At 42.5% G+C, this 60,948-nt stretch overlaps 1 protein-coding gene across 2 annotated transcripts; it reads right to left on the bottom strand.

Annotated features, from left to right (window-relative positions):
* Window positions 1–360: 360 nt before the first annotated feature.
* On the bottom strand, window positions 361–17,924 carry LOC120053882 (nuclear receptor coactivator 5-like). Of its 2 annotated transcripts, none has more exons than XM_039001167.1 (9): window positions 17,712–17,924; window positions 11,291–11,377; window positions 9,475–9,551; window positions 9,264–9,384; window positions 5,944–6,143; window positions 2,580–2,858; window positions 2,158–2,319; window positions 1,728–2,006; window positions 361–1,309 (listed from the first exon to the last, which is right to left on the bottom strand). In XM_039001167.1, the coding sequence occupies exons 1-9, from the start codon at window positions 17,762–17,764 to the stop codon at window positions 1,272–1,274; spliced, it is 1,296 nt and encodes a 431-aa protein (XP_038857095.1). In that variant the 5' UTR covers window positions 17,765–17,924; the 3' UTR covers window positions 361–1,271. The 2 variants fall into 2 exon arrangements, with proteins under 2 accessions (XP_038857095.1, XP_038857096.1); XM_039001168.1 differs by having other exon boundaries at window positions 11,291–11,374.
* Between the last annotated feature and the right edge of the window lie 43,024 nt (window positions 17,925–60,948).

Genomic DNA, 60,948 nt, shown 5'->3' with positions numbered 1-60,948 from the left:
CATAACTGGGACTTCCGACTCAAATAAATTGATTGTAGCCTTTCAATGTCAGAGAAGACGAAACACATTTGATATTGGCGATGCAGTGGTTTCAAAGATAATGATAATTGAATGGATCTATAGCACCATCTAGTGATATAAGTACTACAAATTGTCTGATTTCACATCAGACCACTGCCAAGGTTGGCTTAGATACACACAGTATCTCATCCATGTTTGATATAGTACTGTGTATGTAAAAAAAAACATCTCCACAATAACTTCTTAAATTTCATGGGCACATTATACTGAGGGTTCCCAATAGGAAACATCTGCCAGAAACTGTTTAGTCACACCTTTTATACTGTCCTAAACACTGGGTGATGATTGGTGCTACATTTTTTATTTGATCATGGGAGATAACACAGAAAAAGGAATTAACATTAAGTTCTCTAAAACAGCATTAATTTCTCTCAGACCGCCAACTTAAAAAGCTAAAATGGAATGTTTTATTCTAATAAAACACCTGCAGAATTTTTTTTTAAATAGAGCCTAAGAAACGGAGTTCCGTTCTTGTTAATTAGCTAATTTTACTCCAGTATCATTACCAATTTACTTAGTTAACAAAATAAATACTGAAGCTGATAACCACATGCTCAGACCTGCTCCTGAACATATCACCTTCATATTTATCACGAGATTAAAATGTAATTATATTTGTCACATGCGCCAAATACAACAGGTGCAGACTTTACCATGAATTGCTTACTATGTTCTTAAATTGATAGCATACTGGCATCATATCCTCCTAGGACAAATCTGGGTTCCAAAGACAGACCATTGAGTGTGATGAGATGATCGCAAAAGATATGAGATTGATTAGCCTTTAATCTATTGTTTATTATAATATTTGATAGCCAATTTTCAGATTAAAAAAAAAAAAAAAAAAAAAAAAGAATCTGAGAATGCAATACAAAAAATAAGATGTTATTTGTTCTGACTTGGCTCCTGAACATTATTGTGGGTCAACTCAAACACTCATAAAAATTGAGCTCTGAACTCCCAAATAGTGAAATAAAATTCAATTTCAGCTTGCTAAACTATGGATGCAGAGACAGAGACGATCTATACAGGGCTCTGAGATAAGGAGTGGTAGTGTGGGGTCCTGAGAGAGCAGCAGCAGGGCACTGAGCTGAAGGAGATCCCACTCCTCAGGCCAGTATGACAGTGTTTCCTGATCAGCTCTAATGCTTTCTGCTGTCTGTCCATGGTGGTCAAGAGGTGTTCTTCTCTCAGCGCCTGGGTGTGTTAGGGTGTGGAGGCAGACCACCTGATCAAACAGGAGACAGGAACATGATTGGATTAAATGTACAATAGTTTTGTGGATATTGACATGTTATAGAAATGCTACTGTTGTATTGTACTGTAATGTGTTGCTGACCCCTGCCTAAGACGACAAGAGGGAAAACTCTAGAACAAACGTTGGCCGTGCAGTCAATAACGTGCTGGGTGTTGAAGAACAGTGACAATTTAACATGTAGAAGCATTGGGAAATTAAAATTAAATAATGTCTGATGTTTTGTGGTTCGAGGCGATAGGACTGCCACCCGCTGCTTTTAAGTACACTCTGATGCTCTGGTCCGTTTCCTCTTTAAGACACATTTAATGGAATAGGGCTCTTAGTGAGCCTAACCTAAGACGACACGTGAAGGGCATGAAATAGTAGAACAGTAAAGCATGTGACTAACCTGGACAGGGGAGCAGCCCAGGCTGGGGTCCCATGTGAAGGCTCTTCAGTGATGGTGGGGCTCCTCTGGTGCCGTGTGGGGGCATGGGGCCACTCTGTGGAAGACCACGGGGGGGAGGGGGCCCTCGGGGGGGAGGGGGGCCATGGTGGTGTGAGGGTCCTCGAGGTAGTGGACCGTGGGGGCCATGAGGGGGAGGGGGACCATGAGGGGGACGATGAGATAGCCCCTGTCCCTGGTGCATGGACAGCAGTGGAGGCGGCTTGGTCTTGGGGTATGAGCCTAAGAAAACAGATCAGAGAGACTGTCAACACTTACATATACAAGCATAGCCATAACAAGTGACTCCTGAGTGATTGATTTTAACATTCCCATCTGATATCGATCCCATCTGCCCTGCAGAACATTTCTATTTTCGAGAATGGTAACTCACCTGGAGTCATGAGGGGGGTGGCAGGGTGCTCTCCCATCCCAGGGTGTGGCTCTCTGCTATGAGGGCCTGAGGGGGTGGGTAGCAGCGGTGGAGGTTTTCCTAAACCTGGAGGCAACATCTTCTTCCTCTCAGGCCGGGGGCCATCACCAGTCTCAGACGTGGCTGGGAAAGAGACAAAACATTAGAACAACCCTTTACAGGAGTGTATAACATCCTAAAAATAGATTAATTATAACTCAGCATTGTCACTTTAGTATCTAAGAATCCTGTATTTCCATTAACAAATTGCAATGCATGGTGTAGTTAGAGACAACGAACAATCTAATTAATTATTAGAAAATAAGGAGATCTCATTCGCTGTCCTAAATAAAAAGCTTGTACTGTGCATAAAGACTATGGACACTATGGTTGTGTGGCTGCACCTTGCAGATGGTCCTGGCGGTTGCGAAGATACTCCGCGATGGTGCTCATCTCCTCGGGGTACAGGTGGACTCCCTCGGCCAGGAAGAAGAGCAGCTGGCGGGTGTCAGAGGGCACAGCATGCCTCTCCACTTTCTCTCTCTCCAGGTAGTCATCCACCAGCTCGGCCGCCCGCGCCCCTGTTTCTGCAGGGTCCTTCTGCTGCGTCCGCTCCCCAAGCCCACGGCCATATTCCGCCATCACAAAGTCCATGGCATGGTCCTTGGGCATGTTGCGGTGGACTAGTAGAGGGGTTTGAAGGTAAAAAGTTAAGACATTATATAAAAGTTAATCATACAGGAGGTCTTGCTCTGATGTCCCACTTCTTTCAGACAAGTTTATTTTGATATGGGGTTTTACTTTGGGGTTGAGTGAAAATGCAATGCCATTTGTGTTCAAAACAGTTCATATTGCATTAATATGTAGTAATCAGTAATAAATTAACACATTTTAAACAATGTTTTTAATACATGTACTTTGAATGCTGGTATTATATATTTGATAAGGTGAATGTTACTTTGATTTGATGTACAGCAAATATGTATTTTTTTGGTATGTTGTATGCATAAAAGTTGAAAAAAGGTTAGTTATCTTTTTGTGCATAAATACTAACTACACAGTATTATTTCACTATACAGATTTGGCATGACATGCAGTATCGCTTCAAGGATAATATTTTATGTGGATTAAGGAAAGGCATCTTTGAGGATTATTTGAGAGTTGAGGATTATATACTTCAGTTCCAGAGAACATTTTAAATATTATATAGGTCCATAACCACACATGTGCTGAACAGGAACAAGTAAATATGAAATAACAGTACAATAACAATTATTTTACTTATTAAATAGTATTTGTTGATAATATTTAAAGAAATACAAGCATATGGCCTGTTCATGATTTAGCTGTTAAGATTTAGATACTACCATTATTGATAAAAATGCCTTAGGCTATATAAATGTACATGACTTATCCACCTAGTAATAGCCCTACATGTCTAGGATAGGTCAAATTAAAGTAATACATCATTGAGACAAAAACATTTTTTTGAACATCATTTGAAGCTGTAAAGTTGCTTGTTCACTGGTAAGTGGACGGTCTGGCCACCGTCAATGTACACAAACAGCTTCTTCCTGTTGCACGATTGGTTCTCAGAGGTACGAACAACAATATAATACGGCTTCTTTTACAAAAAAAATATAAAATTGTGCTCATTTATTTCAGGTATTTTTTAAGTATTTTCCCCCCGAAATCAAAATGATTTAAGTGATAATGCCTGAGAGTTTGGAGGATATATTGGCATGGGTATTAAGCCTGATATAAAATGCTGCATAGTACACCTTCAATAAGCTATTCAATAGTAGTTTAAAAATATATTAAATGTTACAAATATATATAAATAATACAATGTAAAAAATTTGGTCATCTGCTAGTTTGACATTTCCTGAGGATTTATATCAAGCAATTAATACTTGTTCTAGTGTGATTGATATGTGCATACAGTACCAGTCAAAAGTTTGGACACACCTACTCATTCAAGGGTTTCTTTATTTTTACTATTTTCTACATTGTAGAATAATAGTGACGACATCAAAACTATGAAATAACACATATGGAATAATGTAGTAACCAAAAAAGTGTAAAAAAAAAATAAAAAAAAATCGAAATATATTTTATATTTGAGATTCTTCAGCCATCCTTTGCCTTGATGAAAGCTTTGCACACTCTTGGCATTCTCTCAACCAGCTTCACCTGGAATGCTTTTCCAACAGTCTTGAAGGAGTTCCCACGTATGCTGAGCACTTGTTGGCTGCTTTTCCTTCAATCTGCGGTCCAACTTATTCCAAACCATCTCAATTGGGTTGAGGTCGGGTGATTGTGGAGGCCAGGTCATCTGATGCAGCACTCTATCACTCTCCTTCTTGGTCAAATAGCCCTTACACAGCCTGGAGGTGTGTTGGGTCAACATCCTATTGAAAAACAAATGATAGTCCCACTAAGGCCAAACCAGATGGGATGGCATATCGCTGCAGAATGCTGTGGTAGCCATGCTGGTTAAGTGCGCCTTGAATTCTAAATAAATCACAGACCGTGTCACCAGCAAAGCACCGCCACATCACACCTCCTCCTACATGCTTCAAGGTGGGAACCACATATGCAGATATCATCCGTTCACCTACTCTGCATCTCACAAAGACACGGTGGTTGGAACCAAAAATCTCAAATTTGGACTCATCAGACCAAAAGGACAAATTTCCACCGGGCTAATGTCCACTGCTCTTGTTTCTTGGCCCAAGCAAGTCTCTTCTCCTTATTGGTGTCATTTAGTACTGGTTTCTTTGCAGCAATTCGACCATGAAGGCCTGATTCACGCAGTCTCCTCTGAACAGTTGATGCTGAGATGTGTTTGTTACTTGAACTCTGAAGCATTTATTTGGGCTGCAATTTCTGAGGCTGGTAACTCTAATGAACTTCTCCTCTGCAACAGAGGTAACTCTGGGTCTTCCTTTCCTGTGGCGGTCCTCATGAGAGTTTCATCATAGCGCTTGATGGTTTTTGCGACTCCACGCGAAGAAACTTTAAAAGTTCTTGAAATATTCTGGATTGACTGATCTTCATGTCTTAAAGTAATGATGGACTGTCGTGTCTCTTTGCTTATTGGAGCTGTTCTTGCCATAATATTGACGTGGTGTTTTACCAAATATGGCTATCTTCTGTATACCACCCCTACCTTGTCACAATACAACTGATTCGCTCAAACGCATTAAGGAGGAAAGAAATTCCATAAATTAACAAGGCACACCTGTTCATTTAAATTCATTCCAGGTGACAACCTCATGAAGCTGGTTGAAATAATTCCAAGCGCGTACAAAGCCGTCATGAAGGCAAAGGGTGGCTACTTTGAAGAATCTCAAATATATTTTGATTTGTTTCCCACTTTTTTGGTTACTACATGATTCCATATGTTTTTCATAGTTGTCTTCACTATTATTACACAATGTAGAAAAAAGTAAAAATGAACAAAAACCCTTGAATGAGTAGGTGTGTCCAAACTTTCGACTGGTCTGTATTATGTCAAACCTAAATGAATGTTAAGTTTAATGTGAGAGCCTCTGATGAGGGGGTCAAATGTGAACTGCTGAGTTCTGAGTACTCAACTACAGAATTAAACTAAAATCACCATAGGCCTAATATTATATATCACCCTTAAATGTTCTATATTAAAATAGGTTTTATCAGGAGTGTTAGACTTGGTATTGTTGTTCTTTTAGAGATACATTTTTAATTGTTTAGTTAGAAGGGGCCAGGTGACTGTGGGGGACTTACTTTTGAGGGATTCTGAAAATATGATTACTGTGCACGAGGACAGAGCTACGTTAGTCTGTTCGACGAGAATACATAAGGGGGAACCGTCGGAGCGGACATCTTGTAGGGCCCGGGTCAGGCCCGACTCCGCCTGCAGGTAAATCATTTCCACCGAGAGGCCACGGTCCTGCAAACAGTGGCCTATAGATTTGGGGTAATCCCTTTGAAAAAAGAGAAGAAAGCTGGTTATTGACTTCTGCACACAAACGAGGGGTGCGCAGGCATGTCGTGTGAGAGGAGAGCAGCACCGCTGTGCTGTGGCAGCATGTCCAGGCCTGGCTTCTATCAACCACAAAGACACCTCAACTGAATCACAACTCTTATCAAGGTGTAGTTAAGTGACCAGTGAAGAGCAGGATAACCTGGTATATCCATTAGGCTTGGGCGGTATACCTTATACTGGGGGTATTTGGAAAAAGCCATGCGATATCAATACATTTGAATATTTGTAGGTACTTTTTTTGTTAATACCTGCAGTCAACTTGTACAATACCTTAGGAGATGAAGCAGAATGCGTTCATCATTTCACCTGTCACATTATGAAGCATACCATACTTCCCCAGAATAGTTGATCCAGTCATGTGGTTGTTTGTAAATAGCACAACGGGAGCTAGTGAGTCCATAGCGTTCTATATTGGTGAGTCTCTGTTGTGCGGCACACGAGGTGAAGTTACACTTCTACGCAATTCACTACTAAATGTTTGCCATCAGATATCTTATAAAAAGCTTTCTGTCAGTAGTCAGAGCTCTGGATGAGTTCTGTACAGTTGCCGTTTTTCCCCCTGTGCTTCCTAATAGCTTTTCTCCTGCGTTCTTCTCCCCTGTGCTCCGTGTACACATGCTGCTCTCCCTTCAGAAAAGCATGTATCACAACTTTTTCATTTGCACAATGTATCTCGTTCACTTTTGCTTGTAAATGTCAACACTCGCCCGATATTGACATTCTGTAACTACGAGCTATGCTTGTATAACTTTGTACTGGATTTGCAATTAGTTTGTTCATTTTTCACTCGTTAAAATATAGCTAAAAGCGTCTTATGTGATTTCGCAATTAGTTTGTGCAAATTTTTAGTAGTCTGGTAATAAAGGCCCAATGGGCCTCTTGTGATTTTAGCACCCCCTTGTGTGCTATGCCGGTAATACCGTAAATCACGGGACAAGAGAAGGGAAGGTATGGCGATATGAAAATCTGGATACCGCCCAAGCTTAATATCCATAGGCCTAATATGATAAAAATGTATGTGATAAGGTGATTAAATCCAGGCTGCTGTGAGTTCTTTATCTGTTGATGTGCATTTTATATTTAAATATGCTTATAAACATCTTAAATCTACAGTATTGAAAGAGCATGAACAGTATTGACCAGTGACAATCTTCATTGAACCTAGTCACTACTGTGTGTAACATACAATATGTTGAGGAGGGTGGGACAGTGATGTCTCAAAGCCAACAACAGGTACACATCATAACACTTGTGATGAATGTTTAAAACGCTGCTTCATTAAAAACACTACTGTCAATTAACATAGCACTTATTAAATTTCTCCACAAAACAGCGTCTTTTGGCACCAGTTTTTAGTTTGTAGGTCTTTTCTGCTCAGAGAAAGTATCAGCAATACGTTTAGGCAGGGGTGACCATTTCAAAACACGGAAGTTGAATGTGTCGTGTCCACAAGGACCAAGATGAGTGTGAGTTAACAGTATAAAGATGTAAGTAGCATAGGTCATCCGGGTTTACATTATATAACACTGAGAAAACTTTATAGCACACTATGAAGAAAAGGAAAAAAGATCAGCAGATAGGGTTATTATTACTACACTGGGCATTTTTTTGGTAGGCTATATTCAAAGGTAACATTGTTACATTTTATGTGAGTGTTGCAATAACACTTTTGAGCAGGGAATTGAATAGGTTTGCTAGGGGTAGACATGGCAAGTGTTTTATGGGGGGCATACAATCATTTAAAAATGGCAGCAAATTCCATCCTGTTACTACTATTTACAGGTGTAAGTAGCTACCAAAGCAGTGCTAAAGCAGGCTACTTACAGTATGAAATTAAAACCTAAAAAAAGTTTGCCTTTTATTGTAACATAACTGATTTTTGAAAAGGCAGAGTGAACCCATGAGGTCAATGGACCTTCAGTCTCTTTGATTGCTGCAAGAACTGGACAACTTCTACATTTTCTTTAAAGATGGATATAAAAGCTTCATTCTGTTTCATGAGTTTAATGGTTAACTCATCTATCCCATTTCATGAAATATATGAACGGGTGAATAGTGGAGTTAAATACACATGTATTACATGACATGTATTACGTGACACATTCCAGACAAGTGTGTACAATATTCGCTTGTCAGACCGATGATGATCAGATTAAGAATTGAGAGTGCACTTTGAACAAAGCATTGCATGACTGTTTACAACAAAAAGTGATGTTCTCCAAGAGGTTTTTTGTTTTCATAACACTGTGTTATGTTTCTGTTGATTGTTCTGTAGTGTCTGTGGTGAATGTCTGGATTCATGTTTTTGATGGTTATGTCAAGAATCAACCAAATATGTATCTTCAACAAATCAAGTTGGCATATTATGGGATATCGAACAATCCCTAATAGAGATAGTCAAGTTTAATTAACTGGGTGCAATTTGAACCAAAATCTGGCTTAACAGGAGATGTTGATGGCGAATCTCCTTTAAGCCGAGGAAGGTTTTTTTAAGCAGAGAGTTTGAATTTCTGCATGTGAAGAAACTAATTTATAAGTGATTGCAAGGAAAACAAAAACTACTACAGGTTTAAGGGGGGGGGGGGGGGGGGGGGGTCTGATTCATTAACAGGGAGGCAGTTTTCTACAAGTAGATTAAAAACAAAATGTTCAGCCAACCTGGAGAGAAAGACATGAGTAGAATGGAAGTTTATGCAAGTGTGTAAGAAACCAAAAAAAAGAACAGTAGTAGCATTTGGCCCGTTTAGATAAGCTAACACAATAGTTTTAAATTTACCTCAGTCAATCTTACAATTGACTTCAGTTTAGTTTTTCCAGGTTGTTGCCATTCATACATAGTTCTTCTTGGCAATTACAGTTAAATTCCCACACAAGTCATCCCCAACAGGTGTATGGGTATTTTCATTCCTTTTCACACACAACCACCAGTTTCTGAATTCTCCATCCTCACTCCTGGAGTAACACACATACACCTCCCCTTACAAGGGCATAGAAAATATTGCCAAAGGAAAATCCAAAAAGCATAAATACCCTAATTTCTTAAAGGTGAGCTACTCACGTGCTCTGGTTGCTCACAGACAGAACCACACAGTCGGCAGGTGTCTTCTCCTGGAGTTGCTTATAGAACCGCTGGTAGAGGGCGCTACGTTTGTCAGCTGCATTGTAAACTTTGGGAGAAGCTGAGAAGGGAGAGAAGACATTTTCTAAACAGGTTGTTGGCAAATAAATTAATTTAGTTGACATACCACATAAGAGAAATGTGATCTTACCATTTTGTTGATGTTGATATCCTTCATAGTCCATATTGTTACCGGAGTAGTCATGCTGTTGGTCCAACTCCTCGTAACTGAAAGTAACACAGACATTCATGCATGAAGTGGCTTTCACAATGGCAAAGACATATGCACCATATTAGTACAGACCTACTGTATGACTTCAGAGATTAACATGGCATGCTGTGCTCTTTCAGTAAAAATAGCTCCCCTGTAAAACAAAAATCTCACTAGGCTTTGTAGCATTTGTTCACCCCTTCCTCCACCCTACACACAGGTGTGCCTACTTTATTCTTCAGATGGAGCGGACATCATAACAAGTATTTGGCATTAGCAGATTATGGTACATATTCACAAACTATTTGATTGCATGTTTTGACACGCCACTTCACCACACAGCATCATGACCCCTCAAACTAGCCTTTTTAGAATGCGAGAGTGAAATACTTACACACTAACATGCAGGCTCAGCATTCCCGAACTGTTCCATTACAATTCAGAATGTTGAAAAACTTCATTTCAACTTACTTTACCGGTTGTCTGCTGATTTTGTCCCCATGTCGGAGGTAAATTGGATACAAAATATCCACAGAGAACTGTTATCAACCAGACCTTCAGTACGCTGGTCTGTATAGTTTGTATTTCCGGTTTTTATTTTCAATAATGATGCAATTTGCAGGTGACAAACACTTGCACAATATGGCCAATATTGCTAGAAAAGTGCTTTGGTCAACGACATTCGGATATTGTTTACATATTGTGCATCACATGCAATGCGTCAACAGATTGAAAATACAAGTGACAGAAACTACCGGCAATGTAGGGTAAACAACATTTTCCTGTGGATACCCTAACTCCACCTACCGCCAGAAAGACCAACAGCATGCACAACCGGTAATGTAAGCGTAAATATAATTTATTCAACATTCTGCTTGTAGAGACTATCGTGTCTTTTAAACATTTTTTTATCAGAGAATTCTTTCAGACTGATATCCGCGGAGTAACCATGGTAACATTCTGATGTTTCAGCAACCATCAAACTAGCCAACTACACTCCACAATTTATGATGGAGTTGAGCGGCAACTAGTGTGGGTGGACTGGAGGTCCGACATCAGATAAAACAAAGTTGATAAAAAGAAAATAGCCTGCATTTACACGTCCTGTAGAGTTGAGTTTAGTCCACTACCCTCAAAACCTGCCATTAACATTTATCAACAGTCAATCAAGGAATGTTGAGAGACTAGCTAGCTAACAATTTTGAAAACTAGCTAGCTAGCTAATTTAGGGTGCGTTCGTAAATTCACTCTGGCTATCTAATCTGATTTCAGAGCACTCTCGTCTGAGTCTGTCAGAGCGCAGAATAACTGATCAATTTACGAACGCACAACACCCGTCGAATATGACAGGTGTCAGTAAAAGTCAGAAAAAAAACAATTAAATTGTTGCTAGCAGCAGAGTTAGTCACCAACGCTTTAGTTAACATGAAAACAGCCTAACCAGCTTGGCTAGGGAGAGTAAAATGGTCAGGGTGAGGTGTTCTCTCATTTGTGTCTGAATGTAGCTAGCAAGCTAGACAACTTTAGCCAGTTAGCTTGGGTGCTTGACTGCCGTTGTGAGGTCAGAAAACTCGGATCAACCCTACTCCCCTGTCAGAGCATCGAGTGTGCACTGGGAACACTCCGAGAGTGAAACACTCAATTTACAAACGGACAATCTGACAACATTCTGAATTTACAAAATGCCCAGAGCATACTATAGCACTCCAGAGTAAAATTTACAAAGCCACCCTTTGTTAGCTGTAATGTTAACTACCTCTCAGAATCCTTGTGGTCGTCGGTCCTGTCTTCTCTCACGGGGTATGGTGCTGGTCTTCGAAAAGGCCGAAGAGGTTTAACACTGCTGAAGGAGATTTACAGTTAGCCAGCTATTAGCATCACAGCCATAAGTATGTGATGGAACGGAGATTGACCCATTTGACTGGAGCGCAGAGCGAGTTTCACCCCAAAGGCTGGAGCGTCGGACTTCTCGCCGCTCCAGTACCGTTCACTTCACATGCTCAGGGCATGCCTGGCCCAGCATGCATTTGTAGGCCACTTGGGTTCCGTTACAGCCCCTTGCTTTAGCTACTGTCATGGAGTTCGCTAAATATATCCAGAAAGAAACTGATAAAACACACAGGTGCAAAAATCAAGGTGACAGAAAGCTGAGGAGGACCAAGAGCGGGAGTGCGGTGATGTAGTGTCAACAACTAAAGAATCATTGTGGAATCTGAAAAGACATATCCCGAAAGCATGATGTGAACTATGTGCACATGCTAACATAAAAATAAAAAGGTGGGTAGCTGGCTGTGTCATTGTAGCAAAGTATTTATAAATAAAAAATGTGATCTCTTTAAAACCTTTTGTCAATAGGGGGTGCTATTTGCACTTTGTAATAATTTCGTTCCCAAATTAAACTGCCTCGTACTCAATTCTTGCTCGTACTATATGCATATTATTATTACTATTGGATAGAAAACACTCTCTAGTTTCTAAAACCGTTTGAATTATTTCTCTGAGTGAAACAGAACTCATTCTGCAGCACATTTCCTGTCAGGAAGTGAGATTTCTGAAATCGAGGTCCCTGTTCTGAGGTCAGTTTATAAGTCCCCATGTAAGCTATGGGGCTACATGCACTGCATACGCCTTCCTCTAGATGTCAGTAAGCGGTGAGAATTTGAATGGAGTGGATTGCACCATCTGGGGGACTATAAAAGCTCATGGAACGGAAGTACCGTTCTTTTCAACGGGGCGCCTGGCGCAAGAGGGACATCACAATGGCGTCCTGCAAAAGCTTTCGTTTTAGCAGTTCTATATCTCCGGTCATGTTTTTATTCGTTATAGGTGTTAAAGACATCATAAGGTAGTTAATTTAAACCGACTTATATCAGTTTATTGCGATTTTCTGGGATTTCTTTGTGACGCGCTTTCACGAGTTGGACACCTCGCCAGTGGGTGGCTATCGTTAGCTGCTATTTCTACAGGAGAAGAGGACATCTTTCAACCAAAAGACGATTGTTCTGGAGAAAGGACACCTTGCCCAAGATTCTGATGGAAGCTCAGCAAATAGTAAGCAGTCTTTATGCTGTTAATTCGTATTTATGTTGACAAATGTCAAATAATAATTCCGCCATGAATTTCGGTGCGGTCTCGCTTTAGCGCACCCTGTATTGCGCAGTAACGTTAATTTTAAAAATCTAACAGCGGTTGCATTAAGAACTAATGTATCTTTCATTTGCTGTCCAACCTGTATTTTTTTAGTCAAGTTTATGATTACTTATCGATTAGAATAGGTGCCTCTCCAAGATGGCGCCGGACAGATTGCTTGAAGTTTTGGCCACTAATCACATTGTATAACCACGATTTGTGCCGCTAAATATGCACATTTTCGAACAAACCCTATATGCATTGTGTAATATGATGTTACAGGACTGTCATCTGATGAAGAATATCAAGGTTAGTCAAAAATTATATATCTTTTGCCTGTTTGTTACGATCGCTAACCTTTGCTGCTGGTAAATGGTGTTGTGTTTCTGGCTATTGTGGTAAGCTAATATAATGCTATATTGTGTTTTCGCTGTAAAACACTTAGAAAATCTGAAATATTGGCTGGATTCACAAGATCTGTGTCTTTCATTTGCTGTACGGTGTGTATTTTTAAGAAATGTTTTATGATGAGTAATTAGGTAATACATGATGGTCTCTGTAGTTATTCTAGTTGCTTTGGTGAGAGTTGTGATGGTGGCTGCAATGGTAAACTATGATTTATACCTGAAATATGCACATTTTTCTAACAAAACATATGCTATACAATAAATATGTTATCAGACTGTCATCTGATGAAGTTGTTTCTTGGTTAGTGGCTATTTATATCTTTATTTGGTCGAATTTGTGATAGCTACTGATGCAGTAAAAAAATGGTGGAGTAAAAAAGTGGTGTCTTTTGCTAACGTGGTTAGCTAATAGATTTACATATTGTGTCTTCCCTGTAAAACATTTAAAAAATCAGAAATGATGGCTGGATTCACAAGATGTGTATCTTTCATCTGGTGTCTTGGACTTGTGATTTAATGATATTTAGATGCTAGTATTTACTTGTGACGCTATGCTAGGCTATGCTAGTCAGCTTTTTTACTGATGGGGGTGCTCCCGGATCCGGGTTTGGGAGGAACTAGAAGTTAAAGTTTAGCTCATTTTCATTCTATTATCTATACTAGAGGTCGACCAATTAATCGGAATGGCCGATTAATTAGGGCCGATTTCAAGTTTTCATAACAATCGGAAATCGGTAATTTTGGACACCGATTTGGCCGATTTTTAAAATAGATTTTTTACACCTTTATTTAAATATTGCTGTTACATTGTACAACCTTCAATGTTATGTCATAATTATGTACAATTCTGGCAATTTAATTACGGTCTTTGTTAGGAATAAATGGACTTCACACAGTTCGCAACGAGCCAGGCGGCCCAAACTGCAGCATATACCCTGACTGCTTGCACGGAACGCAAGAGAAGTGACACAATTTCCCGAATTATAAGAAATTCATGTTAGCAGGCAATATTAACTAAATATGCAGGTTTAAAAATATATACTTGTGTATTGATTTTAAAGAAAGGCTGGCTAAACTCGTGTTTCCAAAAGTGAATTCAAAGGGACTGTAGACAGCCTAGTTAGGCATTTTATTACAATTCTCTTTAATTCTACTTATACAACGGTGGGTCTAATCCTGAATGCTGATTGGTTAAAACTGCATTTCAGCCGGTGTCTATTCCACAAGTAACCTCCAGCTAAATCTGACGTTAAAATTCGTATTTACTCTGTTCCATTTGACTGCGCAATCCACTGTCTCATCAGCCCAGCCTGGCAATTTATAAACTTGATCTCCACTATATAAAACATCTAGACATTGTCACATTTCTTTAGACTAACATCTCGTTTTCAACAGCAGAGATTTGTATAAACCTTGCTGTGTCTCTGTCCCATGTGTACCGAGTAGGTATGCACGATATATCGGTGAACATATCGGAATCAGTCGAAATTAGCAAAAAATGCCAACATCGGTATCGGTCGATGTCTAGTTTAACACCCCGATGTCAAAGCTGACGTGCATACCTATATAACGTAGGTACATGACGTATTGACACCACGTAAAATTTTGCGCTATACGTGCAACACAGCATTCCTAAACTAGCCCATAATGTCTGCTGTGTGGATATAGCAGTCATTAGAAAGAGTAACAACATTTCAGCGAGACAACACAAAGGCGAAATCCATTAAAGCCAAGATAATGGGATTCATTGCCCTTGACAATCAACCGCTCTTTGTCGTTGGTGACATTGGCTTTCACCGACAGGTCGAGCACTGGTAGACACTACCAAGTGGGCTACTTTTCAGATGTTGTCCTACCGGAGTTACACAGTAATGGCATCACTGCCATTAGCTTCATGACATACATACTATGGAACGTTGTCTGGGTCTTTGCGTGTCAAAAAAAGATACAGTAGCACTGTCAAAGCTGTACAAAAAAAGTCTGCAAACATGTAAACACCGACCACGAACGACGTGTTTACAATACTGCGTCGGTAATAAAGCATCATTTGTTCAACCACAACTTCTGGGGTAGCTAGCTTTAGCTTGCCAACCAGCCTGAAAACAATGACCAGTAGAACCTGCAGTCATTTCATTATTCTTAGCAATGATTTAGTAATCCTTGTGAGTAGGTATTAGCTAGGTTGCCACTTGTTGTTCGCCTATTGAAATTGAACTTCAGTTCTAGAAAATAAGTAGCTAGTCAGCAACTTAACCCTGTTGCCCAAAGCTAACATTATAAGCAGCCAGCTAGCTTCATCTGGCTAGTGAGGCTCGATGGTACCAGCTTATGTGTTGTGAAAATAGCCACAATAAGGATTAGGCACAATAGTGGAATTCGCAGTTTGCCTTCAAAATAAAAGTACCTCTTTGAAAGTGATGCAGAAGGTTACAATTGGTGGAATCATGCCATATTTAGACTAGATAATGTTAAAGAAGGTTGGAATGTGAAGCAATGAAATGGGGTATTAGTCTACTCGGTGACACCCACAGAACACAACTGTGGAGAGTTTACGTAAATATTAGCGTTGTAGTTCTTATCTAGGACTGTGACATCACCCCCCCAGTCAGCCTATTGTGTGTATTGACATGCATATTGACCTGTACAGTTTTACCTAAGAATTGGGGATCAATGAAATAGGGTATCAGTCTACTCAATACCCAAAATATTTTTCCCCTAACGTCCTTAGAGTTATCAGACTCCAAAACATCCACGCAGTATTGGTTTTCCTCTGGAATAGTGTTCACTACACATAGGTTGATAATAAATGTGTCTCAATTCACTTGTTTCAGTGTCCCGCAATAAGAGCTACGACACTAATGTTCTCTGGGTGTCACGGAGTAGACTGATACCCCATGTCATTGATCCACAATCTATAGGTAAGTGAAATAAGTATGCCCCCAATGCAATTCTAAAGTATAATACATCCAGGGTGAATTCAACAGATTTTTGTCAAATTAACAAATGATTGTCTTTTGTTGATTTTATATAACATTCCAAACTTGTTTAGCATGACTTATTCAATTATGACATAATTCTACTATTTGTATTAATTTGCATCACTGTCAATGACATACTTATATTTTGAAGGCTAACTGCAAAGTCCACTATTGTGGCTAATACTTATTGTGGCTAGCTTCTAAGAACTGTCTTAAAATGTAGGGTTATTTTAGATGATGACACCTAGCTATATAGTTAGTTAGTGAAACAGATTGTTTTGCTATCTTTTTGGGGAAGGCCATTGTTTGCATCCATGAGCTAGCTACCTTATTTAAAAAAAAATGTTTTAATGGCCAGCACTGTAGGTGCGCGAGACAACTTTACCAGCATCATAACATTCATATCGACGAATCGTTATGACATATGAAACACCAGTGATAGTGTAATCAATGTGTAATAACTACGTAAAAAAATTATGAACGCGTTAAATTATTATGTGACGTGCAGTCATATTCAGGTCCTGATTGGTCAACAAGCTTATTTGACACATCAAATAGTGTTATTTGACATGTATCTTTTTTGACACACAAAGACCCAAACGGTGTTCCATAACCGAAACGATAAAACGAACCCGTTGGCTTGATTGTAACCCTAGATTTGTGTCGGGACTATAACGTGGAAGGATGAAATAATATTTAATATAAATATGTCAATCATTATTTGAATGTTGGTAAATATGTTGGTAACCCGTTGTATAAATGTGATAATGCCCTCGAAACCGGTGTTTGGAGGAAATATTGGCACAGTTTGCCGGCCGGCCCTCGAACCAACATATCCTCCAAACACCGGATTCTCTAGCATGATAACTTAAGTAAGTCAACGCCTATAAACGCAATTTAGAATATAATAATTTAATACAACAACATGTTGTTTAAATGCTGAGCACTTAATGTTCCTGCCAGTCTAGTGTGTCGGACTCGCAAATGCGTCAATGCATTTCTTTGTAGACTGTAGCCTTGAAAAGAAATGTTAAATAGGCTAATATAGCCTAAATAATTCATTTTCGTTCCTTCTTAGGCTACCTGTCTGTCTCGCGACTTATTTAGAATGTTTATATACTGTTTAACAAGACATGTACAGTAGCTAGCCTATTTGAAATTATCAACGCTTCTAAGTCACCTTTTCATGATAATTAAAATACATTTTCATTGAAATCATATGGGTTGGTTTCAATACTTCAAAATCAAATGGTAGGTCCAGGTAGCCACACAAATAGATGGGGGTTGGTTAAATTGTGATTTAAATTATAAGAGCGTATTTGGCGCGGCAATATTTTTTTCCCCCTGTGTAAGAGCAGTTTTTAGCAGTGTCGTTGGAGAGTACGTGGAGCGCCGGAGGAAAACGATTTCCGACCGCTCAACTCCGCTCACATACTCTGAACATCTAACGTTAGCCATTCCTTTGTGAATAGCTGCGTTAGCTAGCTAGGCTAACAACGTTACACACACACACCCACCCACAATACAATAGTTATCCGGTTAATTGGCTAGCTAGTTAGGCTCCAGATATGACTTCTGCCATAAGTAGTTTCATATCTAGCTAGTTAGCTATCTAATCAGGCAAGAATGAGGCTGATTGAAGCTACGCTATCTAGCCACTTACCCTCCATTTGGGTTGGGTTGAGGCCGTCTGCCGCCTGGTGCCCACGACGACATTGCACTATCGTCAAGTGGGAATACCTCTAAATAAACCGTGGAAAATAATAAGTATTTGGCCAAACAGACGAATGATGGCTTGCTAGCTAACAGTGCGCCCTAACCTAACGTAGGTTAAATAACCAGGCCGTATTTGAAAGGATCAAAACCGCAATGTATCATGTGGTACATTCGGACTGATCTACAAATAATAATGAATCGTTATTTATGACGCAAAGTGATTTATAAATCAGTTAATAGGCAGTCGTGTTGATGCTCTCGAACACAGCCACAGGCTTCTTCTTCTTTAAATTTGAATTGGCAGATCGCAACCAACTGAAAGGTGCATATATCGCCACCTACTGCACTGGAGTGTGAAACTGGTCACGGCCTCTTAAGTCATCTAGCTCTGTGTTTCCCGTCTACTGATCTGGAGTGTGAATTCTTTACACTTTGTGACACAAAAAGGGAAGGTAAAAGGACTGGAAAAGGGCTCCTGTGCTCCCGAGTGGTCTAAGGCACTGCATCTCAGTGCAAGATGTGTCACTACAGTCCCTGGTTCGAATCCAGGCTGTATCACATCTGGCTGTGATTGGGAGTCTCATAGGGCAGCGCACAACTGGCCCAGCGTCGTCTGGGTTTGGCCGGGGTAGGCTGTCATTGTAAATAAGAATTTGTTCTTAACTGACTTGCCTAGTTAAATAAAGGTTAATATATATATATATATATACACTGCTCCAAAAAATAAAGGGAACACTTAAACAACACAATGTAACTCCAAGTCAATCACACTTCTGTGAAATCAAACTGTCCACTTAGGAAGCAACACTGATTGACAATAAATTTCACATGCTGTTGTGTAAATGGAATAGACAACAGGTGGAAATTATAGGCAATTAGCAAGACACCCCCAATAAAGGAGTGGTTCTGCAGGTGGTGACCACAGACCACTTCTCAGGTCCTATGCTTCCTGGCTGATGTTTTGGTCACTTTTGAATGCTGGTGGTGCTTTCACTCTAGTGGTAGCATGAGACGGAGTCTACAACCCACACAAGTGGCTCAGGTAGTGCAGCTCATCCAGGATGGCACATCAATGCGAGCTGTGGCAAGAAGGTTTGCTGTGTCTGTCAGCGTAGTGTCCAGAGCATGGAGGCGCTACCAGGAGACAGGCCAGTACATCAGGAGACGTGGAGGAGGCCGTAGGAGGGCAACAACCCAGCAGCAGGACCACTACCTCCGCCTTTGTGCAAGAAGGAGCAGAAGGAGCACTGCCAGAGCCCTGCAAAATGACCTCCAGCAGGCCACAAATGTGCATGTGTCTGCTCAAACGGTCAGAAACAGACTCCATGAGGGTGGTATGAGGGCCCGACATCCACAGGTGGGGGTTGTGCTTACAGCCCAACACCGTGCAGGACGTTTGGCATTTGCCAGAGAACACCAAGATTGGCAAATTCGCCACTGGCGCCCTGTGCTCTTCACAGATGAAAGCAGGTTCACACTGAGCACATGTGACAGACGTGACAGTCTGGAGACGCCGTGGAGAACATTCTGCTGCCTGCAACATCCTCCAGCATGACCGGTTTGGCGGTGGGTCAGTCATGGTGTGGGGTGGCATTTCTTTGGGGGGCCGCACAGCCCTCCATGGGCTCGCCAGACGTAGCCTGACTGCCATTAGTTACCGAGATGAGATCCTCAGACCCCTTGTGAGACCATATGCTGGTGCGGTTGGCCCTGGGTTCCTCCTAATGCAAGACAATGCTAGACCTCATGTGGCTGGAGTGTGTCAGCAGTTCCTGCAAGAGGAAGGCATTGATGCTATGGACTGGCCCGCCCGTTCGCCAGACCTGAATCCAATTGAGCACATCTGGGACATCATGTCTCGCTCCATCCACCAACGCCACATTGCACCACAGACTGTCCAGGAGTTGGCGGATGCTTTAGTCCAGGTCTGGGAGGAGATCCCTCAGGAGACCATCCTCCACCTCATCAGGAGCATGCCCAGGCGTTGTAGGGAGGTCAAACAGGCACGTGGAGGCCACAAACACTACTGAGCCTCATTTTGACTTGTTTTAAGGACATTACATCAAAGTTGGATCAGCCTGTAATGTGGTTTTCCACTTTAATTTTGAGTGTGACTCCAAATCCAGACCTCCATGGGTTGATAAATTTGATTTCCATTGATCATTTTTGTGTGATTTTGTTGTCAGCACATTCAACTATGTAAAGAAAAAAGTATTTAATAAGAATAGTTTATTCATTCAGATCTAGGATGTGTTATTTTAGTGTTCCCTTTATTTTTTTGAGCAGTATATATATATATATATATATATATATATATATTAAAAAAGGGAAGAAACATTGCCCTACCAACTAACATACACCCATTAAAACCTCACCACTATTCCACTACTTGGCCCTATCGGATCCTCAACCTGACATTCTCTCCCTGGACACTTCTGATCTCCAGCACTATGCACCATGGATACCCCTACAGTTAACACACAACTTTTCCCACCGATACTACACATTCCTTTGTCTCATGCCCTCCTACACATTTCTCATATCTAGGAACTTCCCTCCTACACACTATTGCAACATGACCATAAGCTTGGCACCTAAAATACCGTAATACGTTCGGGACAAAAGCTCTCACAGGATAACTGACACATCGTAACTTGACTTTGTCGGATAAAGACTCTGCATCCAAACTCAGCAGGACAGACAGCATCTTCTCTGTTTCACCACGCTCTCCACCGAGTCTGCGTCGCACCAAATGGCAGGCGTCACAGACACTGGGAATCTTAAAAGAAACAGTCAGAGAGGAATAGGCGAAGCAAGATGACTGGGCCCAAAATCTGTCTTCTCCAGTAGGTGGTGCTTTTTCATGTTTTTCACTCACCAAGCGAGGAGTTTTTGACATTATCGATTATAGTCTTCTGATGGAAAAATATATATATTATGGCTTTACACCCCCTGCTATATTGTGGATAAGGAGTTACCGGTTTAACAGAACACAGAAGGTGTTCTTTCATAGAATCCTCTCCAACATAATTCAGGTAGCATCAGGAATTCCCCAGGGCAGCTATCTAGGCCCCTTAACTTTTTCAATCTTTACTTATGGCATGCCACTGGCCTTGAGTAAAGCCAGAGTGGCTATGTAAGAGGATGACTCAAAACTATACACGTCAGCTACTACAGCGAGTGAAATCACTGCAACGCTTAAGAGGTTTTAAACTACTATCACACAGCTCGGACACCCATGCATACCAAATAAGACATGCCACCAAAGGTCTCTTCACAATCCCCAAGTCAAGAACAGACTATGGGAGGCACACGGTACTACATAGAGCTATGGCTACATGGAACTCTATTCCACATCAGGGATAAAAATACACCTTATTGAACAGCGAGGACTGTGAAGAGACACATACAAGCAGAGAAACACATGATCATGATAAGACACGTAATCTACACACATGTGCACATGGGTGTTGTATTGTAAATATGTGGTGGTGGCCTGAGGGAACGCACTGAATGTGTTGGGCAAGGTGTTATGAAATGTAATGTCATATAGTGTTTTAAACTGTATGTAACTGTCTTATGTTGCTGGACCCCAGGAAGAGCAGCAGTTAATGGGGTTCCATAATAAATACAAATAATGAGAGTGTTGAATTTGGTTAACAAAAAATATAACGGCTTACTTGCTACGTGTGGCTTATTTGATTGAATACAGGTTTCGTAATGATTAGGTTGCACAGTCATGGGGCATCTATCTATGCATCTATCTATCCATCCATCCATCCATCCAGATATTGATATAATAACCATCATATCAAAGTAAACTTCGAGTCACGCGATGACATGTTGTTTGGTCCTCCCACTACGACCCGTCAGGAAAGTATGCAGTTTATTAGACTACAGACAAAATAAATTATGATATGATGAACTTCACAGGGTGGTGAAAGTGCAAAGTGATGAGCTTGATGCTCCTTTCCAATAAATGTCTAGGGTCTTATTCTGGTGACATGATAATCGATGCCAGGCCGATGGCGTAGAAGCTTCTTGGGACTACCAGCCATCTCCTGAGGAAGTTGTTAATGTTCTTCTCGAGAGCCTCCATGGTTGAAAGCTGTACCTCATAGGCAAACAGTGGCAAGTTGAGTCTGGTAAAACCCTGTTTTGTTAGCCCCGGGCCTTAAACTTGTCATGTAGGCCGCTTCTCTCTCTCTCTCTCTCTCTCTCTCTCTCTCTCTCTCTCTCTCTCTCTCTATGTCATCTAAAGGTTGACTTGCAAGAGCATCTCCTTCACACTCTCTTTGTCGTTGAGGCTTCTCTCTGACGGTGGGGATGGTCTCCTCTCTGATCTTAATAAATCATTACCATTCCTGGACATGTCCCTTTTTTCAGTCTTAGGCTTCTGGATCTTGTAGGCTTGAACACCATTTTGGCCCAATTGGTGAGCTCTACCAGATCTTCCGGAATCCATCTGCCTTCTGGAACTGACTTTTCTGTGATCGTCAGATCGTCCATGAATGCTCTGATTGGAGCCTGCTGGACGCCGCTTGCCAGTACTACACCCATTCTTAGCATCTCTGCTGATTTGACAAGGAGTTTCATCACTGCAGAAAACAGAGTAACTGAGATGCACCTAGTGACATTGTCTACCTCCAGCCTTTGCCATGTGGTGGTGAAGTCTCCACTTATGAAGCGCATATTGAAGATGTCAAAGTAGCACTGAAGGAGCTTCTGGAATCTCACAAGAACATGGTAGGTCTTGAGTGTGGTTTCCACCAGATTGTGGGGTATGGTCCATAGGCATTGGTTAGGTCTATGCAAAGGACTGTCAGATCTCCTTGCTTACGTGTGTTCAAGGCACAAAGACACTCCTGGAACTCCACCCTTTTGCACTGAGGTGTCAATGTAGTTGTTGTCCAACATGAATGTTGTCAGCCTCTTTGCAAGAATTCTAAAGAAGATTTTATCTTCCACATTGAGGAGTGAGATGGTTTGTAATTGCTTGATGTTTGTGGAGTTTTCCTCTTTTGGAATGAAACACCCCTCAGCATCTGGCCATCTTTCTGCAAGATAATCTTTCCTCCAAGCCACTTTCAGCAGCCTCCAGAGTCTCCTCTTGAGCCTCTCACAGTATTTTAACACCTTGTACGGAATACCATTAGGCCCTGGCACTGATCTTCCACTGGCCTTCTTGAGAAAGTAATTTACCTCCTGCCAGATGGGTTCCGACACCTCAAAGGGGATGGTGGGCTCATCTGGTTTGATGAGTTTTGCCATCTCCTCTAGCTCGTCCTCACATCTGGGGTCGCTGTGGACTCCACAAATGTGCTCCTCCACCTCTTTCTTTATTGCTTTCAGTTCTCCTGATCTTTTGTCACCCCAGGAGTTTTGAGAGATACTGGGAGGTTCTTTGTGAAATCCATGCTCTCCTTCATCTGCCTCCTTCTGTCCCTGCCATGATACTGAGCTCGGCACAAGGTTTTAATGTGCAGGTAACAAGGTCTTAATATCAGGTATCCTTCAACGCTGGTTTCTCATCCTCCCTTGCTTTGTGAAAAGCCTTCTTCTGCCTCCTCAGGTCACCACTTAGGGTGGTTATCTCCTTCTGACGTCTGTTTTCTGAATAGTTTTAAATCTTGAATGTATTTTGATGTATTTTTCATTTTACCTGTGCTGTTGATTTGCATTTGTGTCTGGTTACAATAAAATCAAATAAAAATAAAGCCTTTTTTTCTCTTCTGTCCGTTGACACCTCTCGGAGCTCCGAGAGCTTCTCGTGCACGTCCGCTGTCTGTGTGAGGCGCACACCCATTTTTTCATCCTTTTATCAATGTATTATTTAGTTTATTAATTCATCAGATCTTAGTTGTTGTTTGAATTGGTAAGGCCGGTGGGATTTTTATGGTATTATTCTGATGTTTCTATAGCCTCTGTCTTGGGTAAAAGAGGTTTCAACTAGTTAATTGGGGTACCCCTGCTCTGGTGACTAAGATTTAGCCCAGGTAGTGGCACAAGATATTTCTACCTGACTTTGCCAGTGTACTGTAAACTCTGAAGGGAAGAGTACAGTATCTGTAGGCTATGGGGGTAGGCTTTGTTTCACGGACTAGGCCTACCCGTAGCCCATTTCCCAAGGCTGATTTTTTTTTTTTTTTTTTGATTCTGATTTCTTTGGAGAAATTCATGTTTCTTATTGTTTGTTTGTTTTTGTTTTACAGATTTTGCCTCCTATCTGCCTTTCTCTGTTCTCATGCTACTTAGGAAAGGTGGTAAGTAATTATATTTCCCTTCTTTTCTTTTTTTAATTGAATATCTCATTGTTCAATAACATGATGATATAACACAGGGGCGTTTCTAGGATTTGAAGACATTCAGGGCTTAGTCCAAATCCTGTAGGGAAGTCCGGGGCCTTCTTCCCCAGCAAAAAAAGACGGAATTTCAACAGCTAAATGCAAGAATTTGGTGCACTTTGAGATTAACATTGAGAGATTAGAGCATCCCACCTGCCACAGCAGACACTGCCAGTACTAAATTACAGTTGCTACTGTGGGTCTCTCTACTCTGGAACACTCTCTGTCTACTCTGATACACATACATCTACAGTGTATGGCCGAAAACCACTCAACAACTTCAAACAAAGACTCTGACCTATCCATTGAGCTAAACTGATTAAAGAATCCCACAGTACCCAAACACCTGTCTCTCTCTCTCTCTCTCTCTCACACGCACGCACGCACGCACGCACGCACGCACGCACGCACGCACGCACGCACGCACGCACGCACGCACGCACGCACGCACACACACACACACACACACTGCAGTAATTAGAATCCATAGAGCAGCTTTAAGTGATACAGTCTACTATGTGCTCACCCCTCCTCTGCCTCTCTCTTATCACTTTCTCTGTGTTGCTGTTTCTCTTGTCTGCCCTCTTCTGTTGCTGTCTCTTAGTATTATATGTTGTTGTCTCTTGTCTACCCTCCTCTCTCGTCCTGTCCTGGTTGTTAAAAGTATACAAGAAAAAAACATGTCATAGTAATTTCACAGCGTTTTTCACATGCAAATTCTTAGTAAACCATGTTTACTTTTTAACTGTTTGTATTTCACCTGTTCCAATTTGTGCAAAGAAATAAAACAAATTATAATCTATAGAGCTGCTTGAAGGGATAGAGTCTACCACGTGCTCAATCCACCTCTGTTCTCTTTCCATCTGCTCTCTTCTGTCACTTTCTCTGTGTCTTGTCTGGTGTCTCTCCATCACCTACTCTTCTGTTAATGTCTCTGTGTCTTATCTGGTGTGTCTCTTTAGTTTTGTGATCCAAAACGGTCAAGGGGATACTGGGGTAGCTTAAATAGTTTTGGTGACTGGGTCACCTAAATCATCCTCTTCCCTAGCATTTGCCCCTGGCTGCTGCTGTTCCAAGTCTTCCACTGGCCTGTTGTTCTCATCTGTCTTCCTCCTTGGCTCATCTGAAAGGTAGCAAGGTAGAGGTGCAACAGATCGTTAGTTAGTTTTAAATGGTGGATTTGGTTCATTAAGAAATGCTAGCGGCCATGACTGAATTCAAACGCGAGTTGGTTATGGGGTATGGTTTGATGTGGGTGTCTAGTGTTTCCAGGTGGGTAGAGTTAGCCAAATTATTAAGCCAATTAGCTTGAGCCGGGTGGTGTGCGACCTGACATTGACTTTGGATAGCCTTAATCCGGGATAATTAGGGACCGTCAATAAATTACAAAATATTTTCATGTTGCACACCTTTTAGTTTTGTCATTACATGTTTCAACATTTCTGTATGACTTTCTACAATTTTTAGTTGGTTTGAGGTTTTTCAGTCAGTGAAATTTTTAGCTATTGGAATTTTAACATTTTGTCCCATGTACATTGTGCTGATCTTCCTCTGGCCTTCTTGAGAAAGTAATTTACCTCCTGCCAGCTGGGTTCTGACATCTCATTTCATTTTGTCAGTTATACCACCTCAACATTGCTAATTTTAAACAGTGTTAAATATAATGGTGTAGTAAAGTTCACTGTCAGTCCACATGGAGAACTGTGTCACTGTCAGTAGATATGTGCTTCAGTCAGAAAATCATTCTATCATCTCTTCGGTGTCAGCTAGCTAGCCAGCCAGTAGCTACCAAAGTGGCTAGCCAGCCAAGCTAGCTACATAAACAAAGTTGCTCGTCAGTGGACGATAATCAGTAAGAAGGGTGATCATCCTCCTGTACCAATACTGGTGAAACTTACGCACTCCAAAAATGATGCTTAGGGCTTCTCGTTCTATCTGTGCGTAGTTACTTTCTGCTTTGTTCAATGTCCTCAATGTGAAAACGATTGGCTTCTCTTCACCGGAAGACATGATATGGGACATAACTGCTCCCGCACCATATGGACTAGTATCACAAGCTATTTGGATGGGCAATGACAGGTCAAAGTGTATCAGTACCTCAGATTTCAGTATTGTTTCCTTGGTTTTGTTCTCTCCATTTATATGTTTTGTCCTAACAAAGCAACTGATGCAGCTGCGTCAGATTCATTGCTAAGCTCTGGATAAAGCATCCATAGTGATTCAGTAACCCCATGATTAGAATAATGCAGATTTGTCCTTACGAACTTGCAGTCCGTAGTATTTCAACCTCTGTAAGGCTGTGTCCAAGTTCCGAAGATGTGTTTTTTGTCCTTCCCAGTGATAAGGATGTCATCCAGGTAGCATTGTACTCCTGGCAATCCACTCAAGATCTGGTCCATCGCCTTCTGGAACAGCGCTGGCGCACTTGTGATTCCAAACTGTAGACGACAGTACCTGAAGAGTCCCTTGTGTGTCACGATGGTCAACAGCTCCTTTGACCTTTCATTTACGTACATCTGCAGGTAGGCTTGGCAGAAGTCTATTTTGCTGAACTTTGACCCCCAGCTAAGCCTGTGAAAAGGTTGTCGATGTGTGGTAGCGGTTACTGCTCAGCTGACATCACAGAGTTAACTGTGACTTTAAAGTCTCCACATATCCTGATTCTACTATTCTTCTTAAGGACTGGTATGATGGGTGTTGCCAATTCACTCACGCTGACTGGATCCAGGACTTTGTTCTTGACTAGATTGTCCAAGTCAGCCTCGACTTTTGGTCTGATAGCATAAGGTAAGGGTCGTGCTTTCAGAACCTTTGGTTGCTGTCTGGCTTAATGCTAAGCTTCACTGTATCATCGTTCATTCTACCCGGCTCTCTAATGAAGACTTCTTCATGTTTCTTTAATATGGTGGGTAGGCCCGTTTCTCCACGGCGACAGATTGGCCTGTGTAAGTATAACACGATGTTCGCTGGCTGAAGTGGATGGTGTTTCAGTATCTTTTTGTAGACTCTGTCTGATACAAGAAAATACAGCTACCCCTGTATCAATCTCCATACGCACCGGCTGCCCCTCTAGCAAAGGAGAGACAGTTTTCGTGCGGCCCCCCAGAAACAGTAAGTATATTCAGTGGGATTTCCTTGTCTGATGAGTCACTCACCTCAGTGTTCTCTTGCTCAACATTGTGAACATGTCTCTTTTTCCTTTGTTGGAATGTCTCTTTCCTGTTTTCAGTCTTTGAGAGTTTCTCTGGGTTCTTTTTGTTTCTGCAGGCTCGTTCGATGTGGCCCTTTTACCACAGGCTTGGCAATCCATGTCCTTACACCAGCATGTAGACGCCTGATGAATGTGCCATGATTTCCCTGTCACTGATTTTCAGTTGCAACTATGTGCACTTTTCCTGATGAACTCAACTGCTGAGCATCTTTATCAGCTAGTTCCATAGACACACCGACTTCAATGGCCTTTGCCAAGGTCAGATTACTTTCAAGCAATAGTTTATTTTGTGTAGTTTCACTACATAGCCCACGTACTAGTCTGTCTCTAATGGTATCATTTAGAGCAGGGTTTCTGTTCTAAATGAGTGCACGTTTTGGTTTTTGCCCTAGCACTACAGAGCTGACGGGGAGGGAGGGGGGCTGTCGTGGCAATTTCCTGTATTACCAAATGATGAGAGAGCAAACCACACACCAGTCAGAGTTATACTTAAACTTCACCTTTAATAATAATTAAGCTTTTGCAATAGCATTTGACTTTCAACATTTCAGTATCTCTAATGAAAAGTTGAGAGTGGCCAACATGATGGCAACTGAGATCTTTTATAGCAAAGATCCACCCCCTAGTCGACATGACAAACCACAGATAATAGCAACTGCTTCACAAATAAAGACTTTTACTTGAGAGAGGAGTATCCCATAGCTAGACAGCATTCGCTATAAATTATTGTTTAGTTTGTTCTCCTAAACAAGGGTCTAATCTCATTCTTGGTACTTCACAGAGTACCAAAACATTACCTCATCCAATGGCATATATCAATTGTCAATTCCAGATACTCCCATCTCAAATACACCCAAACCTGGACAAACTCACTGAAGACAGTGAGCCTCTTAGGTCATATACTAGGTCAAGATAAGGGCAACCTCAGAGGGGACATACAATGGTTCCAGACACTGCCATACTCCTTCCCCCAATGAGAAAAGTAGGGAGTGACTGGCGTACAGACATTGTATGAGATAACTAACTGGTTCCCCATTAATAACGCCATCCCTTCACATGGTTTAGGAATAGTTACAGACACATTCCCATAAGAAGACAATGTTCCATTCTGTCCTCCTCCCCTTCTGATATTCTACATAGCACCACATGGTTTAACAGATACATTGACATATGAAGACAAGCCTGACCTCTCCCCTCTCTGGGCCCCAAGTGACTAAGCCCTAGCTGAGAAGTGATAACTGCAACTGCCAACCCTATAGTCCAAAGGGAAATATTTTAATGACAAGTATCTCACAAGCATATTATGAAAATAAAACATCTTATCTATGTTACCCAACTAATTCTGATTCATCCCCAACATTCCCCTCTTCTGAAGAATCAGAACAGTAACATGGTACCTTACTAAAAGTAGTTGCAGAGTATATGGAAAAATAAAAAAATACATATTCAAAATTTAAAGATAATAGGGAATCAAATCCCTTCAGAAACTAAGTTTACAACCTTTATACCACAAGACAGACTTGCACATGTTTAATCACACAGAATAATACATTTGTTGAGTAAAATAAAAATAACAGAACATATAAATGCTCCCTAAATTACAGGGGAACCAGTGTCTAAACACAGGCCTCATCAGAACATAAGGACAGTCATCCCTCTAAGTTCTCATGCTCAGAATTGGGTTCCCCACTATCAGAGATATATAGTCAGGAATAGGGAATAGGTCAGGGAAATCATTCATATACTGTGAACCCTCTCTATCTACACTGTCCAGTGAGAATATTTCACTGTGTTCACCTGATTGTCGTCCATCAATCTCAGATTCTTCATCTACACCTACTTCATTTGCAAGCAAGGGCATAGTAAGAACAACATCAACCACTGTATTAAACAATTTCTTCACACAAATGATAATTAGCAACAGAGCAATCAGTAATATTAGACCATAGATGAACCAGTGGAAAATAGTCTCTCCCCAAGCACCAAACACTGACTGAACCCACCCTAACGGATACCAGTCGATGTCAGGCTGGTGTTCCCTTTCGAGAACACCACTAAGCTCTTTCAAATGTTCCACTACAATAGTCAAATTGTCATCTCCCTGGGGTATGAATGTACAACAGTGATCTCCTATCATTTGACACACCCCTCCTTCACGTGCTAGCAACATGTCAAGTGCCACCCTATTTTGTGTTGCCATGAGTCAAGTGGCTTGCAACTCTGGTCTTATCATAGAAAACCCTGCAGTGGTCAAATTTACCAGGGATTCCAAATGATATCCTAGCCTATCCAACTCATGTGCATTCTCCGATGCCCCATACCAGGGATTCCAGATGATATCCTAGCCTATCCAACTCATGTGTATTCTCCGATGCCCCATACCAGGGATTCCAGATGATATCCTAGCCTATCCAACTCATGTGCATTCTCCGATGCCCCATACCAGGGGAATAAACCGCGCCAGAACTTTTCCAATTTCGAGGATCGTCGCCAGTCACTGGGGACATAATTGGATTGCGAGATGTCCCTCTTAATTAGTCTTAACCTGCTTGGAATGGAGGAATTCGTTTTTTGCATTACCACAAGGGATATGTTTAGTTTACAAAAAATACAGCACCCTGTCCAATTTGTGGGTAGGTAGAGATAGGCTTTATCACCACAAATCCAATAATGATCAGTAAATGTTGCCGAGCCAAATTGATGATGAGAACGATCGTCAGTTTCCGCATCAATAATGGTGTGCCCCACCCTCAGTCTAATGGGGTATCCAGAGCTGCATGTTCCCTTCTTCCAGCTACATCCTATTGGGAAAACACTATAATTGACACATGTTGACATTCCCAGATAGGATTCATTAAATTGTGGTATGGAAATATTGCTTGGGTTGTGACAATGACAGGTCCTAAATGGGGTTCGCCGGGGTAGGACTTGAATAGGTTCTGGTACACGGGATCTAGGTTCTAAGATGATTCTACTGCACCAATGTGAACAATCAAATCCCCCTCTTAAATATTTTGTTGATGACAAATTACCATTAATGCATTTATCCCTCAGTGTTCTACCTAGTGATGGTTGACCCCCTGTGTTCTCATTGGACAAGAGCACTTCTAGTGCACATAGAGTGTCATTAATGCTGACCTCTACTGAATACTGTAAGAATGGGGAGATCGCTGAATGTGGAAACTAGCTATATACATAACAGGAGGTATTTCCTAACATTAGTTCAGTCTTTACTGTATAGTTAACTTCTTCGAGGTAGGGGGCAGCATTTTCACTTTTGGATAAATAGCATGCCCAAATTCAACTGCCTGCTACTCATCCCCAGAATATAAGATATGCATATTATTAGTAGATCTGGATAGAAAACACTCTGAAGTTTCTAAAACTGTTTGAATCATGTCTGTGAGTATAACAGAACTTATGTATCAGGCAAAACCCCGAGGACAAACCATTCAGATTCTTTTTTTTTTAGGTCACTGTCTTATCAATGAGGTTTCATTGGGACACCAGATTTCTAAGGGACTTGTTTGCAGTTCCTACCGCTTCCACTGGATGTCACCAGTCTTTGGAAATTGGTTGAGGTTTTTCCTTTGTGTAATGAAGAAGTACAGCCATCTTAAATGAGGGTCACTTGAAGTAAATTGTTTGAGAGGGGCACATTACCAGAAAAGTTGCGTCAGTTTGTTTTCTTTTTGTATTGAACACAGATCATCCCGTCTTCAATTTGATCGATTATTAACGTTTAAAAATACCTAACGTTGTATTACAAAAGTAGTTTGAAATGTTTTGGTAAAGTTTACATGTAACTTTTGATATATTTTGTACTGATGTTGCGCAAGTTGGAAGCTGTGTTTTTCTGGATGAAACGCGCCAAATAAATTGACATTTTGGATATATATCGACGGAATTAATCGAACAAAAGGACCATTTGTGATGTTTATGGGACATATTGGAGTGCCAACAAAAGAAGTTCGTCAAAGGTAAGGCATGAATTATATTTTTATTTCTGCGTTTTGTGTCGTGCCTGCAGTGTTGAAATATGCTACTCTCTTTGTTTACTGTTGTGCTATCATCAGATAATAGCATCTTATGCTTTCGCCGAAAAGCCTTTTTGAAATCTGACATGTTGGCTGGATTCACAACGAGTGTAGCTTTAATTTGGTATCTTACATGTGTGATTTAATGAAAGTTTGATTTTTATATCATTTTATTTGAATATGGCGCTCTGTATTTTCCCTGGCTATTGGCCAGGTGGGACGATTGTGTCCCACCTACCCCAGAGAGGTTAAGCCATGACCACCAAGTGTTTCCCTCGTGATTCCTACTGTGATGCTCATCCAGTGGATGCATCAACCTTCTTCTTCTTTCGATATGGGAGCGGCTATTGTTTGCTGGACTCCTGTCCTGAGCCTGCCGTTGGCTCGAGCTGGAGTGGCTGTTATTTAAGTCCCGCCATGGGACTGAACGGTCATTAGTCGAGTCCGTACCATGTTGTCTTTCCAGGACCGGTTGTCCTTGAGTCACTGTCCATATGGCAACTGTAATGAGAAGGCTCAAGACAAGAGCAAGAAACATTATGCGTAGAGTCTGGGCCTGATCCTCCCATGGCCATCTAGGCGGTGACTTCCGGCGTCTCTGGTCCTCCATCCTCAGGGTCTGGTGGGCAGTATGGCACCTTCCTGCAGTGGCTGGCGTGGATCCAAGTAGACCTCTCAGCTACGCGAACAGCAGTGGGGGTAATCAGCATCACCTGGTATGGTCCAGTCCACCTCTGCTGGTTCCAATGCTTTCGTCTCAGGTCTTTCACCACCACCCAGTGTCCTGGTTGCAGTTTGTGCAGGATCCCCACCAGAGGCTGGGGTAGAGCCGCTTTCACCCTGGGGAAAATAGCCTTCAGAACATTGTTTAGAGCAGTACAATAACTTCCCATGTCATCGTCACAGCCCATCAGTGTCAGCTTGTTCTGTGGGAAAGGAGAATTAATCATCATTAATTGAGGAGCCAATCCAGTGGTTCTGTGGGGCCGCCCTCGCATGTACATCAGAGCCAGGGGCATCAGTGACCCAGGAAAGCCGTGTCTCTGCCATAAGCTTTTTAGGGTTTAGGATTTTAGGGTTTGATTAGCGCGTTCAACTAAATCGCCGGATTGCGGCCTATAGCTACAATGGGTCCTGAGGTCTATCTGCAGACTCTCAGACAAGTTCTGTATCACCAGGTTTACAAAGTGGGAGCCATTGTCGCTGGTTAATTTAGATGGTAACCCCCACCTTGGGATGATCTCCCTAAGATCATCCCAAGATTCTTGGCTACTGCTATAGCAGTGGAATGTCGACATGGGAATGCCTCTACCCACTTGGAGAAGGCATCCACTATCACCAGACAATATTTGTAACCTTGACAAGGAGAGAGTTCAATGAAATCCATCACTATGTGTTCAAATGGTCCTTCAGGGGTTGGATGAGCCGACAGTGGCATGGGAATCCTTCTTCCCATGTTGTTAGTCATACAAATCACACATTTTGCACAAAATTGTTCAGCAAACACAGAAAACCCAGGTGCAAACCAAAATGTATTTACAAAATCAACAACTCCCCCCTTTGACACATGAGCCCTACCATGTGACAACTTAGCTAAGTAGGGAAAACATGAACGTGGTAAGACTGGTAGCCCAGCCGGGCCCAGCCAGAGTTTCTGCACCTTTTCATATGTACATAGTCGTTAGTCGTTTCCACTTCCTCAACTCAACAGGACCTACAGAGGATTGCAAGTCAGAGATATCAGTGGGAGAGAAGAGGTTATGATCAGGAAGTAAAACCATCTGTAACACAGGTGCCTCCAAGGAGACAGCTGCTGCCTCAGCTGCCAAGTCAGCCATAGCATTACCTTTGGAGACAGGGTCGGAAGAGTTAGCATGAGCAAGGCACTTACAAACAGCAATTTAGCAAGTTATCAACAAGTTTTGAATGAGAGATTGTTTTACCAGAGGAGGTCAGGAAGCCATGCTGTTTCCACAGAGTACCAAAATCATGTACCACACCAAAGGCATATCTGCTATCTGTATAGATAGTAGCAGACTGGCCTTTAGCTAATATGCAAGCTCCAGTGAGTGCAAAGAGTTCTGCTGCTTGAGCAGAAAGGTGGGAGGGTAATTTAGCACTTTCCAGTGTGGTTGAGGCAGTAGTAACCGCATAAGCAACCAATGGTTCTCCTTTCTCAGAACACTGAGCAGAGCCATCTACAAACAGTTCCAAATGTGCATTTTGTAAAGGGACATCAGTTAAATCCGACCTTGGTTTAGAGACAAGCTCCACCAGGGCAGTACAGTCATGCGGCTCTCCATCATCCTCGGTGGGCAACAAAGTAGCAGGATTTAACACAGTGCACCTCTTCGGGGTCACATGACACATTGTCAGAAGAACATTCTGATAATGGAGCAGTTGAGCTGGTGTTAGATGGGCCGTCTTTGCCTGTGAAATAAGAGCATGTACAGCATGATGAACGTGTACAGTGAGTTCACACATGGCAACAATGTCTGCACAAGCCAACACAGCTTCAGTAGCAGCAGCCACAGCTCTCAAACAACAAACCAGACCTCTGGCCACACTGTCCAGCTGTTTGGAATAATACCCAACCGGGCGCTGCTTTCCTCCATGTTCCTGTGTTAAAACAGATGACATAAAACCATTTTTCTCACAAACAAAGAGGTTAAAAGGTTTAGAATGGTCAGGGAGTCCCAAACAGGGAGAAGTAGTCATGAGTTGTTTCAGTCTGGTCAGAGTAGTCAGTCCCTCTGGTGTCCACTTAATTTTGTCAATCATAGCCATTTTGTGGCCATAAATAAGGTCAGCAAGCGGCTGCACCACCTCAGCATAGTCAGGTAACTACTCCCTACAATACCCTGCCATACCAGTCAATGACATCATGTGTTGTTTAGTAACCGGCTGTGGGACAGAGAGAATAGCCTGTATCCTCTCTTTACCCAGCTGCCTGCCATTGGGAGAGATGTCATGACCCAAATACCTGTCTGTGAAACCAACTGTAACTTCTTCTTAGAAACTTTGTGGCCATTTTCAGCAAGAAATATCAACAGAGCCCGAGTATCAGTTTCACAAGTTTCCATTGAGCTGGAGCACAACAACAAATCATCCACATACTGAATCAGAGTGCTGCCCTCAGGGGGTATAAAACCCTCCAGATTTTGTGCTAAAGCCGCTGAAAAAATAGCAGGGGATTCCACGTAACCCATTGGAGCCACAGTCCACGTAAATCGCTTTCCTAGAAACGTGAAAGCTAACCAGAACTGAGATTCTGGTGCCACTGGAATACTGAAAAATGCATTCGTCAAATCAATCGCAGAGAACCACTCTGCTGTGGGTGGTACCGCCCCCAACAGTGTAGTAACATTAGGAACCACCGGGGCACTGGCAAAAACTGCATCGTTCACAGGCCTTAAGTCCTGGACCAATCTCCAATCACCTGAAGGTTTTCTAACAGGCAAGATAGGGGTGTTACAGGGTGATTCTGGACAGGGAATTAAAGCACCATTAGCTAACAGGGATGCATGTACAGGAGTAATACCTGCTATTGCCTCCCTACTGAGTGGATACTGTGCTCTAGATGGGTGCCTGGTATCTTTAGGAGTGACCACCATTGGCTCAGCTCCATTGTATTGACACTGTGCCTGTTTGATGGTTCGTCGGAGGGCATAGCGGGATTTCTTATAAGAGTTCCGCTCCTTGAAAGTGGCAGCTCTACCCTTTAGCTCAGTGCGGATGTTGCCTGTAATCCATGGCTTCTGGTTGGGATATGTACTTACAGTCACTGAGGGGACGACATCATCGATACACTTATTGATAAAGCCAGTGACTGATGTTGTGTACTCCTCAATGCCGTCGGAAGAATCCCGGAACATATTTCCAGTCTGTGCTAGCAAAACAGTCCTGTAGTTTAGCATCTGTGTCACGATTGTCTTGACTTGGAAGAGAGGACCAAAACGCAGCGTGTGAAAAATACATTCTCTTTTATTAGAGAGACGAACAACGAACGAAACAAAACAACAAACTGACGACCGTGAAGCTATATAAACAAATGGTGCTGACACTGACCACTACACAATGACATAGACATTTACCCACAAACGCATAATGCCTATGGCTGCCTTAAATATGGCTCCCAATCAGAGACAAATGAAAGACAGCTGTCTCTGATTGAGAACCACTCAGGCAACCATAGACATACCTAGACACATTCACTAAACACAACCCCATACACTAAACCCAACACCCCCTTTACCTTATAACCACCCAAGACTTAGACAAAAACACAAACATTCCCCATGTCACACCCTGACGTAACTAAAATAATAAAGAAAACAAAGAATACTAAGGCCAGGGCGTGACAGTACCCCCCCCCCCCCCAAAGGTGCGGACTCCGGCCGCAAAACCTAACACAGAAGGGGAGGGTCCGGGGTGGGCCTTCCTATGGCGGCGGCTCGGGTGCGGGACGTGACCCCCACTCCACCATTGTCAATACCAGCTTTGGTGTCTCTGGTAGATCCTGGCTGACTGGCGGCTCTGGAAGATCCTGGCTGACTGGCGGCTCTGGCAGATCCTGGCTGACTGGCGGCTCTGGCAGATCCTGGCTGGCGGTAGGCTCTGGCAGATCCTGGCTGGCGGTAGGCTCTGGCTGCTCATGGCTGGCTGGCGACTCTGGCTGCTCATGGCTGGCTGGCGACTCTGGCTGCTCATGGCTGGCTGGCGACTCTGGCTGCTCATGGCTGGCTGGCGACTCTGGCTGCTCATGGCTGGCTGGCGACTCTGGCTGCTCATGGCTGGCTGGCGACTCTGGCTGCTCATGGCTGGCTGGCGACTCTGGCTGCTCATGGCTGGCTGGCGGCTCTGGCTGCTCATGGCTGGCTGGCGGCTCTGGCTGCTCATGGCTGGCTGACGGCTCTGGCTGCTCATGGCTGGCTGGCGGCTCTGGCTGCTCCTGTCTGACGGAAGGCTCTGGCTGCTCCTGTCTGGCGGAAGGCTCTGGCGGCTCCTGTCTGGCGGAAGGCTCTGGCGGCTCCTGTCTGGCGGACGGCTCTGGCGGCTCCTGTCTGGCGGACGGCTCTGAAGGCTCAGGACAGACGGGCGGCTTTGAAGGCTCAGGACAGACGGGTGGCTTTAAAGGCTCAGTACAGACGGGCGGCTTTGAAGGCTCAGGACAGACAGGCAGTTCAGGCGGCGCTTGGCAGACGGACAGCTCAGACGGCGTTGGGCAGACGGGCAGTTTTGAAGGCTCAGGACAGACGGGCAGTTCAGGCGGCGCTTGGCAGACGGACAGCTCAGACGGCGTTGGGCAGACGGGCAGTTCAGGCGCCGCTGGGCAGACGGCAAACTCTGGCCGGCTGAGGCGCACTGTAGGCCTGGTGCGTGGTGCCGGAACTGGTGGTACCGGGCTGGGGACATGCACCTGAAGGCTAGTGCTGGGAGAAGGAACAGGGCATACTGGACCCTGGAGACGCACACTAGGCCTAGTGCGTGGTGCCGGAACTAGTGGTACCGGGCTGGGGACACGCATCTCAGGGCTAGTGCGGGGAGAAGGAACAGGGCATACTGGACCCTGGAGACGCACATTAGGCCTAGTGCGTGGTGCCGGAACTGGTGGTACCGGCCTGGGGACACGCATCTCAGGGCTAGTGCGGGGAGGAGGAACAGGGCATACTGGACCCTGGAGACGCACATTAGGCCTAGTGCGTGGTGCCGGAACTGGTGGTACCGGGCTGGGAACACGCATCTCAGGGCTAGTGCGGGGAGGAGGAACAGGGCATACTGGACCCTGGAGACGCACATTAGGCCTAGTGCGTGGTGCCGGAACTGGTGGTACCGGGCTGGGGACACGCATCTCAGGGCTAGTGCGGGGAGAAGGAACAGGGCATACTGGACCCTGGAGACGCACATTAGGCCTAGTGCGTGGTGCCGGAACTGGTGGTACCGGGCTGGGGACACGCATCTCAGGGCTAGTGCGGGGAGGAGGAACTGGACGTACTGGACTCTGGAGACGCACATTAGGCCTAGTGCGTGGTGCCGGAACTGGTGGTACCGGGCTGGGGACACGCACCTGAAGGCTAGTGCGGGGAGCAGGAACAGGGCGCACAGGGCTCTGGAGACGTACAGGAGGCTTGGTGCGTGGTGCCGGAACTGGAGGACTGATACGAGTGGCGGCCCCAGGAGAGTTAGTACGTGGGGCTGCTACAGGAGGTGCAGGACTAGGGAGGCGTACAGGAGGCCTGGTTCGTGGGACTGTCATTCCCAGACGGTTAGCACGCACCTCAGGACGAGCATGGAGAGCTGACTCAGGTAACATCACTTCCCGCACACACTCTGTCGGGTGGATTTTGTGCCTCACGCACCAACACAGCAGCTCCCTCATTTCACTCTCCTCCAAACTCCCCAATAAATCCTTAACAGTCTCTGTATCATTCCCATTGCTCACCTCCAATATCAGCCCGACTGGCTCAGGTTCTTTCTTAGGGTCCTCACGGGTAGCACGGGAAGTTGACGCAGATCTCCTATCTGAACTCGCCACACTCCCCATGAGCCCCTCCCCAAGAAATTTTTGGCGTTTCCTCGAGGGCTTCCTACCGCGCCGTCGTGCTCCTTTCTCCAACTCCATAATCCTGTAACCCTCCTCGCACTGCTCCAGCGAATCCCAGGCAGGCTCCGGCACTTTCTCTGGATCGCACGCCCACCTGTCTATCTCTTCCCAGGTTGTTCTCCACTCATCCTTTTCCCAGGTCCATTCCTCCACAAATCGCTGTTCCCTCCTTTCACGCTGCTTGGTCCTGGTTTGGTGGGTAATTCTGTCACGATCGTCTTGACTTGGAAGAGAGGACCAAAACGCAGCGTGTGAAAAATACATTCTCTTTTATTAGAGAGACGAACAACGAACGAAACAAAACAACAAACTGACGACCGTGAAGCTATATAAACAAATGGTGCTGACACTGACCACAACACAATGACATAGACATTTACCCACAAACGCATAATGCCTATGGCTGCCTTAAATATGGCTCCCAATCAGAGACAAATGAAAGACAGCTGTCTCTGATTGAGAACCACTCAGGCAACCATAGACATACCTAGACACATTCACTAAACACAACCCCATACACTAAACCCAACACCCCCTTTACCATATAACCACCCAAGACTTAGACAAAAACACAAACATTCCCCATGTCACACCCTGACCTAACTAAAATAATAAAGAAAACAAAGAATACTAAGGCCAGGGCGTGACAATCTGCTTCATCTGACCACTTTCTTATTGACCGAGTCACTGGTGCTTCCTGCTTTAGTTTTTGCTTGTAAGCAGGAATCAGGAGGATAGAATTATGGTCAGATTTGCCAAATGGAGGGCGAGTGAGAGCTTTGTACTGTTATCCACCAGAACCGGTGACATGAACTCACTCCCATAACAATCAATCAATCAATTTTATTTTATATAGCCCTTCGTACATCAGCTAATATCTCGAAGTGCTGTACAGAAACTCAGCCTAAAACCCCAAACAGCTAGTAATGCAGGTGTAGAAGCACGGTGGCTAGGAAAAACTCCCTAGAAAGGCCAAAACCTAGGAAGAAACCTAGAGAGGAACCAGGCTATGAGGGGTGGCCAGTCCTCTTCTGGCTGTGCCGGGTGGAGATTATAACAGAACTATGCCAAGATGTTCAAAAATGTTCATAAGTGACAAGCATGGTCAAATAATAATCATGAATAATTTTCAGTTGGCTTTTCATAGCCGATCATTAAGAGTTGAAAAACAACAGGTCTGGGACAGGTGGCGGTTCCATAACCGCAGGCAGAACAGCTGAAACTGGAATAGCAGCAAGGCCAGGCGGACTGGGGACAGCAAGGAGTCACTACGGCCGGTAGTCCCGACGTATGGTCCTAGGGCTCAGGTTCTCAGAGAGAAAGAGAGAACGAGAGAATTAGAGAGAGCATACTTAAATTCACACAGGACACTGGATAAGACAGGAGAAGTACTCCAGGTATAACCAACTGACCCTAGCCCCCCGACACATAAACTACTGCAGCATAAATACTGGAGGCTGAGACAGGAGCGGTCAGGAGACACTGTGGCCCCATCCGAAGAAACCCCCGGACAGGGCCAAACAGGAAGGATATAACCCCACCCACTTTGCCAAAGCACAGCCCCCGCACCACTAGAGGGATATCTTCACACACTCACTCCTCACTCCCATGTGTGTGGAGTAAAGGCGCTCTAGAGTTTTTCCCTCTCGTGGCACATTTAACATGCTGATAGAATTGAGGTAAAACTGATTTGAGTTTCCCTGCATTAAAGTCCCCGGCCACTCGGAGCGCCGCCTCTGGATGAGTGTTTTCCTGTTTGCTTATGGCCGTATACAGCTCATCGAGTGCCGTCTTAGTGCCAGCATCAGTCTGCGGTGGAATATAGACAGCTATGAAAAATATAGATGTAAAGTCTTTTGGTAAATAGTGTGGTGTTGTGTAAAATTGCAAGATTATGTTATAATGCTTGTAAGATTATGTTATAATGCTTGTATTACATTATAATAGTTGTTACATTCGACAGAATAGAGTATTGTGTGTGTGTTCCACTGAGGATGGGCCTCTATGAGATAACACGGACAGAGGAGTTTTCCGATGTCTTTGGGGTGATAAAACCTAAAGAGCATTCTAGATAACATGAGCTAATGGTTCTGTGCTATACCGTACCAGGGAGAGACGGTTCCCTTTTGGAGTGAGGGGGCCAGACACTGGTCTTTACAATGAGAACTGTTGACACAGCAGTAACTGTCTGCTTTGTTTTATAGATATCTTTCATATAAATCTTAATCTTTGTGAACTGTTCCTAAGATCTGTGGTTCGTCAGTGTAAGTTGAGAGGGGTGTATCTTGGCTATAAAAGATCTTTGTACTTTTCTGGTGGTACTTCTCAACGGTTCATTAGAAATAGTGAATTGTTGAAAGTCAAATGCTATTGCAAAGCTTATTATTATTAAAGATGTAGTTTAAGTGTAACTTTGACTGGTGTGTAGTTTGTAACTCTCCTCATTTGGTAAAGCAGAAATATGCCACCACAGTGGTCTACAGCTTATCATGAGATACTCTACCTCAGGCGAGCAAAACCTTGAGACTTCCTTAGATTTCGTGCACCAGCTGTTGTTTACAAATATACATAGGCTCTCGCCCCTTGTCTTACCACAATATCTCCATCTTTTCCTCCTGCGAATTACAGTGATGAGGGCCTTGTCGGGTGTCTGCAGTAAATCCTTCCTATCCAACTCGTTGAAGAAGAAGAATTCCTCTAGTACGGGGTGAGTAATCACTGCCCTGATATCAAAAAAGCTATTTTCGGTCATAAGACACGGTGGTAGAAACATGAAATAGCAGCAGAGTTGTTCAAGTTAGATGGTGCAATGCTGTTATGGGAGTGAGTTCATGCCACCGGTTCTGGTGGATAACAGTCAGGAGGAAGAATATTTGTTGGAAAAGTGAGGCTAAAACAGGAAATGGCACTTTTGAAACAGCAGATGAGTGAAGGGCTGACAGTCTTGTCACTAAACCAGTTTCCTCCAGTGATCAGAGTGATGAGCAAGTTTTCCCAAGTGATCAGGTTGCTGTAAACCCAGTGAAAAGTCAGGTGTCTTAGGAGGCGAAGTCTCTCAAGGAGAGTTTTGACATATTCCCAATTTGTGAAATTAATCAGGTTCAGAAGAGTGCTGATGGCAAAACAGATAAGGAGGAGGATGATGTGTTTGCAGACTTGGAGGAAACATTATTTGCCAAACTAGACAGTGGCACTTTGTATAAGCACTTTGTGACATCTGCTGATGTAAAAAGGGCTTTATAAATACATTTGATTCCCAGGAAATGGTTCTCCCTAGTGAGGAAGGTGATTATTGTATGTCTCTAGCTGAGACCTTCTGGGCAGATATATGTGATGTAATGTGCCCTCTGCAGGTTGAGCATGAGGTTGATTCATGTGTCAGTTTAGGAGCGATGTTCTTTGTTGGGTTGAGTGACACTGAGCAACTAGGTTCTGTTGGTGATCTGATAACGGTTTGATCTGATAACGGAATCTGTTAGATTCAGAGGTTGTCAATAGCTAGGTCCGCTTGCGCTCACCCAAAGAAGTCAAGACAGAGCTGGCCCTGGACATAAGGTAAGGTTGCTTTTTCCCTGAGCACATGTGCATCCAACACGGGGATCAAATGCTGATTTCTCACCCAAATAGACATTCATTCAGGTTCCAGACCAGTTAACTAGGCCTAAGACCCCTATACATAACAAGTGCAGCAAAATCAGTAGGCTAGTTATTGGTTTTGTAACACAGTGTTGTGTGCATTTGAAACAAATATAATAATTTGAAAACAAAGCAGTACCAAGGTTAATGTTTTCACTAGGAAACACTGGAAGGCAAGAACAAGGGTTTAGCAATTAGCTAAGTAACAAATGCCAACAACCATGTTCAAATAGTAGAGATAAGACTAAAATGGGGGAAATAGAAGCTGGCTTTACATGATTTATTAGGATGAAAGGGATTCTTTCTTTACCCACCTGCTCATAGATTGGCACAGTGCTTTGTGTTTGCACTGTGTTCCATAGAGACACTGACACATTGGTATAACTCTTATTTCAGTTTTGTCACTCTTCCTGTCCAAAACAAGGTGTTAATGGATTTTCAACGCATTTCAATATTGCAGGTCTTTCTCTGCCATGCCGTGCACTGTTGGCCTAAACCAGGAGAATGATTTAGAATTGATTAAAGCGGTCTCTACTGGAATTCATCCTTCATCTAAAACTAATTCTGCACTTCTTATTTCCCATTCCCTTTTTTTCAAAGGGAATAGTCTTACAAATAAATTAATCTCTTTTCAGGGGTAGAATGACCAGGCGAGACAGTGGGTGGTAGGCTTTCTCTGCTCGCATAAAAAAGAAAGGTGTGCCAGAACATTTGAAAGACCTCGATTTCTGTCTGAGATTAAATAAATGATTGTTTTAGAAGCTCTAATATGAATATGTGATCAGTAAAAATGTCTTTAACATTCCATTCTTGAATCACTTAGCCTGTAAATTGATGTAAAATCGATATTAAATACAGTTATTCGATGCTATTTGAAGTAATGTCAACCTTTGGTTCATTCATTGTTAAATCTGTTTCAGCTCCACCATTTAAAGCAGACACAGAGCCGAGACGAAATAAGTATCTGTGAAGGCTCTAAGGGAGGCAAGCAGATGTGGAGACCTCCTCAATAATATATTATATGAGTTTGAGGGGTTTTTTACCAACAATTTGTCGCCTTTCAGCTTTCTCCATAAGTTTCTCTATAAGTACAGCTCAATTCTTCTTCTCCTCCACAAATCTTTTCTCCTGATGAGTGGTCTCCAAGGTGAGGACTTTTAGGCCTATTTTACTTGGTTTGACGAACTCTCATTTGGAACATCAATCAATGTTGTAGTGGGGTCTAAATGGGCCAATTCTAACATGGGGATGTTTATGTAGCAATGATTGTATGAGGGGCCTGGTGGGGCATTTAGCTTGAACACCAAGGTTTACACCACTACTCCTGTTACACATGCCAAAGGATGGCAAGATCTGGTAGGATGAGCGATCTGCTATGTTTTCCCACACTATATGGATTTCACATATGAGGTCACGCTCTGATCTGTTTCACCTGTCCTTGTGCTTGTCTCCACCCCCTCCAGGTGTCGCCCATCTTCCCCACTTATCCCCTGGATATTTATACCTGTGTTTTCTGTCTGCTTGTTCGTCTTGTTTGTTCAAGTCAACCAGCATTTTGTGTCTCAGCTCCTGCTTTTTCTCTATTCTCACACTCCTGGTTTTGACCCTTGCCTGTCCTGACCACTCTGCCTGACCCTAAGCCTGCCTGCTGACCTGTACCTTGCCACCCTCTGGATTACCAACCTCTGCCTGACCCTGAGCCTGCCTCCCGCCCGGTACCTTTCCCGCTACTCTGGATTATCGACCCCTGCCTGGCTTCATCTGTCGTTTTCCTGCCCCTGTTGTTAGCAGTAAACATTGTTACTTCAACACAGTCTGCACATGGGTCTTACCTGAAACCTGATAGTGTCTGTATTTATTTTTACTGTAGTAAACTCAGTAGGCGATTTATCTTTATCTGAAAACCAAAGTTTTCACCAGGCCATTTCCAAGAACTTCACATTTTCTATTGGACATCCTTTTCCTCAAGATGTCCAACCAACACTTATTTTAGCCACCTTAGATTGTGAATTCAGAGAAGCAGGAGTGCCCATATGAGCTGTTTTATGCTATACATTTAAATCAATAAGCAGATGCGCTTATCCAGAGCGACTTACAGTAGTTACTGATTACATTTTTGTACATTTTCATACTGGTCCCCTGTGGGAATCAACCCACAACTCCAGCGCCATGCTCTACCAACTGAGCAACACGGGACCTCTCTGTAGAGGTTCTGTGTCAGGCACCTGCTCTGCTCCAGGGAGGCTTGGTCTGGCCTGGAAGGCTCTGCTCTCTCCGTCTCAGGATAGGTGGGGACGTGACAGAACAGTCAGCACAGTGCATGTAAATAGCTAGCTGACAGCGGAATGGGGCTGGTGATGGAGCGAGGGAAAGAAGTATTGCTTTGTGCTAATCCACTCTTCTTCGGTGTGCTGGTCCTCCATGCCTCATCTCCCCCCATGTACTCAATCCTCCCGTTTCCCTTCAAAGGGCGTCACGCTTTCTGAGCAGCCATGGCAGCAGAACAGACGCCCACTCGCCTCTGACTGGTGGGAAAGCTATCCATAGAGGGCAGCAGTACTACACGCAGTAGAGCAGTGTGTAGAGAGTGTGTGTTGTGTTCAGGTCTTGAGCATGCTTTTCCTCCCTGGCAGGGAGCAACACGGTGGTGTGCAGTCATAATTAACAGATCACTATTTACATTCCCTCTTTTCTGCCTTTCCTCTATTTCCCCCCTCTCTCTACTGACAAATGAGTTGGAGGAGATTGACGGATTGGCTATTTCTGGTTATCAGCTGTAATTAAAACTAATTTAGATCGCTGATGGCATTTTCCGCCCCCGCCTTGCCTTCCAATTACAGACAGTATTGGGTTCCTAATATATAGCATCAGATAGGGTTATTGGGAGGGGATTGCAAACAAGCAAAGACACCACCCCCTTGGGTATCCTGGGACGGCTCTCCTCTCAGGCCGATGGATGGATGGAGGAGTTATAGATATTCTATAATGCATGATAGGCTCTTCTGCCTTATTGATCAGGTAAACCCTCAGAGCTCAGAATGTGATAGATTACACCGGAAGATAAATCCTTAAAACCTGTCCTGTCTGTTCCTCCACCAGACTCACTTCTCTGTGTGGCCCAGGCACTGGGACTTCTCTCGATTTACAGTCCACAAGACCACCAGAGTATCACAGTGACAGCTGTAGGCTTAACATTTTAGGAAGTATGGATGCAGAATTGATTTTAATGGTAAATGTGTCAAGATCCAGGGTCAATTTGAGTTTCAGTAGGCTACCTGTGACTGAGCAATTATCAAACTTGGGTTGTCTTTGAGATTTAAGTCTGCATTAGTCCAGTGAGCTAAGCCTGTTGGCCTGAGCTATAGTAGTCTTCAGGTCTCAAGGAAAGTTAGTCATCACACAAACATAATCCACCAAACCACCTCCACCACACAGTGCCATCCACATTAATGAAGTGGATTATACCCTAAACGTTTAATCAGTGGCGATTTTAGCATGTCAATCTTGGTGGGGAAGAAAAAAAATGTGGAGGATGCATGCTAGCAAAGCCACTACACAACTCCACACAAAACAATACAATTGCACTATAACGGTGACAAGTGGTGACTACAAACTGTTAGGGCCTACATAAAGCTGTTTTAACAGCAGAGTCCCAACAGCAGTCCCAACACCTTATCACTGCTACACCTGGCTATCAGCGGAGCCTTGTCTGGCAGCGAAACAGTTAATTCAGCCTCATTTTCTGCCTTTAAAAAAATATATAGCTGATACGGCTGACTGGCTTAAATAAATGTGGTTTCTACTGACAATTGACATGTACAAGCTATGGCATGAGGGGATGACAAGCGGATAAGAGGCAATCCGTAATTTCGATTAAGACATTAATGAGCGAGCTAGGACGGATGTAGCCAATGTAACTATTTGTCCAGCACTTTTGAAATATACTGCGACAGAATTCAGAACATGGGCCGTTCTTACAGTGCTCTCTCTGTACACCAAGTCAGAACCGTTGGATAAATAAAGGGGGCATATAAGCATACAATGAAAGCTCTTACAATATTCAATGATTACATTTTCTGAAACGGGTTATAGGCTAAATGTGCACCACCAAGTCAGAATAGTAGGCAAAATAAAGAGCGGAAAATAGATCAAATTATTAGTGTGTGGCACATGGTCTACTAACAGCTTGCTACAGTATACATATCTCCCTGGCATATTACATAATTTATGCAGCAGCATACAATACATTTTTGGACTCACCTTGTTGTGTTGTACTCACTTGAGCAGGAAGGTGGCGCGGCGGTCCTTCATGGGCAAATTCTGTCATCAAACTTTGTCATCAAAGTCTGGCATTCTCTGGATTTATGGTGCTTTCAAGACAACTGGGAGCTCTAGAAAGAGTCCCGAGTTCCCGACTTACAATTTCGAGTTGGATGACCGTTCAAAATGTATTTTCCCAGTCGGAGCTCATTTTCTCCCGAGTTCCCAGTTTTCTTGAACTCACTGAAGTCAGATTTCCCAGTTCCAAGTTAACTTCTTGAGGGCAGGGGACAGCAGGTAAGGCATGATTTATATTTTATTTCTGCGTTTTGTGTCGTGCTTGCAGTGATGAAATATGCTTCTCTCTTTGTTTACTTTTGTGCTATCATCAGATAATAGCATCTTATGCTTTCGCCGAAAAGCTTTTTTGAAATCTGACATGTTGGCTGGATTCACAACGAGTGTAGCTTTAATTTGGTATCTTACATGTGTGATTTAATGAAAGTTAGATTTTTATATCATTTTATTTGAATATGGCGCTCTGTATTTTCCCTGGCTATTGGCCGGTGGGACGTTTGCGTCCCACCTGCCCCAGAGAAGTTAACAGTTGTTTTGAGCGTGGCAGAAATACTGCTGGATTGACAGCATGGCCAATGTTGAATGTTGATAATTTTAAGCTTGGAAAATAGACCCTTAAACCCAGACTTGGGACCATACAGCCACTCCACTGAATAGCAGGCTAGTGATTGCTTGCAATGCTTGCAGTTAGCCACTGATTCCTTCCAAATCACTCATTGTGGATTTTGCGATTTTCAACTTGTTGTGTAATGTTTTATGTCCAATGGACCATGAGCACCGATACATTTTATCTATAATTTCTTTTCATTATTTATCTTCATATGACAAGGACTAAAAATGATTTGCCAGTAGTTTGTAGACTTGATTCATGATGATGATTGCTAGCTAAGATTTTAAAGTATGGTGTTGTCATGACGTGCCCTGGGGAGGAGGATCATAGCCCCCCCTCTCTCTCCACAGTTTATGACTTTAAGACAGGTCATAAATACATGGTAGAAACTGCCATGCAGTATTGAGAAAGTCTACCAGAACAAAGAGAGACTTGGCCAAACTCCTAAATCTCCAAAATGGGAGAATTAAACAATATTTCCACTTTTGAGAATGTGGGAATGTTCCGTGGAGACTTAAGGGACTTAAATGACAAGTGCGTTTCATTTGGTGATCTCATGAAGGACAGGAAACACACATAACGGTATCTCTTAAAGTGTACATTTCCCAGCTGTCAGGTTTACATTGAAATATTGTGAAACGTATGTGATTAAACATTAAACTGTTTGTGAAAAGATGTAATGTGATATTAACCTTCTAAATGAGAGTATGGATTTTCATATAAAGATTAACTAGTCAGTGGCCACGCCCACGTGAGCATAGATATTACGTTGGCGTCATGGAACCGCCCTTTTCTACTGAAATGTATAAAACCCACTCCTGATGAAATTCACACCAGACCACGCAAACCACGGTGTAAGCTAAGGTTGCAAATGGTTTAATTTCTATGACTAGAAAACATGCAGCTGTCGCGACATGTTGAAATAGTTGGCACTACAACTCTACCAAAGGACAAGACCATACCACGTGGAGCATTGGCTACACGGCTGGAAATGGTTAAACTCTGAGACTATCCATCACTACAGAATAAGAGCAAATCTTAGATGTATAATTACTAGTCTGCAGCTAGAAATTACGTAAGTCTAGAACGAGAATACCGACAGCCGCCGAAACATCTAGTCTATGACAACATTTCCGAATGGTATTCTGAAGTATCCATTCTAACCACCTACAACCACGAAAGACATTGTGACTTCTGGGAAAGTTAACCAGAGACTCTGATGAACCCTACAGGACGATTGAGGATTCCAACAGAGAAAACAACAACGACATACGGGCGTAAATATATAAATTGCAATTATTCTCGAATGAGCGGCCGCTCATGTGCAAAGGATTAGCATTTCAATTAATATAATTAAAGACTTGGTGTAGTGAATCCATTTTGTCTTTCCCGCTCTTTCTGAGTCCCCACCCCTTTCCTTTGTATACCAAGCCGTCATATCAGTTTAGCCCACTCTGGACTTTTTTTTAATCATTGTTAGTAACCAATATCTACTGTTTGTTTTATGTATTTATGTGATTATTTAGTTAGTTAGTAAATAAATAATTAAGCCAATTTGTATATTGCTGATTCATTATGGAAACTAGGGTTCGTGCAGATAACCAAGAATGTTATGGCATTTGGAATGAGACTAATGAGGTAACAATTAATAATCATTAATGGAAGAATAATTGATAAGATATGAAAATATTGGAAGAGTCGATTTGAGAAATAGACTCTATAAACAATTTTCCGTGGTGCCCCGACTTCCTAGTTAGTTAACTTCTTCTGGCTGCAAGCCCGAGGCCGCCCACAATATGACAACAGCCACTTCAAGTGCAGGGCGCGAAATTCAAAATATATTTTTTAGAAATATTTAACTTTCACACATTAACATGTCCAATAGCAAATGAAAGGTACACATCTTGTGAATCCAGCCAACATGTCCGATTTTTAAAATGTTTTACAGCGAAAACAGCACGTATATTTATGTTAGCTCACCACCAAATACAAAAAAGGACAGACATTTTTCACAGCACAGGTAGCATGCACAAAGCCAACCCAACTAACCAAGAACCAACCAAACTAACCAACAAACAACTTCATCAGATGACAGTCTTATAACATGTTATTCAATAAATCTATGTTTTGTTCGAAAAATGTGCATATTTCAGGTATAAATCATAGTTTACATTGCAGCTACAATCAGAAATTGCACCGAAAGCAGACAGAATAATTACAGACACCAACGCCAAATACCTAAATACTCATCATAAAACATTTCTGAAAAATACATAGTGTACAGCAAATGAAAGACAAACATCTTGTGATTCCAGCCAATATTTCCGATTTTTTTAAGTGTTTTACAGCGAAAACACAATATAGCGTTATATTAGCTTACCACAATAGCCAGAAACACAAGCCATTTCCCAGCAGCAAAAGTTAGCGATCGTAACAAACCAGTAAAAGATATATAATTTTTGACTAACCTTGATAAGGTTCATCAGATGACAGTCCTATAACATCAGGTTATACATACACTTATGTTTTGTTCGAAAATGTGCATATTTAGAGCTGAAATCAGTGGTTATACATTGTGCTAACGTAGCTACTTTTTCCCACAAAGTCCGGATTTTTTTCTGACACTTTTTCTGACACACATATTCTGACCAAATAGCTATTCATAAACATAACTAAAAAATACATGTTGTATAGGAAATGATAGATACACTAGTTCTTAATGCAATCGCTGTGTTAGAATTCTAAAAATAACTTCATTACGACATCCAGCTTAGGTATGGCGAGAGAGTACCCAAAAGCTGGGCGCAAACGACTAGTTCACATGTTCGACAGATATATGAAATAGCATCATAAAATGGGTCCTACTTTTGCTGATCTTCCATCAGAATGTTGTACAAGGTGTCCTTTGTCAAGAACAATCGTTGTTTGAATTTAGAACGTCCTTTTTCCCTCTTGAATTAGCAAGCACACTAGCCAAGTGGCGCGAAGCTCTCCTTTCTGAACAAAGGCACACAACGCAACACGCCTAACGTCCCGAATAAATTTCAAAAATCTAATAAAACTATATTGAAAAAACATACTTTACGATGATATTGTCACATGTATCAAATAAAATCAAAGCCGGAGATAGTAGTCGCCTATAACGAAAGCTTTTCAGAAGGCAATTCCAGGTCCAACCTCGCGCCTTCCTGAAAACAGGAAATGGGTGACACGTCATTCCAAGAGGATTCATTCCACTTCAGACCAAGATAAACACTCCATTTCTTCTCTCACCGCCTCTTGACATCCAGGGGAAGGTGTATGACGTGCATGTATACTAATACGTATCATGCCCATTTATAGGCAGGACCTAGAAGAGAGCATCGATTTCAGATTTTCCACTTCCTGGTCAGGAAGTTTGTGCCAAATGAGTTCTGTTTTACTCACAGATATAATTCAAACGGTTTTAGAAACTAGAGAGTGTTTTCTATCCAATAGTAATAATAATATGCATATTGTACGAGCAAGAATTGAGTACGAGGCCGTTTGAAATGGGCACCTTTTATCTGGCTACTCAATACTGCCCCTGCAGCCCAAACAGGTTAAAGTTTACATGATTCATTTAATCACGTAAATACACATAGAGAATTTATTTGATAAAATAAGTCTTGACATTTAATGATAGTCACAGACACGACAATATGTACATCAGTCCAGTCAAAGCTACTGTAGATACACGTGATTTGATGTCATTTTATCTGTGGCCAATGACCTTGAGCCTTCTTGGATGGTCACTTCTAATGTAATTCTATGGCAGCACCCAAGTGGCTTGAATTTTCGAGCTCTACCCTTAGATTTGGTGGTGACGTAGTGTTCCCATGAGTGACAGAACACTGAGCCAATCATGGCGCTACTAGAGAACATTACCAACCCCTACGCTCCGTATTTTCCGTTGGCTGCCCCACCACCACAGAAAGCCTTGAGCTAGGTTGAAACACCTACATTTTAGAGCTGCCTTACTCAAGAAGGCAAAAAAGAGACCATGTTTGTATGCTGCTTTTATTAAAACCTCTCTAGGATAGGGGGCAGCATTTTCACGTTTGGATGAAAAGCATACCCAAATTCAACTGCCAGCTACTCATCCCCAGAAGATAAGATCTGCATATTGTTAGTATATTTGGATGGAAAACACTCTGAAGTTCCTAAAACTGTTTGAATCATGTCTGTGAGTATAACAGAACTTATTTAGCAGGCGAAACCCCGAGGACAAACCTATCAGATTTTCTTTTTTTTGAGGTCACTCTTTTCAATGGGGTTTCATTGGGAACACAGATTTCTAATTGACCTTCTTGCAGTTCCTACCGCTTCCACTGGATGTCAACAGTCTTTAGAAATTGGTTGAGGGTTTTTCCTTTGTGTAATGAAGAAGTACGGCCATTTTGAATCAGGGTCACTTGTTGTGTCCTGTTTGTTAGAGGCACATGACCAGAAGGCTAGCTACAGTTTGTTTTAATCCTGTATTGAACACAGATCATCCCGTCTTCAATTTTATCGATTATTTACGTAAAAAAATACCTAAAGTTGTATTACAAAAGTATTTTGAAATGTTTTGGCAAAGTTTACAGGTAACTTTTGAGATATTTTGTAGTCACGTTTCACAATTTGGAACCGGTGTTTTTCTGGATCAAACGCGCCAAATAAATGGACATTTTGGATATATATCGACGGAATTAATCGAACAAAAGGACCATTTGTGATGTTTATGGGACATATTGGAGTGCCAACAACAAAAGCTCGTCAAAGGTAAGGCATGAATTATATTTTTATTTCTGCGTCTTGTGTCGCACCTGCAGGGTTGAAATATGATTCTCTCTATTTACTATGGTGCTATCCTCAGATAATAGCATCGTTTGCTTTCGTCGAAAAGCCTATTCGAATTCTGACATGTTGGCTGGATTCACAACCAGTGTAGCTTTAATTTGGTATCTTTCATGTAATGAAAGTTTGATTTTTATAGTAATTTATTTGAATATGGCGCTCTGCATTTTCTCTGGCTTTTGGCCAAGTGAGACAGTAGCGTCCCGCCTAAACTCCGATTTTTGGATATAAATATGAACTTTACCGAATAAAACATACATGTATTGTGTAACATGAAGTCCTATGAGTGTCATCTGATGAAGATTATCAAAGGTTAGTGATTCAATTTATCTCTATTTCTGCTTTTTGTTACTCCTCTCTTTGGCTGGAAAAATGGCTGTGTTTTTCTGTGGCTATGTACTGACCTAACATAATCGTTTGGTGTGCTTTCGCCGTAAATCCTTTTTGAAATCAGACATGTTGGCTGGATTCACAACAAGTGTAGCTTTAATTTGGTGTCTTTCATGTGTGATTTCATGAAAGTTAGATTTTTATAGTAATTTATTTGAATTTGGCGCTCTGCGTCCCACAGCTTCTCTGGGATATATCTCGAAGATTTTTTTGTTCAAAATTTTTTTCCCCCTGAATTTTGGGTCGCCACTGCTTTTTTTGTGTCTTGCAATGTCTGTTATGTTAGCGCCTCCGCTGGATCAGGATCAGTTCATAATTTCCACTCTATCTCTAGTCATAGGCAATCAGGGATCAGGTGTGTGACTTTATGCAAAATAAAAATGAATGCTCTAATGGGTTGTGCAATGAGGAGTCATATTATGTGTAGATTTTGATGTCACCACTGAATGAGTTTACCAACCTACCTTAACCCCCACCTCTCTGTCTCTCTGTCTATGAGGCATTTTGTGGTCTGATGAAAAGTGTTTTATACTAATGGCAATGAATAATTCATAGCTTACTCTGAGTTCCCAATCTAACCTATTCTCTATTCGCTGCCGGCCATATTCATAGAAGTCAGTATCACAATTTTTTCATTTTTTTTCTTGTCTTTGCCTTTTAGCCTTTCTGCATGAATTCAGATGACCTGTCGAATGTATAAATGTCCCCTGCATGCAATCTTAAACAGCCATTTCAGGTGTCATTCACAACACGGCATTGGGATGTATCGCACAGATAGATACACAGTGGAATATGGCTCTCTCCCGACGCACAGTGTGACATATTGAAAGGGAACATAGTCTCACTTCATGAACTGAGAGCTAATTTAAATGGCTTCGCCAGCTGGGCTGACAGTCGTTGCCTCATGACTCCATGTTCTCTTGGGGGCGGAAGGAAGAGGCGGATTCTGTGTTTTCTTATTTCTCTTTTTCTCACTGAGGCTAGGTCTAGGTGTCACGCCCTGACCTTAGTTGTAACGGTCGTCTTGTGGTGAATGAGCGGACCAAGGCGCAGCGGGTGATGAATACATAATGAATTTATTAAATGAAAGACGAAACACGAAGTACACTTGAATTGATTACAAAATAACAAACGACGTAGACTGACCTGAACATAAGAACTTACATATAGACGAAGAACGCATGAAACAGGAACAGACTACCTAAAACGAACGAACAAACGAAACAGTCCCGTGTGGTATACACAGACACAGGAACAATCACCCACAAACAAACAGTGAGAACAGCCTACCTTAATATGGTTCTCAATCAGAGGAAACGTCAAACACCTGCCTCTAATTGAGAACCATATCAGGCAACACATTTAACCCAACATAGAAACAGACAAACTAGACACACAACATAGAATTCCCACCCAGCTCACGTCCTGACCAACACTAAACAAGCAAAACACATAAGAACTCCGGTCAGGACGTTACATTAGTTCCTTTTTTATGTCTCTATTTTGGTTTGGTCAGGGCGTGAGTTGGGGTGGGCATTCTATGTTTTTGTTCTATGTTTTCTATTTCTATGTGTTTGGCCGGGTGTGGTTCTCAATCAGAGGCAGCTGTCTATCGTTGTCTCTGATTGAGAACCATACTTAGGTAGCCTTTTCCCACCTGTGTTTTGTGGGTAGTGGTTTTCTGTTTTGTGTTGTTTCACCTGACAGGACTGTTTCGTTTCTTACATTCTCTTTGTTATTTTGTTTCGTGTTCTGTTATAATAAATTAACATGGACACTTACCACGCTGCGTTTTGGTCCGATCTTTCCTGTTCATCAGACGAAGAAGATCGTTACACTAGGTTTATTCTTGCTCCCTACGTTTTTCTCCTCTCCTTTTGTGGAGTCTGCGTTGCAGTAATAGAGCTGATTAATTGGCCCCTGCTTTGTCTTGCTTTGTGGAAGGTGGCCAATGGAGGTGCCAATTTTATCTCTGGGTGCCGCCGCGCTGTGGCTTCTCCGAGAGCTTGGCAAGAGCATCTCCCTCTGCCAGAATCTGGGAAAAAAAGTTTCATATGAATGCTAATCCAATTCAAGCCATTCATTCATTCACAGGCACTTTCCAATGCTGCAGTCAAATAGAGAAAATCAAAAATAAACAAAAAGTTGGTTTGGCAGGACAAGGTAATGGACAGATGTAGCCCAGTTTGATATAATTGAAATGTGAGAGATATAGGCAGGCCAGAGAAACAGCTCAATAAAGCTGCCAGGCAGGCAAGTAAAAATAAAACACTTGCCTTGAGTAAGTGCCATCTCATTATGTACTGTTTATTTATTTGCTTTAATATCAGATGTATTGGAAAGGAAATTAGCACCATTAATTTTCCTGAAGAGCATGTGGGCTTGTTAGGAAATTGATGTTGGGTAAAAAGTAGCATTGGAAATTAAAGTACTTGAATATTTCAAGGGTAATAACAATTCATCAGACTCCCAACACCAACACACTCCATCACCACTCTGAGCCCTGCAGGGTCTCCATCCCTCTCCATCACAGCAGCCGTTGGCCTGTTAGCGGATCAGGATGAGCGATGATCTGAGGCATTGATCACTGAGGCGCTGGGCTTTTTACAGTTAATAAAACAACTGTTCAGTCAAGGTACACACGGAAGTCAGAGGATGAACCTTCATCAGTACTGACTAAGGGAGAGAATAAGGAAGAGATTGATTGGTTTAGGAGGGAAAATTAGGAGTAATGTTTTAAGGGTGGTCTCGCACAGAATCTTGAGATGCGTCTGTGTGTGTGTGCGCGCGCATGTGTGTTTGTGCGTGTCTGCGGCACACGGAGGAAGCGGTGTAAAACTGTGTTGTATGAGTTGTATACTGCATCACTCTGAATATTGTTGTTGTACTACATGTGGTGTGCCAAACTGTTTCTGAAATATGATACAGTACCTCCCCTGTAGGGCAAGATGAAATGAGCAGCTGATTCAGAGAACTAGTACCTGAGTGTTGTGTGGCCTGTGGTTGTATGTGTTAATCAGTGGAGGATTTTCAGGTGAACATTTGTGTTCTATTTACAATGCTGCAGGGGAGGGTCTGCTGGTGGAAGGAGATAGGAGTAGAATTATACATACTTTGGCTATGTGGTAACAATATGTCAACTATCTACTGTACATCAATAATTTGTAAACACCAAATCAACATGATGTAACAGCTTTTTGTTAAATATTAGAACGTGTTATTAATGCCCTATAGTACATGAATTGTCCTCTAAACACACAGGCTTTTCTCAGTTGGTGTTCTTTTCTCTCAATTCTACCGAGAGAGAACACTGAGACAGTGGCATTAGAGTGTCTGCACATTGTGCACAGCCTTGAAAAGGAAGACCAAAGACATTAACGGATCCATCAAGCCTCCTCTTGTCTTCCACCAACAAAAGTCTTAAACAATCTTGTTCTTACACAAGCTCAGCCAGATTAACCCATCCAAGCCAAAACACAGAAAGAAAGAAATAAGAAGTAGAGGAGAGAAGGAAACATCCCTTTGGCAGTTGGGCTGTTAATATGCGATATGCAGCTTATCGTCTTCTTCTAACAGAAGCTCCTGCTGCTGTTCCTTCCCTCTAGTGACCCCAATAACTGTCTCCAGGCTGAGCTTACTCCTCCCGATTGGACTCCCACTCTATAATAGTCCTGCCCATCTTCCTGACCTCACACTTACAATGCATGTAATCTTACTGTGGCAATGTCATGCAGATAAAACAAAGGAATTAAATCGCTTAGGGTTTAGGGTGTCAAATTTTAGAGGGTAATGCAGGGAGGGGTGATTCTGGGAGGAGTATAGGACATTTACCGGTTGCTGGGTGTTCAGTATATTCTGCTGTTAAAATGTGAATTACAACCATTCTGTCTGAACTCAGGTGTGAATTAAAGAAGAAGCTGGTATGAGGGAGTCAAATCTCGGTCAACTTTCTGGTGCCCAACCACACCTCATCCGATTTACATTAAATGCAGCTTCGCCTGTGACATGCCTGTATCTTGTCTATACTCCTGTGCATCATTTCTTTTACATCAGATATAGATTACATTTCCATTAGATATACATTACATTTCTATCAGATTTACATTGCTTACAATGCTCTGGAGGCACATTTTAACACTCTTTTCATACTTTTACAGAAGTGAGGTGGCCTAGTTGGATGGATTGCTCTTTCTTTGTCTCTCTTTCAGTCTGTCTGACCTTTACACATACCTACATGTTTCACAAAGACATACAGCATGTGTGTGTTCTGGATGTGTGCACACTGAAGTACACACAGTATGTGACATTCTAGAATGATATCTCCATTTAACATCAGAGGCGTGGGAAAGCCAAGCATCTGCTGGAGCACACAGGCTTCCAGGGCTTAGTTACCGTAAGGCTCGCTCCCCTGTAGAGGAGGAGCATGATGCTGTGTGCCTGTCTGGCTCCAGTGTCGCAACAACCTCAGGTGGATGGATGTTACAGAGGTGGACAAGGAGGGCGTCTTACTCTTCGGTTCGGACCTCTTGGCGTAACGGTTAAAGTGTTGGCTTGACAGTCGCTGCATCTGGGTACGAGTCACTGTCGGGGCTACCCGTTGAGTTCGCTACAACATACTCCCATGGTTGGTTTCATTGACTCTCCTCTTCAACTGTACCTAATTGACTTGTTTTTTGCTACAATTTTCAAGTCTGTTGCAGAGGATCAGCTTGAGCAAGGTGAGGTGTAGAATCACTGATCTACAAATAGTATTCCCTGACAAATAATAGGCTTTGTGCAATTAAGATCCGTAGAGCCACTCGTCCCCTGGCTTAGGCAATCCCCCCACTCACACAGAACCAGACATTGATTGGAGATAGCTTGTGTCAATTAAATAATATTTTGTAGGATTTTCTACCTGCAGCAAACCTAGTGGATAATACTGGAAATACCAGTCATAGAAATAAAACACAATAACCAACCAAAACAACTGGCCCTAATTACTATTCATTACTTGCTGCATTTGCATATCTAAGCATGATAAGTCTGATATAACCTTGGTGTGAGATTGTCACACGTCCTTGTCAGGGACACTTCCTTAGAAGGACATGTGTCAATACTAGGGGAGTGGGCCAACATAGGAGAGGGTTGTCTAACTTTTTTTTGCGTTGGGGAGGGTTGTGTGTTTCTTTTTTATTGGGCCACAATGGAGGGTAGTGTGTTTTTTCCCTGGTTTACATTGACCCCTTTGCAGGTTTTACTAATTCATTTCTTCTATCCTAGCCAAATGTCCTCATCTGTTTGAATGCACCTCCCCTAAATCATGGCGTTTTGGTACTTCCCTTATGCACTAAGCTTTTCCACACGCTAACTATTACTATACACCACAGGCTAATATAGTCTACCAGTCTGTCTATCCTGCCCTCTATCCACTATTCATAGTGACAATAGTGGTATGTGGATTGTTTGTCCAGATCTGCAATAGGGTAGGTAACTAGCAATCATACCACATATAAAATAATTCAAAGCTGCACCAATGTTAAATATGATTCCACACAAATAGGAATAGCTGATAGGCAGCGGAGAGGCCAGGTGCCTTATTACTCATGACAGTGAGACACGCAGCTCAAAAAGCTCTCCTTTCTTACCTAGATTAGCTTACAACACCACAATGCAATGAATAATTGCATTATTGTTTTCAAGTGAGTACAACATTCTACTCTAGGCTGCAGTGAAAATGTCATTTCAATAACGGCGCAAAAGCCCTGTGATTTGAATGTTTCATCCCATTAATTCCATTTGGATCAGTTGTGGGACTACTCTCGACAGTTCATAAGGTCTAGAAAGGGACAGTAGCAGGCCAGTCTGGCTGTATTTTTACTTTTGATACTGAATGCGCTGTCTGTTGCAGATCATCATTCTCCCAAGTCGTCCTATAATAATGTGGCCACATAGGCCCAGTTAGTCAGGAAAGCTTAATGTACACTCTGTCTCCTTTCCAATCCGAGTGGCTATTGCTTGCTCACCTAGAGCCTAACCCTTCAAACCATGATATTGAAGCGCTGAAGTCAGTATGCTTTGTTTATTGTTTGTCTTGTGCATCGGCACAGAAACCTGTTGGTGGAAAAGTCGTTGCATATATTTTATAATTATGTAAAATATATGCAACAAATTTTCCACCAACAGGTGTCTGTGCCAATGCACAACACAACCAATAAGCACCACACAACCAACTTCCAAAAGTAGTGCAGCTGTGTTGTGTGTTTCCACAGTTTGGACTGCTTTTCATTTATGGAGAAGCTCTTATGTTGGCCAACTATGACTAGTCCACAATGGTAGGCTTTGGTGTGGAAACTTCTATGGTTACTTATACTTATCATTGACTAAATTTAGATTTGATTAGTAGATTTATGTGGACTATAGACATACTCTAATGTATAATTTACTCAAATGTTTTGTCCTTATTTTTCCCAGTGTTCGATCATTCCTAGGATTCAAGTTCTGTTTATTATAATCTGACAATAGTGAATTGCTGTATACTATATCAGTTTTAATATGAAGTGGAAGCAACTGTATCTGTGGCATTGTAGAACAGTTCTTCATTATGATAGATTACAGTGCTCGTCTTAGACTATGTGTATGTTTAACTCATTGTTTTCTATTGGACATATATACATATAAATACTAACCATGATTCAAATGGTGAGTTCTATCTTAAAACAGGCTTGTATCTCCTAATAGAGCTGAGTGGAGTAGAGAGGCAGCGTGCAGCCTGCCCATCTGTATGTGAGAGAGTAAGCTACACAGTTCATTCCTGGTAAATGTGATAATGGGGAGAGGCATTTACAGAAAAATGTACTTAACTCTCCGTCTAATAATGTCCTCTGACTGTCTCTGTGCTGTCTGTCTAATGCTTTTGCCTTTGTATTTTCCTCAATCTGCATAGTGTAGGCAATAGTGGGAGAAACCATGTAGCGTGCAGGCACACAGTCATGCACCCACCCACTCACAGATTCCCACACTCATACAATAATATATGTCTGAAGAGAATAACTGATCAATTTCTTGTTCAAGCATTTGACCTGTAGTGACTGAATGAGTGAAATGAAAAAATGAATACATGTATGACGCATTGGTCTACGATGCTGAAAGCTCTTGCAATTGAGTAGGACATTTGATCCTATACAGCACACTTTGTTTGGAGCAAAGTGTACCCACATACTGTACGACAAATACATAGTGTTTACATGTGTGTTCTCCCGTACCAAGGTATCAAGGCGAGACCCAAGGAGGCAGATGGTTGGAGTCTTACAATGTTTAATAATCCAAGGGGGTAGGCAAGAGAATAGTCGTGGACAGGCAAATAGGTCAAAACCAGATCAGAGTCCAGGAGGTACAGAGTGTCAGACAGGCTCGTGGTCAAGGCAGGCAGAATGGTCAGGCAGGCGGGTACAAAGTCCAGAAACAGGAAAGGGTCAAAACCAGGAGGACTAGAAAAAAGAGAATGCAAAAAGCAGGAGAACGGGAAAACCGCTGGTTGACTTGGAAACATACAAGACGAACTGGCACAGAGAGACAGGAAACACAGGGATAAATACAGCAGGGAAAATAAGCGACACCTGGAGGGGGTGAAGACAATCACAAGGACAGGTGAAACAGATCAGGGCGTGACACAATGAGATATAAAGTAGCTATTCTTCACTGGTCATGCTTTTGCTCCGCTGCTCTCTTTGTTTGATGCAGTCAGACCAACATGCATTAAACATGAGCATGATGGTAATCTATCCCAATACAGGATGGACACCATCAACATGTGTTTTCTTGGTGTATTAAACACTAATGGTGGGAGATACTGTACACTTTCACATGGATATATGTGTACTTGAGGGTGAGTGATTTATGAGTTAGATATTGCTCTGAGTGCTCAGCGTTGCAAGGCAAGCTCTCTTTAGAGCAGCACAACAGTAACAAATTGCTTGTTATTTTACCCATGATGTCAGCATCAGTACCACACAAAGCCTGCCGAGCAGGTCTCTGGCTGTAGGGGGAGAAAGAGAGCAGGACAGGTAGTAAACGCTGGCCATGGGTGCGTGGTAGAGAAGTCTGCTGCTAAGGTAAATGCAGATTACTCAGTTAGTTTAGATTAGGTGCTGCATGCACCGGCCTTTAGAAATTCACTTAAGGCTAATCCTTGATGAGTGGCTCCATCATGCTTACTGTCAGGCAGCCTACAGCAAATTCCCTCAGGTGTAGGTCAGGTGATGCATGCACAGACAAGTGCGCTTTTATATAAATAAAAACACAGTAACCCTCACGAATACACACATGCATATACACACAAACACACATGCACAGACACGCGAATGCACACACACGCATAATGTTAACATTCATACTGTTGCCAGTCACACACAGTCTCACATGCTCGCAGCAGCCCACTGAGGCTTGTGAGCTACTGGTTTGGTGGGCGGACGAGAGTAATGAATATGGGGCTGTGTGTGGGACTGATCCCTGGGAGTGCCCGCAGTCTGCCATCAATCATTTTTATGGTGTGTATCCTGCTCATTCACAAATATTTCTGCAGAGACGGACCGTGTTTGAATTGGCAATTATTTGCTTCTTAATGTAGAGCAATCAGAAGAAATAGTTTTCTCATCTACAGAGTGTTGGGAATATGTTGAAACTGTTTTGTTTTATGTCACCTTCTAGGCAAAGTTACAAAGAAAAAGCCATATCTAGACTGGCCAATAAAAAGAAAAGATTAAGATGGGCAAAAGAACAGACACTGGACAGAGGAACTCTGTCTAGAAGGCCAGCATCCCGGAGTCGCCTCTTCACTGTTACTATTTACACGGTACTATTTAATGAAGCTGCCAGTTGAGGACTTGTGAGGTGTCTGTTTCTAAAACTAGACACTCTAATGTACTTGTCCTCTTGCTCAGTTGTGCACGGGGCCTCCCACTCCTCTTTCTATTCTGGTTAGAGACGGTTTGCGTTGTCCTGTGAAGGGAGTAGTGCATAGCGTTGATCGAGATCTTCAGTTTCTTGGCAAATTCTCGCATGGAATAGCCTTCATTTCTCAGAACAAGAATAGACTGACGAGTTCCAGAAGAAAGTTCTTTGTTTCTGTTTCTGGCCGCTTTGAGCCTGTAATCGAACCCACAAATGCTGATGCTCC

Source organism: Salvelinus namaycush, chromosome 9, assembly GCF_016432855.1.
Source record: "Salvelinus namaycush isolate Seneca chromosome 9, SaNama_1.0, whole genome shotgun sequence".
Lineage (NCBI taxonomy): Eukaryota > Metazoa > Chordata > Actinopteri > Salmoniformes > Salmonidae > Salvelinus > Salvelinus namaycush.
Note: the sequence above shows the minus strand (reverse complement) of the source record. Positions and strands in the feature narration are given on the sequence as shown.

Excerpts from the sequence above, each read along its gene's own strand:
- LOC120053882 (XM_039001167.1), bottom strand. The coding sequence starts at position 17,764 with ATGTCGTCGTGGGCACCAGGCGGCAGACGGCCTCAACCCAACCCAAAT. Across the intron at positions 11,378-17,711 it reads CAACCCAACCCAAATGGAGG|CAGTGTTAAACCTCTTCGGC; the intron begins GTAAGTGGCTAG and ends AATCTCCTTCAG. Across the intron at positions 9,385-9,474 it reads ATATCAACATCAACAAAATG|CTTCTCCCAAAGTTTACAAT; the intron begins GTAAGATCACAT and ends CTCCCTTCTCAG.